Raw genomic sequence first — 72,089 nt, forward strand, 5'->3', positions numbered from 1 at the left:
GGAGCTCCGGAATATGAAGAAATAATTATAGACAAGGTTAGAGAGATCGACTCAAAGCAGAAAAGGCATAGGATTAATTTTGCACGTGTGTTATGGTGATTCCCAAAGAATGGAATACTTTGTTATAGCTCCCTAATAATATTGGGAGAATATGTTATAAAGAGAAAACGCCATGTGAATTCCCTCGATTTAAATGGATCGAAGATCCATACAATTTATTTATCTGAGTATTTTTTTTAAAAAAGGTTGCATGATGACATGATGCAATGCAAGAGATGCAACAAACAAAACAAATCACACGACGAAACTCAGAGCATCTGGAAGTCTTCTGGAGCGTCGGTCTCGGGGCGTTACAACACTCCACGACTACAAGAGGATCTCGTCCCGAGATCTAGGATGGCACCGGAGAGAAACGGAAGAGGAAGAGGTAAAACTAAGTTGCTTCTTTGACAAACGAGTGAAACCAACGAACCTTGAGAGGTTGAAAACTTCAAGAAATGACACGACGGAGGTGAATAAAATTTAAAACACTCCGTTCAGCAAGAGGAACAAGGAACATTGCGAGAACCTTGTAGGTTGAAGGACATGAAACAAGAGCTTAACGGACCAAAAAGAATATGAAAGCACACCTGTAGAAAAAAGAAGCAAGGAACAAGAATGACATAATTTTGACAGCACTCCGGTTGAAAAAGAGAAGGAAACTTGATAAGATGAAAAGAAATTGAAGTAACGCTCCGGTTAAATGGATAATCACGAAAAGAACACGATCTTCACAATTCGAGATGATGAGTGAACAGAGCAACATCACAATGCCTCCGGAACAAAAGAATAGAAGTTGGATCGTTGGAAAGGAAAGAATTGAGAAAAAAATGATATCTTCTACCACAATTGAATTTGAAAAGCATCCTTAAGAGAAGGATAGAACGGAGTTGTTGAAAAATCAACAAAGAAAGGATATGATCTTCGTGGGCTTATGGAGACATCTCAAAACTTGAGGTGAAATTCTGCCACTAACGAAAAACAATTGCTTGCTTGAGATCAACGAAGAGATGAAAACTTCTCTCGCCGAGAGGATAGGAGGAAACTTGGATCATTGATAAGCACCATAATAGCAATATTCCTTAGGGAAGGCTTTAGGTGAAATATGACACAAGATAACTCCAACAAAGAGATTAAAGGATTTAAAATACCTCATTCTTGACAACATGTGAAACATGGAACACGAACTCAAATTGTCAAGAATGACATAACACCACCTCAAATGATAAGGTAGAACGAATTGCACTTTGGAATGCAGGAAGAAGAATATTTGAGCTCTTCCAACAAGAATCTTGAGAACACTTCGAGAATGAATTAAATCCTTGATGAACCACCATGAAGAAACTCCATGAAGAACTCCGGTAATAAAAGAATGATCAACCGAAAGGGAAAGTTGAAAAAAAACTCCGGGAGAAGCCTTGCAATGATTAGATGAAGCTTTGAAATGATATAATTGAAATAACTTGGAGCTCCGGAAAGAAAAATGAACAAATGAAAACAAGAATTTTGATGAATCTCCAGAATAAGGAATTGAATTTACCCGATGAAACAAGAATAAGAATTACATTATGCTCATCCTTCACCAATTAAATTGATGACAAGCAATGGATTTGGCATACAACTTATTCTCGTAGAAAGGATTAAGATAGATATGGCGCAAACTTGGGAAGGTCTTCATCGAACCACCGGTAGGATTGAAACAACGAATACATTAATATCAGGACATAGGAAAAGGAATCTTGAACGAACCACCGTAAGAATTGAAAAAGAACGAAGTAAAGGGGTGAATCACCGGTAAGAATTAGTGAACGAATGAAGATACTTGAGGGAATTTGATACACGAGAATGAAGAGATCACGAGCTGATTAGAGAATACATGAACGATGCACCAGAAGAATAAGGAGATGAACGAAGAGACCTCAATTTAGAATAATTGGAGAATGAAGCTGAAAACTTAGAACGAAGAAATCTTTTGAAAAGATGGCCTTTGGATGATCAAGAAATGAAAACAACTCTGAAATGCTCCGGATGGGCAAGAAAAGAATTGTGCGATTGGAAACAATTGTGAGAGGATGGCATAAGCTAGAACTATGAATTTTTAAGAGAGCGGACCAAGATTTAGGAGAAATCCTTCTTCGGTCTTCAGATGTTGAGAATCATGATGAGAAACACCACCATGAATTATTGAGGCACTCCGGAACAATGGATAATAAAAATGATGAACCAACGATGAAAGAATTTGAAAGATCTTGGAGAAAGACATTTGAGTGATGATAATTCATTCTTACGTCAAACTTCGAAAAGAATTTTAGAAGCTCCGGGAAATTAGAAGAGTCAGGTAAGATCCTGGGAAAAGACCTGTGGGTTAGGGCCCACTCAAAAGAAACACCGTTGAATGATTAAAAGAAAGATTGCGCTGGTTGAATTAAATAGCTTGAATGAGGTAACAACCTCGAAATAGTTAGAATTGATGCGGAGTGGATACACGAACCTTCAGAGATATCTTCAGCACTCCGGAACACATGGAAAGCGAGAGGTGAATGATTAAGAGATACACCTGATGCCAAGCTGCAGCCTGAAGTCACTGCCACTGCCACTGCTCCTGTACCGCCTCCCAGGCCACATACTATTGAGCATGCATACAACTATGGTCAGCTGGTCACTGTTAGATGGCCTATTCTGGTTCCTCCTCCTGCTGCTGGTCCGCAATTTGACTATCATGTCGAGCACAGGCCTCAGGTCCAGAAGCCTAAGCCAAGACTGCCCAGGTTTCCAGGTACTGCCACTTCACCAGGGTCCTTCAATGCTAATGGCTTCATTGTGCACAACACTTTCTTTGATAGCGCCAAGGACCCCTATTCCAAGCCAATGATTTCATCAGATCGGTTCTGGAGCTATCAGCAACGCAGTTATTATTCATGTGTTCTTTATGATCAAGGGCGCATCTTCCCTCATATGCGTCTTGACTGTGAAGCCATTGCTGGACTGCCATGCCTTGAAGAAGCCCTTGACTGCTTCCGTGATGCTGGACTACTGAACTTGTGACTGATAAGGAGCATTGGAATGAAGAGCTTCTGTTGCAATTCTATGCCACCCTCCACATTCGCGGCTACAACAGGGATCTGAAGACTTGGGTCCTTGAGTGAATGACAGGCAATGTCCATCATGAAGCCAAAGCTTTTGACATCATTGAGCTAACCGGCCTGCCCACTCCAGGAGAATTATATGACCCTGGTTGTCAGCTTCACTGAAATTCTTTGGAGAGTATCTGCCATAAGCCAGAGCCCAACATGAGCCAAATGCTGAGCATGATGAAGCCTCTGCCACATGACGCTGATTACCCAAAGGAGTTCTTTGTCGAAGACCTAGAGTATCTGCCCCGCACTATTTATCACATCATCAGGCGAACTCTATGGCCTGTCAAAGGACATTCTTCAGCAGCAAAACTTGAAGGAGCAATGAAGACTTTGGTCTTTTATATCTTCAACGGCATCAGCTTCAATGCTCAAGACTTCTTTATCAGGCAGTTGGCTGCATCAGGCTCTGATCTCTTTGGACTGAAGTTCTACCCTCCGTGGGTCATGCACCTCATCAAGCTACACTCAGATGTCAACTATCAGCCCTCTGCTCGCAACCATCTGATCTTTCTGTTAGAGGTTGATATGTCAGTTGAAGCCATATACCCAGAGCCTTCGAAGGAGCCTGTTTGTCTTCACAATGCTGATCACTAAAGCTTCACGCAACCCATTGAAGGAGTCCAGGTAGTCACTCGTGTTTATCCTTTGGTTGGCAATACCCGCTTACCTCACCGTGCTCAAACTGAAGCCACTGAAAGCACTATTGCTCAAAGGCCTCAGAAGCGATCTCGTGTTCTCAATGACCGAGAACTTCTCGTTGCCCTGCATCAGAAACAGGATAAGCATCATTTCTGGCTGAAGCATCAGATGCAAAGCCTCTTGGTGGACGTCAATCGTATTCGCAATCTTGCCACCAAGAATGCCTTTGTTCCTCATGAAACCTGTCGGAGGTCATGGAAGAGTTTGACATTGCTGAGTGCTGAAGCAGATCTTCAAGACGATGGCTTCACTGAAAGATTCAAGTTTGACTCCACTCCTCCAAGGAATGCTGTCTTGCGTCGAACTCCGTCTCTTGAAGATTCTGATTATTCCTCCTCCGCCGCAACGGTGAATGCAAGAGTGATCGATGATCAAGATGATGCTACTTCACCACCTCCAACTTCAGCACGTATCGACACTGCACCAAGTTCGTCTGCACCGCCAAACCCCGACGCCGACCCTGCATCCTCTCTTACTCCTTCTGGGAACGAGTAGAGGCTCTATGTCTTCAAACCTTTTTGGTCCTTACTGACAAAAGGGGGAGAAGTATATGAGTTGATAGTCTTCAAGCGGGTCCATATGGGCGGTTGCTTTATATTTTGCCTAGTGTTTACAACTCTCGCTTTTGATACATTTGGTTCTTTGAGTTGTAACACTTAAACTTGATGGTCGTCTGCTACGTTTTCTGCTAATCTGTGATGCGATGATAAATTCCGCATGTGCGAGGTTAAATTCCGCACTTAGTCATTTTTGCAGACGTCCATTTTTCATTGTGCATGTCATTATCTTTGTTATATGAAATCATCCATGATGAATTGTCTTCATAAGTTGAAGAGGATCTCCACAAGTACAACCTGCCATGTGCATTTGCATTCCAAAAGCAAATTACTTATATGCACATCTTCAGGGGGAGCCTTTTGCTACTTATGAAGACAATACCTAAATCCTTTACAATTTCACATATTTTTATCCCCGTTGAAAACTTCAACCAGTTTGTCATCAATCACCAAAAAGGGGGAGATTGTAAGTGCATCTAGTGCCACCGCTAGTTGGTTTTGGAGTATTGACGACAAACCTAGTTGAGGGACTAATGTGTTTGTGAGAATTGCAGGATAACACAGGTAGTAGTCCCTCATTGAGTCGGTTTACCTACCGGAGATGACCCCTAAAAATGTATGAAGACATTGAAGACAATGGTGGTATGTGAAGATATTCACATTGAAGACTATGACAAGAGAAGGCATTGCGTGAAGACTATGGAGCGCGAAGACTTAGTTGTTTCGTTGTTTCCTTTTCTTCTTTGTTGAGTCGTAGGAACCACCGTACTGTTAAGTGGGGTCCCAGTGAACAAAGTCAGAGTGACTGAAGTGATGCTCAACCAAAATCCTATGTCTTCGAGCGAAGACAATGAGAGCAAATCATATGCAGAGTTGGATGAGTCAGCTGGACTTGTAGCCCAAGTGAAGTTGCCGCGTGTGTTTGAAATCTGACCGTTGGAACACGTGTCAGTTCCTTAGTGACCCAAGGTCATTTCGGACAAATCAGGTCGGTTGCCTAGTGGCTATAAATAGCCCACCCCCTACACCATAAATCGGTGGCTGCTCAGAGTTAGTGCACGGCTTTTGTCCTTTGAGAGCAACCCACCTCCGAAGCTTTTGAGAGAGAGAAATCCTTGCGAGGACAAAGCCCAAACACCCAGAGCCAAAGAGTGTTAGGCATCACTGAAGTCTTTCTATCCGCGTGACCTGAAGACTTGTTACACTTGAGGACTGTGAATCCTCCAGCCGATTAGGCGTCATGTTCTGAGCATCCAAGAGTCATTGTGGATCGCCGGTGAACAAAGTCTGTGAAGGTTTGAAAGTCTACCTTGAAGACTTACCAGAGTGATTGGGCGAGGACTGGGTGTCCTTAGCTCAAGGGGAATAAGGTGAAGATGCGGTCTTCTGAGTTGAATCTCAGCCTCCCTAACCAGACGTACAGTTGTCACAGCAACTGGAACTGGTCCAACAAATCCTGTATCCTCAACAAGTGACTGGTTCTATCCTCTCCCTCTCCTTACTTACAGTTCATCTTCGTGAAGTCATTGCCTATTTGCTTTACCTATTTGTCTTCACTGTGTGACTACTATCGTTGTTTGGCTTCATACCATCTTCCATCCCGATCCTTACTACCTAGTTGCTATTAGTCTTCGTGCTTTCACTTCATTGCATACTTGACTATGGGTTTCTTAGTGTAGTTTACCTTCCGCTGCATATCAATAGGTTCATTTCTATTGTTTGTCTTCGTAACTCTCATGTTTTGAAGACTTTCATAAAAATCGCCTATTCACCCCCCCTCTAGTCGATAACTAGCACTTTCACTTACTACTACCAACTACTAATAAGGTACACGTGCATTGCATGCATGAGATTCTGGTGGTTTGTGCATTATGCTTCTACATGTGGAGTCTTCTATATTCTACATGTGGCAAAATCTGGTGGAATGTAGATGATATCCAACGGCCAGTAGTGCTCGGATTTGCCATCTTTGTACCGTCGGATTGGCTTCATCCAACGACCAACTTTCAAAGTTATGGTTTGGTTTGCAGCCTAAGGTTGCCACGCCTAAGCTTAGGCGTGCCGGCATGTGTTTGGTTCATTGCTACACTTGTGGCTTGCCACACTTTTCTAGCTACATGCTCCACATGTCATAGACTCAACTTCTTGCCAAATCTTGCCACACTTGTGGTGGCCATTTTGTTAGCCACATTTTTTGTGGCAGACACACTTTGCCTAAGCTTAGTTGTGGCAAAGTTAGTCATGAATGAAGTTCAACCATGGAGTCTTCTAGATTCTACATGTGGCAGAATCTGGTGGAATGTAGATGATACCCAATGGCTAGTAGTGCTCGGATTTGCCATCTTTGTACCGTCGGATTGGCTTCATCCAACGACGAACTTTCAAAGTTATTCACACACTATATAGGGGGTATAGATATAGATGTGCCGGCCCGTTGCAATGGATCCAAAGTATATCTGTTTAGTGGAGTGCACTCTAAACACATTATCTATTTATTTTTCTCTAACCTTTCGTAGCCATGCAACCAAGCCACATAAGCTTCATGGATGCCCCCCACATCATATTATTCATACTACGTTGACAGAAAAAAAAAAGATAAATCACCCAAAACAAGATCTTCCCTTTTTTGTTCCTACAATGATGTGCCGTGCACGTACCTACTAGTTGTATAGTGGTAGTACTAGTTGTATATTACAAACTTGGTACTAGTAGGAGCAGAGTAGTACGGAATGCTCCTACTCTATCAACGAGCCCCGTCTGACACCAAATTTCTTGGCTTCCGTGCTACAGCTAGATCTTCCCCTCGTTTCTGTTTTCCAACCCGGCGGTGGGCGGGGTGCGGTTTGCCAATAGTCGGTTTGCTCAACGGCGGTCCCACATGAAAGTGAAAATGCTAGGCAACACGCCTTCCCTCAGCTATGTGTCGTGCCGGACGGGCCGTGGAGTACTCCCGATACCCGGGCGTGTGGGGGGGGGGGGGGAGTGCGACGCGAACACGCCAGGCCTTTTCCTTTTACTAGCAATGTGCCCGTGCATTGCGACGGATCCAAAGTAGTAGAATAGTAGTACTTGTTCACAAACTTGAAAGAAATCACTCTTGTTTTGATATACTCCTAATATATTACTCCCTCCGTTCCTAAATATTTGACTTTTTAGAGATTTCAAATGGACTATCACATACGGATTATATAGACATATTTTGAAGTGTAGATTCACTCATTTTGCTCTGTATGTAGTCACTTATTGAGATCTCTAGAAAGACAAATATTTAGGAATGGAGGGAGTACTTTTCACTCAAAATATATTTCTCAGGCTGTTTTGATGAGGTGAGGGAGGGATGTGGTTGCTTGCAAGTTAATAAGGGGTTTTCTGCAAATTGGAGCAGAGAAGTGGGCTATTGTTGCAAAAATGCCACAACTTACCTCACAGCCGTTAGATGCAGATCTAATGGTCAGAAACGACGAATGGCAGACACACCACCATCACCAAATGAGTCTTTTATATGAGTAGGAGTAGAGAAACATGTATAAATTGTAACATTTTGGTTCTGCTCCTTGGCACGATCGATAGATAGAAATAACGATTGGAAACACTAGGGCGGGGCTATTTCCGCCAGATAAGCAGGGTACGTAGTAGCTAGGTTGGCGCATCATCGGTTTGGTCACACGCGGTCCGACATGTTCTAGTGTTTCTAGCAAGATGCCCGCGCATTGTATGAAGTTGATGGAAAAGGTAAGCACAACTTATAAATTGACGGATGGAGTACTAGTTACAGTGATGCATGTAATTAAGCAAAGGGATCGCACATGTCGGTATTGACTGGAACAAGAATGCGACACCACAATAAGAATTAAGGCTATGATGATGATGCGATCGCAGTGGTGGTTACAGAAGGCAAGAAGAAAGATGCATCCATCAATGTACGACCTCCTCCTCCTCCTCAACTTATTGCGCCAGGCCACCGACCGGCGGCTAAGGAGCGGCGGCTTTTGTGGTGAGGTCGAGGTGCTTCTCAGCAAAGGCATCCAAGGCTTCCAGCCGGCTGAGGAAGGCCAACGTCATAGCGTCCTCACTGGCCTTGTAGATACCTATGTACACGATTTGCTCGTACACGTGGATGTGTAGGTCGACGAAATCTTGCAGGGCGAGGCGCCTGGCGGCGAGCGCGACCTGCAGGTGGACATTCTTCGTGGCGTCGGCGGGCAGTCGCAGGGCCACCAATGCTTGAAAGAGGTTCCGGCCATGGAGGCCGATTAGGGTGGCAGGCAATGAGGAGCCCGGGCGCGCGGGCTGGAGGAGTACGGCGATGTCGTCCGCGAGCTTCTTGAGGACTGTGAACTTGTTGGTGGTGGCAACGATCATCTGGTCCAACTGAGAGTCGTAGTTGGCGTCGACGGCGGCCATCCACCAGCTGGTCTCCAACACCGCCTGGAGACAATACTCGGTGCCATGCCGCAGGCCGACGTCGTGGACCATCTGGCACAGCCGCTGGCCACTCGCGTGCATCGCTGCCATGGGTCTGGAGTGAGCTCTTTTGCGCTTAGTGTAGGTGCTTAGGCAAATGCTTAGGTGCCTACGATGTGGTAGATCCATTGGAATGGAGGGGCGCCTTTATATGAGGGCAAACTGCGTTGCATTCACATCGTGCAACCTCTTTTCCCGGTCCTCCTCCCATTACTTCCCTGATGCATTAATTGAAGGAGGATGCATTGGCCGTTCAACATTTCGGGAACCGCTACTCCCTCCCTCGTCTGCATTAAAGCCATATCGGGAACTGCGCCGCTCGTTGTCAAATCGAATAGTACTGCGCCGCCCGCTGCACGCCCGGCTGAACACGCCTCCTCGCCTCCATTAAACCCGCATGCAAACCGAGAAACCTACTCCGGCCACACGTCCGTTCATGAGAAGGCCGGAATTAAAGGCAACACCGGCCGAGCTCCTCCCGTCCGCCCTTAGTTTAAACGAGGCCAGACACTGGCCAAGCTCCTACCGTCCGCCCTCTAGTTACACGAGGCCAGACAGACAGCGGGCAAGAATCGCACCCCTCCTTCGCTCCCCCATCTCCTCCTTTACCATTTTCTCCACTCTTCCGATGGCTTCCGAGGAGCCGTTCTCCGGCATATTACCCGGCTGGGTGGCCCGCCAAGCCCTCCGAATATGGGCGAGGCCGCTCGGTGCTTCACCAACCTCGCTTGGCCCGACGGAGCCAGTTGCCGCCCCAAGCAGGCGCGTGGTTCAGCAACTCGCTGCTCCAGTTCAGCTCGATGAGGAGTGGCGAGTTGCTCCACGCCGGCACGGCGGCGAGCACACCGGTACGGGCGTCGTCGCTGCCTTGTCGTACCGCGCCTCCCGTGTCTGTGGGCGCGCCTCCCGTGCCTGCGGCAACGCCATGCAGGCAGAGACAGAAGCCGGGTGCATGGACAACGACGAGTCGGTGGCCAGCTTCTCCGTGTCTGCTGCCATCATCAAGGAGAAGTAGAACACGGGAGGCTGCCGCCACTTGGGTCCCATGAAGGCCACCGCCGACGCGATGACTGCGCATTCAGGTGGTTTCTTTGCTTCTTCGTCTCTTCCGAGGACCTTCATTGACCCCGCAAAGTGTCTACCGGACATGAGGAACACAAAGGGATCCGCGGGCGGCCATTTAGATTATGTACTCCCTCTCCAGCTGGCGGGAAATTTTCGTTCTAAGAATGGATAAATTGTATGTATCTATAACTAAAATAAGTCTAGATACATCCATTTCTAGGACAAGTATTTTCGGACGGAGGGAGTATTAATTATACCAAGATAGCCGGATTGGCACCGCTTAGTTCATGTAAATGTAATGAAATCCATCATGTTTATATGAAGATCCGGCTTTTTTATACGAAATCCTTCATGCTTATATGAAATCAGTCCGTCTTTGCACAAATTTCATCTGGTTGGTTAGAGTTGTGAAAATGTATGCCGCTGGCGTTTGATGTCGTCCTCTACGGAAGGAAACGGGAGGAAATTTGCCGGCTGCCGTTGGAGATGCTCTTATGCTGGAAATAATAGAGTGACATCCAATCCATTTGAGTTAATTGCGTGTATGATTGTCCCTCTATAAAAAGTCAATTGCATGTACAATGTACACGTGACTTGCAGGGTGGCTACAGCTTCGTACAGAAAGTTAAAAAGAAACAAGTCCATCCTTAATCTTGTATTCTAAGTACTCTGTGGGTTCCACTGTCAGTACAGTAGCGAAAGAAGTATATTAAATAAGTAATATATAATATAAAAATCTAAAGTTAAAGACAGAATTCGAACTCATGTCATCGCGTTGCGAGCATCCAGCGCTAACCAGTCCAGCACATTTTTTTTGTAGACCAGGCTGCTGATATATCTCCATGTCTACTCTTATACTCCACCCGTTCCTAAATATTTGTCTTTTTCAGATTTCAAATGGACTACCACATACGGATGTGTATGTAGACATATTTTAGAGTGTAGATTCACTCATTTTGCTCCATATGTAGTCACTTGTTGAAATCTCTAAAAAGATAAATATTTAGGAACGGAGGGAGTAGAAAACAGAGTTGGTGATGATGGTGTGCGTGCCATCCTGCAATATAGGCCGTCGGATTTATATCTAACGGATAGGAAGAAAACTATGGCAATTTTGCAAAAATATTCCCACACCCCTCTCCACGTTCGCAAATACGGCCTTCCCTCGTTCATCCTTTTCTCTCACAAGATAAACTACTGATACAAATGCATCTTGATGTTCCGTGGAACGCACGGGCATCTAGTTAGTTTCTTTTAAAATAGTTAGTGCGATAATTGGGTTGAAGTGATATATTTTATGTCTGCCCCGAATGATTTCGGATTCACTAGTAGTAACAAAGAAAAGGTTGCCTTGTTAATTAACAGAAAACAGGGTGAAAACTATCACATGAGGCCGGTAAAAACGAGGCACACTTGGTTCAGCGTCATCGTCACTACAGCTGTGCGCGCGCGAGAAGTGTACATATCGAGGGGGCTACTAACCGAGGCACAGAGACACAATGTTCGAGAGAGAAACCAATTGACAGATTACAATCAGATTGAGTTGTCACCCTTCTGTTGTCATTGTTGGGGTGGGGGGAGGGGAAGGGAGAGAAAGATGTATCAAGAGTGTGCGCGCTAGGCACAGAGGCACAACTAGCGAGTGTGTGTGTGTTTGAAATAGGAGTAGATAGATTACTATCAAGATCGAGGTGCCGCCCTACTCCTTCGGTGTCGAGAGAAGCCAGTCGATAGATTAGTATCAAGATTGAGGTGTCACCCTACTCCTTCGGTGTTGGGCAGTGTGTGTGTGTGGTTGTGTGGGTGTGGGTGTGTGTGTCGGGGGCCGGGGGGCAGTGACACTTACATATCCCTACTCTTATAAAAAATAGAGTTGGTGATGATGGTGTTCCTGCCATCCTGCAATATAGGCCATCCAATTTATACCCGACGGATAGGAAGGAAACTGTGGCAATTTTGCAAAAAGATACCCACACCCCTCTCCACATTTGCAAATAAGGCATTCCCTCGTTCATCCTTTTCTCTCACAAGATAAACTACTCATACAAATGCATCTTGATGTTCGGTGCAACGCATGGGCATCTTGCTAGTAGGGAGAAGGAGTTTGTGTGACACATATCTAGCTATATTAAGGGATAGGTATATAGCATTTGTGCGAGGCATACTTAAAGCATCACGAAGATAAACAAAATTGTGTACATGCAAGTGCCGGAAAAAATGAAGCGAGAAAAAATGTGTTGGAGAGAGAGAGAGAGCAAAATCTCAAAACAAAAGGTGCTCTGTCAGAATCCCATTGTATTTATTCATATGGTTCCGGAACTCGAGTTAACCTTAGGCATATGTGTGAGAGACATTATTATACTTTGAGACATTAGTGGCTGTGGGTGGGCGGAATTAAAGGGGTGGGCGTGTTCGACAGAGAGAGCGTGTGTGTTTCTGTGTGAGATACTTGTAGGACGGGGTAGAAAGACGAATTCTAACCTTGACGGAGGGAGAGAAATACACGAAGTGCGCATGTGTGATTCCGATGACCACAGGGAAATGAGATATGTATGCGTGTGAGAGAGATTGCACAATTCATTCACGTAACACTATCTAGCGATCGTGGACGTGCATCGCTTGAACATAAATCAATATATACTTTGTATCGTGGCCAAAGGTACAATATCGATTCAACGCTATAAAGATTGGACACTCACATATCACATTTTTTTCTATTTAAATAAACCTTTTCAGTTGTGCATGCCAAAGTTACAGTGATGTTTCTTCAAACAACCAATGTAGCTATCATATACATGCACCATTGTTACTGTTGCATTCAAAATCATTAGTCTTGGATGATTTAAGGTTCTATTATGAAGTAATATATGTAATATTCATATATGAATTCAACGGGTACACAATTTATGAAATGGAGGCTATGTAATCATATGAGGTAACACTTTTAAGTAGCGGACTTCTTTTTGTGCGCCTCTACACTAACACGTCAATGCATTATGTGTAAAGTAAATAACCAATTGCACCAAATTATCTATTTACACGAGAAATACATAGGCTAAGCGTTTGATCCCTTTTTTGTGAACACGCCACTACACCCATACGATTGGCCGAGCCCGTGTGAACGTCCAAGTTATCGGCGCATCATGCCGCGTTATTCTCTTTTTTTCTGCGGTGGACACACAGGTTTTTAACTGCTGACGCGTGCCCGGTGTACTGTGAGGACCGGTTTTTCGGGATATTAATTTCCCAGAAAATGCCCTTTGTGCTCACCAGCCCCAGGATTACTGTTAGCTGATGAGGCACCAACTTGATACAAGAATTCCAAGCAAAGTACAAAATATGTAGTACAAGACCATTGTGGCCTATGAGTACAACACTTGGTTTCTAGTGGTTGATGGCGGAAGCGGTTTGTGGTTCATCTGCGTCTATGGGACTCCATTTCCCACAAGAACAGCTGACCAGGATAACTCCTATCTTCGCGAGGCTGCTATCATCATTGCGTAGGTTCCGGGGCTGTCTTCGCAATGCTTATCTCCATGCGAGAAATCTGGCCAAGACAATAGCCAGGGACAAGCCAGTGAGTACGTTTGAATGTACTCGCAAACATTATGAACACGGGTATAATATAATAAGGGATAATCATGCTCCGAAATATTCTATGATCATAACGTCTGTCACGAAATATACGAAAAACCGTGATGCACGCAAGCGGGTAAAGTATGCATATGCACTACGGGAGTAGGAATAGAATGCACCAATCGAGTGTCTGGAGCGACGCCTCGAAAGGATAATAAGATAAATCATGCCTCAGTCGGGCGTCTGAGCGACACCACATAAAGGGCTTTAAAAAGGATAAATAAATGACAAACATGCCGCAGTCGGGCGTCTGAGCGACACCACATAAAGGGCTTATAAAGAATAAATGAATAACAAGCATGCCGCAGTCGGGCGTCTGTGCGACACCACATAAAGGGCTTATAAAGAATAAATAAATCACAAGCATGCCGCAGTCGGGCGTCTGAGCGACACCACATAAAGGGCTTATAAAGAATAAATAAATAACAAGCATGCCGCAGTCGGGCGTCTGAGCGACACCACATAAAGGGCTTATAAATAATAATCGTAGTGAGTATCCAGGGGGTAGAACCGTCCCAGGGGTACTCAATATTTCAAAAAAAATGTGAATGGTTAGTCCACAATAATAATAATCATAATCCTCATATGTCATAGGTCATAATCAAAGTTCTAGTCTAGCCGTTTCTCCATCCGAAGACCGTCACTATGCTCTAGTTTAGCCGTTTCTCCATCCGAAGACCGTCACTATGCTCTAGCTTAGCCGTTTCTCCATCCGAAGACCGTCACTAGGCCCATCTCAGACTGTAGTCCTTACCTATGAACATGGCTATCCAAATAGATATAACCTCTGCAGTGGGTGTACTCTTTACCCACGAGTAACGGATTTATTTAGTCCATCGGGACTAACTCCGCCTACGGCCTTTTAATTGAAAACACGCCTGACCTGCACACACCAGCTTAACTTACCGGTGTCTGGAATCACCCACGACACCTGTCAAGCAAAACTCTAAGTGGGGAGGCTACAACCTCGACGTAGCATGGGATCAAATTTATATCGCACGCTCTAAGGGGTGCCCCCCTCTCGGTCCCAACAGGAAACACCCATGCCCCCGGACCAGGTGGCATGCCTACCGGAGGCCTCCGGTATCTTCCACCATGGCCTCTTTGTACGGTGTGTGCTAGGACGGGGTTGACAACTTACTGAACCGTACCCTAACTGCGGCAGGAACAAGTGGTAGTACGAAACAAGTATGGGGGTTTTACGGGAACAAGACTCGATCTATGGCCGACCCAGGAGGTCCAAGTATTCTCCGTATGATTAGCATAAAAAATATATTTCCATTAACAGATAAACTCACCACTCATCAAGCCTCACCATGCCATACCGGACATACTCGTCTCGACGAGGAACTAGGGACAAGCTCGTGTCTACCCAAGACCACGACTTTCCCGGCTTCCTTCCGGTATGCATGAAAAGCTTACGAGGATGATTACCATCACCAGCATATCCATTTCTAACAGTAAAGCATCTCCAATATGCACTCATGCGTGTGACTTTATCGTTACATAAAAATAACGTATGCTCCAAGTCAAGGTGGTGTTGTAACCGTATCAAAACAACTCACAAAAATATTATGCCAGAGTTCAGAATGCTTGCCTTCAAGATTATGCAAGGGGGTGCACTTTTTGAAAGTTTTCTTCTCTCTCCATTTCCTATTTTGAAAAAAATATTCAAATAAAAAATATTTCAAAGACAGTACAAAAAGTTTTCCCAAATATTTTTGAAATAAATCTTAAAATAAACTAGATGAAATTTGAGAGAGGTAGGAAAAAGAATCAACTCATTTGGAGTTTTATTTTAAAAGATATAGCCAGTCAAAGTTCTGTTTTAAAACAAAACAGAAAAAGGAAAACGTTTCGGAGGGGCTTACGCTTTCTGTTTAGCGAAGACGTATCTTGCGAAATACGCCTCCACTTAAAACACACTTCGGCGGGGGCTGGGTCACTGACAGTGGGTCCAGGGGGCCCACTGGTCAGGTTTGACTATTCTCGTCTCCCTCCTCTGCCTCTGCCCGAACGGAGGCAGGGCTCCGGCGATCGCCGTCGACGAACGGCGCCTCTCCGCGGGGTCCTGAGGGCGGGGATGGATCCGCTAGCCCAGGGCGGTCCGCCCGGTGGGCGCTAGGCAGGTGGGGACGGAGGGAGTCGCCGGCGGTGAGCTCTGTGGCGGAGGAGGCTTCGGGAGTGAATGGGGGTTTGGGCTCCGGTGGTTTCCGATCGAGGCTGAGGCGCTGGGCAGCTCCGCAAGAACAAGGGGAAATGGGTGGTGGTGTTGGATGGGCGGGGGAATGTCTGGTTGCGACGAACGGCACCGGAAGGCGGCGGCGGCCGAACCGGCCGGAGTCGGGGAAGACGGCTACCAACCGTCGATTGCTTGCTGAGGGGGTGCTATGGGGGTGGCCTGGGGTCGCATGAGTGCTCGGAGGAGCTCGGGGGCCTCCTTATATAGGCGTTCGAGGTTGGTCCCATGGCGGCCGTGGATAAGAACACCGGCGACCGCCGTGCTGTAGCTGCAGGGCGACGTGGTGGCGACGAGCGCGTGCCGACGGGCTCCAGGATAAGCTCGAGCTGCTCCAGGGGGCAGCTGGCGCGCTGGTGTGGCTCGGGCGGCGCCGTCCGTGGCAGGAGCCTACTGCCGACGCCGGCGTGCCGCCAAAGGCTCTGACGGCGGCACTGTAGGGCGCCAGGGGCGGCTCTGCGACGCGGGAGGGGGCGGGCGTGCTGGCTGCGAGTGGGGAAGGCCAGAGCGGGTGTGGGGAGGCGGTCGTGCGACGCGGCGGCTCGGGCGCCCACACGTGCAAAACATGCGCTCTGGGTGCGCCCAGAGCACGCACGGGACGTGTTTGACAAAATGCCAGGGCAGCCTAGAGTGCTAGAGGGAGGCTGGCAATTAACAGGACAGGGTTAGGGATAGCTAGGAGCTTAGTGGACATGCTGGATGGGTCAGGGGCTCAAGATCATAATGCCAACTAGAAAACATGCCAAAACTGTCCATGAACACAAGGTGTTCGACAGAATGCTAAGTGTATCTAGGAAACTCTTGGAGTGGCCAAAAACACCAGACCAGTGTCTCTTTAGATGATAAAGAGGGTGGCAAGGTTAGTTGGTCAATACCAGAAACTTGTTAGTGCAAAGATTTGAGAAAACCAATTTTGGGCAGAAACTAAAGGCTATTATCTCATGAACCAAAAATACTCCAATGGGTCCACTCTCTTGGACTTAAGGGTTTTGTAGGGAGGACTACAAGCAGGAAAAAGCTCATGTGCACTAGAGCAAAATAAATTAGGGTTGCAGTACAAATCACCAAACTGGACCAGAATAAAGATGAGGATGATTTTCTCAAAATTTTCAAAGAACACCACTGGGTTTTTGCATAAAGTTGAATCATGTGCATCTACTGACATCTCCAAACACTTGGAAGAATTTTTAAAAGAATATTTAAATAGGTTGTAGTGCAAAAATACCTACTGGACCAGATTTGAAAAGTTGATGTAGAGCTCAAAATCTCCAATATCCAAAAGATATCTTTGCATAGGAGTGATGTGGAAACATCACATGACATCCCCAAATTTTGGTGAAAACTTATAAATGCATTAATCAAATGGTTGCTGTGCAACAGAGGCTCCAAATTTATGAAAAATCATTTTAAAAGAATAAAGCTCAGGAAAAACAATTATGCAAATAAATCCACTGATAAAGAATTGTTTTATTGAGAGAGAGCATACAAGTCCAATAATACTTTTGGAAAGTTTCCACTTGAGGTAAAAACCCACAATAATAAAGAAAAAAGAGGTTCTGAAGTCAGGAACTAAATCCAGACAAATGGAAAAATTTAATTTCCTGGCAAAATTTTAATTAATAAAACAAGGTCAAAATTTTGTGGTGTCACATGTACACAGTCTCGCATGACCTTCCCGCTAGCACGGTCCAAACTTAGTTGAAACTGGATACGAACGATCCTGCGGGCGGCAAAATCTCCTGCCTCCTTCTAAAATTTTCGCCACCTTAGTCTTTAGCATGCGAAATTCCCCTTTTGTCCTTGGTGCACGGAGACCAACAGTTACAATACCGCCCTCATCTACATAATAGGCCGGGGCTGCTTTGGTAACTTCTGGTTCCCCCACTACACGGCACCCCCATTTCCTCTCCCCCTCCCGCAAAAACGACTAACTCCACAGCACTAGAGCATCTCACATCACGCCGTCCGTACTTCATCGGCCTTTTTCCCCTCCCCTCTCGAAACCCTAGACTGCTCATCCACCGGCGTACCAGAGCCCATTCACTGCCAGCGGCGTCCACCACGCCGGATCTGCTTCTGCGGCCGCATCTACCCCTCCCACCTCCCCTAGAAACAAGTAGACTGCTCATCCACCACTGTACCACAGCCCATTCAGTGTCGGCCTTGTCCACGATGCCGGATCTGCTTCGCCGGTACTCTCGTCAACCGCAGTGCATCTGCAGCGGCTCATTCGTACTCCCCACCGGAGACGCTTCGTCCACACCCCCCCCCCCTGGAGCCGACCCACCGACGCCCCCGTCGACGGCCTCTGATCCTCTTCGCTGACACCTTCCTCAACCCTACCGGAGCCGCTTTGCCGACAACATCGTCAACCCCACCGGAGTAGCTTAGCCTATACCATTTTCAACCCTACCGGGGCCGCTTTGCCAACTCACAAGTCCACGGCCTCAGATCCGCTTCCTCGCACCCTCAGCCAACCTACCGGAGCAGCTTCTGACGCCCCGTCCACGGCCGCAGATCTGCATCATCGACACCATCCTTAACCCAACCACCAGAGCAGCTTCACCTACGCCCTCGTCCACGGCCACAGATCCGCTTCGCCCACACCGTAGTCCACCCTACCGGAGCCGCTCCACAAAGACCCTACTCGACGGTTCTAAATCTCCTTACCGGACCCCGACAACCAGCGCAACGTCATCACCCTTGACGTTTCTAACCTGATTCCCACCGTCTGGTAAGATGCCAAGCACCTGCCACGGCCTAGGTACTTGTCACCTTTAAACCCGTCCAGCATCACCTGCCCGATGTACCTCAAATATACTAACATGTCGCTGTTACCTGTTATGCAGCTGGCAAAAACTACAAGGATGATGTTTCTTCTGGATCTAATAGCTTGGCCAACCAAGATCCTGGACCGAGGCATTGCTATGATCTTCTAAGCGCGTCTCTCTCTCTCTCCTGTATTGTTCCGTGCCTGCCAGCGTGCTTTGCTAGGATTTTCGACCAGTAATCCCTTTGTGCAGACAATGGTTTCTACTACTGGCTGCTAAATTAGATATGTAGATGTCATACATGATACTACCTCGTACCTGCGTTCCTAAATATAAGTCTTTCTAGAGATTCCAATATAGGCTACATACGGAGCAAAATGAGTGAATCTACACTCGAAAATGCATCTATATACATCTGTATGTGGTCCATACTGGAATCTCTAAATAGATATATATTTAGGAACAGAGGCAGTACATTACACAAAATCGTAGGTGGCATGTAGGAATTCCAGTACACTACATTAGGCTCCCTTAGAGTGCCCGCTAGTCCAGCACACAGAGTCATGGCTAGTTTATGCTACGCACACAATCATTAATTGGTGGTTTAAATATGCGCAAGGGATATGCAATGTATTATCATGTAGAGATGTCTGAAATTAGCCGTGCCAACTTGCAGATTGGGTTACACAATGAAAAAGTACAAGATGTATGTGGCAATTTCATGGAACATCGCAAAAAAGGAGAGCCAGCGGTGAGCCTATACAGTGTGCTATGGTACGTCACTCCTCCTTTGCAATCACCGTGACATGTTATTTGTATGTCAGTTCTATTGGTCAAGTTTCTTAGGGACAGTTATTACGAGTTATCCTAAGAAAATAAGCACCTGTGAATATAAGCTCCATGTAATAAGCCAACCAGTTCTTTTCATTGCGTTTTCAGCTTATCTTTGGTATGATAAGTGAAAAGTCTAGATTGCATTATATTTTTTCATTTTGATGCCCATATGAAAATAAATTTGACTTGCAAAGATCACAAATTGAACCCAGTGCAGTAATTAATATGATAGGAAAACAGACCATCACTATTTGCTCAAAATGCAAATACAAAGATACCATCTACTTGGCACAATCTACTTTGGTCAATGTTTTCCAAAGAGATCCCATTGCCTAATTTAAACAAAAAACTCATGACCCACATTTAAATGAAGAACAATTATTTATTGAAATTCGATGGTCCAAGTGGCTGGTTATTATCATATAGTAGCACCACCTGAAAGCATCAGAGCAGCAGCAGCAGCTCATAGCAACTCATCATACAGCAGCAGCAGTAGTGTGCAATTCATCATATACCAGCAGCAGCTCATAGCAATTCATCATATAGCAGCAGCAGGAGCAGCTCATATCAATTCATCATATAGCAGCAGCAGGAGCAGCTCATAGCAGTTCAACATATAGCAGCAGCAGGAGCAGCTCATAGCAATTCATCATAGAGCATCAGCAGGAGCAGCTCATAGCAATTCATCATACAGCAGCAGCAGGAGCAGCTTATAGCAACTCATCATATAGCAGCAGCAGCTCATAGCAATTCATCATATAGCAGCAGCAGCTCATAGCAATTCATCATATAGTAGCAGCAGCTCATAGCAATTCATCATATAGCAGCAGGAGCAGCTCATAGCAATGCATCATATAGCAGCAGCAGAAGCAGCTCATAGCAATTCATCGTATAGTGGATTAGAATGAAAATTTGGCAAAAAATTAGAGGAGATCCTCACCTTGTTGGATGAGCTCATCCTTCAACAGGACCTCAAGGCCACGGCCTAGGAGGTGGGGAGGGGGAATAAGGTGCCTTCTACCGCAGTGTGGCATCAGCCGTAGTTGTGCAGCGCCTGCCGGAGTAGTGCGTTGGACGAACCACAGTGGAGCAGCTGCTAGAGACCATGAGAATGAGGTGCGGCACCAAAGGGAGGAGCAGCTAGGGAGATTTGCCCCTACCCGCCGGCCATGTAGCCTAGCTGGACAGAGCATCGTCGAGGACCAGGCCAGATGGGACCAGTGGCGATGGCTTGCTGGAATGGCTTGCTGGAGGAACCCTAGTGCTTCAGGCAGGGGCTCGAGGTAGAGGGAAAGGGGAGAGGAGATGCAAACAGGCGGGGCAATGAACGCTTGCATGTTTGTTTTTACTTGAGGGTGAGGTGTGACGCGGGCGTCGCCAGTTTCATTTTGAGTGTAATATAGGCAGACAACAGAGTCATTTCACTATTCCCCTTCCCTTCAATTTTTAGTGAGGTTCTACCCGAAACACCCCCCTCCAAAGCGAAATTAGTTAAGCCCAAGCCCATAACCCAAAAATGACTTCTTTACATCTTTTATGGCTTATTTTGACAATAAGCCCTGAAAAGGCGGAATAGAACTGGCCCTTAACCTGCAATTCAATTGTGCGTGCAATGATGAATCACTCCTGCCTGCTATAGTGTACATTTAGGCATCATCATACATGGCATAACCTAATACATGTGCATTCCATTGTAGAATCTGGAATATGCAATGTTTATGTTAGTTCATACGTTGCACATGATGTTTAAATGCCCCTTAAATCTGGTCAGTCAAGTGATGGTCTTTAAGCCTCCTTCTTTGCTTCTTTTCTTGATATGTAAGATTTGCTCACACATCTGTTCAATTGCTTGTTTGCATCAGCCAGCCATACTAGGACTGTTTGCTTTGATTACTTGCTGTTCTTGACCTAACACTCTAACAGAGCTTGTCAACGATTTAAACACTAAGGGTTGCTATAGTGGGGCCTTTTCTAACTCATAGGTGACATAAAGGTTTGGCTGTACACTAAAGTAGGCTCTCCAAGAGTACCTGGAGATCCAGTTCGAAGGTATGCCTAGTTTTTACATAGTGCAGACATAGTACATGCTCATTTCATTGTGTGCAAGTGCAAGAGATGCGGCATGTTTCATTATGTGGTGTTGTTTTTCTATAATCTCATGCTTTTGTGTTCACAGACTGGAAAGTATGCATATTTATCTTCCAAGGAGATGAGTAACTAGTTTGTGTCACCTTACAGTGGGGGTGCAATGAAGATAAGATTGAGGATTTCCAAGTACAAGATGTTAGGAAGGAGCCTTGCAAGAGAAGTAGGAGCTGCGCTGAGCCTCTTCAACCTGTTAAGGTAAGTCACTATATCCAACTCAATAGTTCAATTCCTTGTTTGTTTCAGGCATAGTTAATTTGCTCTTTTCAATTGCTTTATTTGTCCTCAGTTAATGAGATGCCCAAAGAATGATGCCTGATGTTGGGTACTTGTATAACTATTAGTTGACATAATTAAAGGCCTTACCATTTAATTACTCTGCCAAAGTGTGCCTGAAGCTTTGAAGTCTATTAACCAACTATTATTGAATGAGGCTCACAATCTAGTTTATACTAGGCTAATGATTGCATAGTTTTGCTTGCTGTAGTATGTTTGTAGGAAATCCTCTGATGTTCATATGCTCCCTAAGACTTTAATTGAGCTACAGAATGGCCAACTGCTTGCTTACTTCTACGCAACGTGCTGTCTAAGTTTGTAACTTGTCTGTGTTTTGGATTGGGCCCCAACATCATGCTCCTCTAGTGAGCTAAGAGAGATTTATGTATGCAGGCTGCACAGACTACCTTTTTTATAATTTTTAAAATATCACCTTCTTATGCTTCATGACGTGTAACATTATTGTTAGTCATGTTTTGCCATGTACAAAATAGTCTGTCTTGCTCGCTTCACTGTTTAACTATATTTTTGCCCTAGTCATGTGTACTAAGAGAAACATTTCAGGATGAAGTGACATCAACACAAAGATCTGCGAGCAGGGCGGCATGACCGTTACCGAATGATTATGGATTGGAATTGGAATGTGTTTATGTTCTCGAGCATAAAATAGAGGTGGCAAGACAACGTGTACATGATTCTGAACGTACAATCAACAAGTTGAGACTGGACATGCAGGTATTAGATGCAGGAGTCAAAAAATGAAACAAGACACTGAGGTAACAACAAAGGAATTGGAGATTTTGCAGACTGAAATTTGTGCTATCTAAATCCGGCCAATCCTATTTTCTGAAGAGATTAGAGTTCAAATGGTAAGTTATGTTGATGCGCGTCCATGATGTATGAGCTGTATTTGCCTAGTGTATGTAATTTGTGGTTTGTGTATGCTTTATTTTTTATCACTGGTGCCGAACCATAATGCCCCGTGGGTATAATCGGCTGTAATTTCTTTATTGTATAGTGTAGGATTATTCTACGTTTCTATGCCTTAGTCTCTTTATTGTATAGTGTATGTTTTTAGAGGTGATAGTATAGAGTAGGATAATTCTTTGAATATGCTATATCGTTCAAACGGGGGCCAACTCGCCCAAACGTTGTAGTGACCATGGCCCTCCACAGGCCGTACGTTCCATGGGCCATCTATGGGATGGACGATCCCTGGCCTTCTGTGGCCGTCGGATTCGTGGGCCTTCTATGGGCTGTCGGATCCGTGGGCCTTCTATCGGCGGTCGGATCCATGGGCCTTCCATGGGCCAGCGGATCCATTGGCCTTCTATGGGCCGTCGGGTCAATGGGCCTTCTGTGGGCCGTCGGGTCAATGGGCCTTCTACGGGCCGTCTCATCTATGGGCCTTGTACGGGCCGTATAAGGGGTCGTAAACGGGCTAGAGTGGAAATCGTACATTTTATGGGCTGGCCATAACGGGCCGTTAATCGGCCGTATTTGATGATGCTATGAAAATGGCCCAACAGATTAACGGGCCACAAACGGGCCGACTGTATCCACGGGCCGAATTTGGCCCACAAGCAGAAAATGACAGTAACGGGCCGTAAGTAAACGAATGCTGGAAATGAGCCCAAGAATAAATGGGCCCTGAGAAGGCCGAAAGATAACATGGGCTGGAAACGGCCCAACGGTATAATGGGCCATTAATGGGTATAAAGTGATACAATGTTCATCACGGGCCAGTTTTACCACGTGTCGTTAATGGGCCGAGGGTTACTAAGGGCCTCATATGCGCCGAAAGACGTCATGGGCCATAAATGGGCCGGAAGTTAAAATAGCCTGGAATTATATTGGACGGCCCAGATGACGCTACTAGGCCTAATTCAGATAGGCCATAAACGGGCCCTGTGTTAGCGGGCTGTAAATGGGCTATATGCGAACAGGCCGTTAACAGGCTTGCCGTGGGCCGGCCCGCCACCTTTTGACCAAGTCAAACGGGCCGGCCTTTTCACAGGAATGGGCCTCTGTTGGGCCGTGCCACATGTCGACGTATCATAGGTGCTTTGGGTCCAATGAGTGGATGACATCTGTCCCAACGGCGAGCCGACACATGTTCCCTCCAGCCAATGATGATTTTACACGTGGAAAATCCCCATTGGTCGGGGCTGTTAGCGGGTTATCGGATCCAAAACCGGACCCGATAGCTTAACGGCGTTCCGTTACGGTGGATGCCACGTGTTGGTCACCCTTGACGAAAGCACTTCTGTGACGCGCGATTTATCGTCATGGAAGTGGACACTTACGTGATGATAATTTTGGTAATGTCATGGAACACTTCTACGACAGCATAGGTATGACTATCTTGATTCTGTCATAAATCTTTCATGGATATACATGCATGACAGAAAACGTGACCTACTGTGACAAACACGTATCATCACGGAAGTGTGTTTTTTTGTTGTGCATATAATACCTGCATGTCCAGTCTCAACTTGTTGATTGTACGTTGCGGATCATGTACACGTTGTCTTGCCACCTCTAGTTGATGCTCGAGAACATCGGCACATTCCAATTCCAATCCATAATCATTCGGTAATGGCCATGCCGCACTCGCAGATCTTTGTGTTGATGTCACTTCATCCTGAAATGTTTCTATAAGTACACATGACAAGGGCAAAAATATAGTTACAACAGTGAAGCGAGCAAGACAGACTATTTTGTACATGGCAAAACAGGACTAACAATAATGTTACACATCATGAAGCATAAGCAGGTGATATTTTAAAAATTATAAAAAGGTATTCTGTGCAGCCTGCATACAGAAATCTCTCTTAGCTCACCAGAGGAGCATGATGTTGGGGCCCAATCCAAAACACGGACAAGTTACAAATTTAGACAGCACGTTGCGTACAAGTAAGCAAGAAGTTGGCCATTCTGTAGCTCAATTAAAGTCTTAGGGAGCATAATGAACAATAGAGGGTTTCATACAAACATACTACAGCAAGCAAAACTATGCAATCATTAGCCTAGTATAAACTAGATTGTGAGCCTCATGCAATAATAGTTGGTTAATAGAATTCAAAGCTTCAGGCACACTTTGGCAGAGTAATTAAATGGTAAGGCCTTTAATTATGTCAAATAATAGTTATACAAGTACCCAACATCAGGCATCATTCTTTGGGCATCTCATTAACTGAGGACAAATGAAGCAATTGAAAAGAGCAAATTAACTATGCCTGAAACAAACAAGGAATTGAACTATTGAGTTGGATATAGTGACTTACCTTAACAGGTTGAAGAGGCTCAGCGCAGCTCCTACTTCACTTGCAAGGCTCCTTCCTAACATCTTGTACTTGGAAATCCTCAATCTTATCTTCATTGCACCCCCTCTGCAAGGTGACACAAACTAGTTACTCGTCTCCTTGGAAGATAAATATGCATACATTCCAGTCTGTGAACACAAAAGGATGAGATTATAACAAAACAACACCACATAATGAAACATGCCACATCTCTTGCACTTGCACACAATGAAATGAGCATTTACTATGTCTGCACTATGTAAAAACTAGGCATACCTTCGAACTGGAGCTCCAGGTACTCTTGGAGAGCCTACTTTAGTGTACAGCCAAACCTTTATGTCATCTATGAGTTAGAAAAAGGCCCCACTACAGCAGCCCTTAGTGTTTAAATCGTTGACAAGCTCTGTTAGAGTGTTAGGTCAAGAACAACAAGTAATCAAAGCAAACAGTCCTTGTATGGCTTTTAGTGATTCATCATTGCACGCACAATAGAATTGCAGGTTAAGGGCCAGTTCTATTCCGCCTTTTCAGGGCTTATTGTCAAAATAATACATAAAAGATGTAAAGAAGTCATTTTTGAGTTATGGGCTTGGGCTTAACGAATTTCGCTTTGGAGGGGGGTATTTCTGGTAGAACCTCACTAAAAATTGAAGGGAAGGCGAATAGTGAAATGACTCTGTTGTCTGCCTATATTACACTCAAAATGCAACTGCTGACGCCCGCGTCACACCTCACTCTCAAGTAAAAACAAACACGCAAGCGTTCATTTCCCTGCCCGCTTGCATCTTATTCCCCCTCCCCACCTCCCAGGCCGTGACCTTGAGGTGCTGTTGAAGGATGAGTTCATCCAACAAGGTGAGGATCTCCTCTGGTTTTTTGCCAAATTTTCATTCTGATCCACTATATGATGAATTGCTATGAGCTGCTTCTGCTGCTGCTATATGATGCATTGCTATGAGCTGCTGCTATATGATGAATTGCTATGAGCTGCTGCTCCTATATGATGAATTTCTATGAGCTGCTGCAGCTATATGATGAATTGCTATGAGCTGCTACTGCTGCTATATGATGAGTTGCTATAAGCTGCTCGTGCTGCTGTTGTATGATGAATTGCTATGAGCTGCTCCTGCTGATGCTATATGATGAATTGCTATGAGCTGCTCCTGCTGCTGCTATATGATGAATTGCTATGAGCTGCTCCTGCTACTGCTATATGATGAATTGCTAGGAGCTGCTCCTGCTGCTGCTATATGATGAATTGCTATGAGCTGCTCCTGCTGCTGCTATATGATGAATTGCTATGAGCTGCTGCTAGTATATGATGAATTGCACACTGCTGCTGCTGCTGTATGATGAGTTGCTATGAGTTGCTGCTGCTATATGATGCTTTCAGGTGGTGCTGCTATATGATAATAACCAGCCACTTGGACCATCGAATTTCAATAAATAATTCTTCTTCATTTAAATGTGGGTCATGCGTTCTTCGTTTAAATTAGGCAATTGGATTTCTATGGAAAACATTGACCAAAGTAGATTGTGCCAAGTAGATGGTATCTTTGTATTTGCATTTTGAGCAAATAGTGATGGTCTATTTTCCTATCATATTAATTACTGCACTGGGATCAATTTGTGATGTTTGCAAGTCAAATTAATTTTCATATGGGCAGCAAAATGAAAAAATATACTGCAATCTAGACTTTTCACTGATCAATGAAAAGAACTGGTTGGCTTATTACATGGAGCTATATTCACAGGTGCTTATTTTCTTAGGATAACTCGTAATGACTGTCCCAAAGAAACTTGGCCGATAGAACTGACATACAAATAACTTGTCATGATGATTGCAATGGAGGAGTGACGTACCATAGCACACTATATAGGCTCACCGCTGGCTCTCCTTTTTTGCGATGCACCATGAAATTGCCACATGTTGGGGAACGTGGTAATTTCAAAAAAATTCCTACGCACACACAAGATCATGGTGATGCATAGCAACGAGAGGGGAGAGTGTTGTCCACGTACCCTCGTAGACCGAAAGCGGAAGCGTTAACACAACGCGGTTGATGTAGTCGTACGTCTTCACGATCCGACCGATCAAGTACCGAACGTACGGCACCTCCGAGTTCAGCACACGTTCAGCTCGATGACGTCCCTCGAACTCCTATCCAGCCGAGTGTTGAGGGAGAGTTTCGTCAGCACAACGGCGTGGTGACGATGATGATGTTCTACCGACGCAGGGCTTCGCCTAAGCACCGCTACGATATTATCGAGGTGTAATATGGTGGAGGGGGGCACCGCACACGGCTAAGAGATCAATAGATCAATTGTTGTGTCTATGGGGTGCCCCCTGCCCCCGTATATAAAGGAGCAAGGGGGAGGCCGGCCGGCCCTTGTTTGGCGCGCCAGGAGGAGGAGTCCCCTCTTTCCTACTCCTACTAGGAGGGGGAAAGGAAGGGGGAGAGGGAGAAGGAAAGGGGGGCGCCGCCCCCCCTCTCCTAGTCCAATTCGGACCAGAGGGGGAGGGGGCGCGCGGCCCCTCCTGGCTGCCCCTCTCTCTCTCCACTAAGGCCCATAAGGCCCATTACTTCTCCCGGGGGGTTCCGGTAACCCTCCGGCACTCCGGCTTTCTCCGAAATCACCCGGAACATTTCCGGTGTCCGAATATAGTCGTCCAATATATCAATCTTTATGTCTCGACCATTTTGAGACTCCTCGTCATGTCCGTGATCACATCCGGGACTCCGAACAACCTTCGGTACATCAAAACATATAAACTCATAATATAACTGTCATCGTAACGTTAAGCGTGCGAACCCTACGGGTTCGAGAACTATGTAGACATGACCGAGACACGTCTCCGGTGAATAACCAATAGCGGAACCTGGATGCTCATATTGGCTCCCACATATTCTACGAAGATCTTTATCGGTCAGACCGCATAACAACATACATTGTTCATTTTGTCATCGGTATGTTACTTGCCCGAGATTCGATCGTCGGTATCTTAATACCTAGTTCACTCTCGTTACCGGCAAGTCTCTTTATTCGTTCCGTAATACATCATCTCGCAACAAACTCATTAGTTGCAATGCTTGCAAGGCTTAAGTGATGTGCATTACCGAGAGGGCCCAGAGATACCTCTTCGACAATCGGAGTGACAAATCCTAATATCGAAATACGCCAACCCAACAAGTACCTTCGGAGACACCTGTAGAGCACCTTTATAATCACCCAGTTACGTTGTGACGTTTGGTAGCACACAAAGTGTTCCTCCGGTAAACGGGAGCTGCATAATCTCATAGTCATAGGAACATGTATAAGTCATGAAGAAAGCAATAGCAACATACTAAACGATCGAGTGCTAAGCTAACGGAATGGGTCAAGTCAATCACATCATTCTCCTAATGATGTGATCCCGTTAATCAAATGGCAACTCATGTCTATGGCTAGGAAACATAACCATCTTTCATCAACGAGCTAGTCAAGTAGAGGCATACTAGTGACACTCTGTTTGTCTATGTATTCACACATGTATCAAGTTTCCGGTTAATACAATTCTAGCATGAATAATAAACATTTATCATGATATAAGGAAATAAATAACAACTTTATTATTGCCTCTAGGGCATATTTCCTTCAGTCTCCCACTTGCACTAGAGTCAATAATCTAGTTCACATCGCCATGTGATTTAATATCAATAGTTCACATCACCATGTGATTAACACCCATAGTTCACATCGTCATGTGACCAACACCCAAAGGGTTTACTAGAGTCAATAATCTAGTTCACATCGCTATGTGATTAACACCCAAAGAATACTAAGGTGTGATCATGTTTTGATTGTGAGATAATTTTAGTCAACGGGTCTGTCACATTCAGATCCGTAAGTATTTTGCAAATTTCTATGTCTACAATGCTCTGCACGGAGCTACTCTAGCTAATTGCTCCCACTTACAATATGTATCCAGATTGAGACTTAGAGTCATCTGGATCAGTGTCAAAATTTGCATCGACGTAACTCTTTACGACGAACTCTTTTTGTCACCTCCATAATCAAGAAACATATCCTTATTCCACTAAGGATAATTTTGACCGCTGTCCAGTGATCTACTCCTAGATCACTATTGTACTCCCTTGCCAAAATCAGTGTAGGGTATACAATAGATCTGGTACACAGCATGGCGTACTTTATACAACCTATGGCCAAGGCATAGGGAATGACTTTCATTCTCTTTCTATCTTCTGCCGTGGTCGGGCTTTGAGTCTTACTCAATTTCACACCTTGTAACACAGGCAAGAAACTCTTTCTTTGACTGTTCCATTTTGAACCACTTCAAAATCTTGTTAAGGTATGTACACATTGAAAAAACTTATCAAGCGTCTTGATCTATCTCTATAGATCTTGATGCTCAATATGTAAGCAGCTTCACCGAGGTATTTCTTTGAAAAACTCCTTTCAAACACTCCTTTATGCTTTGCAGAATATTCTACATTATTTCCGATCAAGAATATGTCATTCACATATACTTATCAGAAATGTTGTAGTGCTCCCACTCACTTTCTTGTAAATACAAGCTTCACCGCAAGTCTGTATAAAACTATATCCTTTTATCAAAGCGTATATTCCAACTCCGAGATACTTGCACCAGTCCATAGATGGATCGCTGGAGCTTGCATATTTTGTTAGCACCTTTAGGATTGACAAAAACTTTCTGGTTGCATCATATACAACTCTTCTTTAATAAATCCATTAAGGAATGCAGTTTTGTTTATCCATTTGCCATATTTCATAAAATGCGGCAATTGCTAACAGGATTCGGACAGACTTAAGCATAGATACGAGTGAGAAACTCTCATCGTAGTCAACACCTTAAACTTGTCGAAATCCTTTTGCGACAATTCTAGCTTTGTAGATAGTAACACTACTATCCGCGTCCGTCCTTCCTCTTGAAGATCCATTTATTCTCAATGGCACGCCAATCATTGGGCAAGTTAATCAAAGTCCATACTTTGTTCTCATACATGGATCTCATCTCAGATTTCATGGCCTGAAGCCATTTTGCGGAATCTGGGCTCACCATCACTTCTTCATAGTTCGTAGGTTCGTCATGGTCTAGTAACATAACCTCCAGAATAGGATTACCGTACCACTCTGGTGCGGATCTTACTCTGGTTAACCTACGAGGTTCAGTAATAACTTGATCTGAAGTTCCATGATCATCATCATTAACTTCCTCACTAATTGGTATAGGCGTCACAGAAACTAGTTTCTGCGATGAACTACTTTCCAATAAGGGAGCAGGTACAATTACCTCATCAAGTTCTACTTTCCTCCCACTCACTTCTTTCGAGAGAAACTCCTTCTCTAGAAAGGATCCATACTTAGCAAAGAATGTCTTGCCTTCGGATCTGTGATAGAAGGTGTACCCAACTGTCTCCTTTGGGTATCCTATGAAGACACATTTCTCCGATTTGGGTTTGAGCTTATCAGGATGAAACTTTTTCACATAAGCATCGCAACCCCAAATTTTAAGAAATGACAACTTTGGTTTCTTGCCAAACCACAGTTCATAAGATGTCGTCTCAACGGATTTAGATGTTACCCTATTTAACGTGAATGCAGCTGTCTCTAATGCATAACCCCAAAACGATAGTGGTAGATCGGTAAGAGACATCATATATCGCACCATATCTAATAAAGTACGGTTACGATGTTCGGACACACCATTACACTGTGGTGTTCCAGGTGGCGTGAGTATTGAAACTATTTCACATTGTTTTAACTGAAGGCCAAACTCGTAACTCAAATACTCTTATCCACGATCAGATCGTAGAAACTTTATTTTCTTGTTACGATGATTTTCCACTTCACTCTGAAATTATATGAACTTTTCAAATGTTTCAGACTTCTGTTTCATTAAGTAGATATACCCATATCTGCTCAAATCATCTGTGAAGGTCAGAAATTAATGATACCTGCTACGAGCCTCAATATTCATCGGACCACATACATCTGTATGTATGATTTCCAACAAATCTGTTGCTCTCTCCATAGTTCCGGAGAACGGCGTTTTAGTCATCTTGCCCATGAGGCACGGTTCGCAAGCATCAAGTGATTCATAATCAAGTGATTCCAAAATCCCATCAGTATGGAGTTTCTTCATGCGCTTTACACCAATATGACCTAAACGGCAGTGCCACAAATAAGTTGCACTATCATTATTAACTTTGCATCTTTTGGCTTCATTATTATGAATATGTGTATCACTACGATCGAGATCGAACAAACCATTTTATTGGGTGTATGACCATAGAAGGTTTTATTCATGTAAACAGAACAACAATTATTCTCTAATTTAAATGAATAACCGTATTGCAACAAACATGATCAAATCATATTCATGCTCAACGCAAACACCAATAACACTTATTCAGGTTCAACACTAATCCCGAAAGTATAGGGAGTGTGCGATGATGGTCATATCAATCTTGGAACCACTTCCAATACACATCGTCACTTCATCCTTAACTAGTTTATGTTCATGCAACTCCCGTTTCGAGTTACTACTCTTTAGCAACTGAACCAGTATCAAATACTGAGGGGTTGCTATAAACACTAGTAAGTACACATCAATAACATGTATATCCAATATACCTTTGTTCACTTTGCCATCCTTCTTATCCACCAAATACTTGGGGCAGTTCCGCTTCCAGTGACCAGTCCCTTTGTAGTAGAAGCACTTAGTCTCAGGCTTAGGTACAGACTTGGGCTTCTTCACTTGAGTAGCAACTTGCTTGCCGTTCTTTTTGAAGTTCCCCTTCTATCCCTTTTCCCTTTTCTTGAAACTAGTGGTCTTGTTAACCATCAACACTTGATGCTCTTTCTTGATTTCTACCTTCGTCGATTTCAGCATCGCGAAGAGATCGGGAATTACTTTCGTCATCCCTTACATACTATAGTTCATCACGAAGTTCTACTAACTTGGTGATGGTGACTAGAGAATTCTGTCAATCACTATTTTATCTGGAAGATTAACTCCCAGTTGATTCAAGCGATTGTAGTACCCAGACAATCTGAGCACATGCTCACTGCTTGAGCTATTCTCCTCCATCTTTTAGCTATAGAACTTGTTGGAGACTTCATATCTCTCAACTCGGGTATTTGCTTGAAATATTAACTTCAACTCCTGGAACATCTCATATGGTCCATGACGTTCCAAACGTCTTTGAAGTCCCGATTCTAAGCCGTTAAGCATGGTGCACTAAACTATCAAGTAGTCATCATATTGAGCTAGCCAAACGTTCATAACGTCTGCATCTGCTCCTGCAATAGGTCTGTCACCTAGCGGTGCATCAAGGACATAATTCTTCTGTGCAGCAATGAGGATAATCCTCAGATCACGGATCCAATCCGCATCTTTGCTACTAACATCTTTCAACATAATATTTCTCTAGGAACACATCAAAAATAAACACAGGGAAGCAACAACGCGAGCTATTGATCTACAACATAATTTGCAAAATACTATCAGGACTAAGTTCATGATAAATTTAAGTTCAATTAATCATATTACTTAATAACTCCCACTTAGATAGACATCCCTCTAATCTTCTAAGTGATCACGTGATCCATATCAACTAAACCATGTCCGATCATCACGTGAGATGGATTAGTTTCAACGGTGAACATCACTATGTTGATCATATCTACTATATGATTCACGCTCGACCTTTCGGTCTCCGTGTTCCGAGGCCATATCTGTTATATGCTAGGCTCGTCAAGCTTAACCTGAGTATTCCGCGTGTGCAACTGTTTTGCACCCGTTGTATTTGAACGTAGAGCCTATCACACCCGATCATCACGTGGTGTCTCAGCACGATGAACTTTCGCAACGGTGCATACTCAGGGAGAACACTTATACTTTGATAATTTAGTGAGGAATCATCTTATAATGCTACCGTCAATCAAAGCAAGATAAGATGCATAAAAGATAAACATCACATGCAATCAATATAAGTGATATGATATGTCCATCATCATCTTGTGCTTGTGATCTCCATCTCCGAAGCACCGTCATGATCACCATCGTCACCGGCGCGACACCTTGACCTCCATCGTAGCATCATTGTCGTCTCGCCAATCTTATGCTTCTACGACTATCGCTGCCGCTTAGTGATAAAGTAAAGCATTACAGGGCGATTGCATTGCATACAATAAAGCGACAACCATATGGCTCCTGCCAGTTGCCGATAACTCGGTTACAAAACATGATCATCTCATACAATAAATTTAGCATCATGCTTTGACCATATCACATCACAACATGCCCTGCAAAAACAAGTTAGACGTCCTCTACTTTGTTGTTGCAAGTTTTACGTGGCTGCTACGGGCTTAGCAAGAACCGTTCTTACCTACGCATCAAAACCACAACGATAGTTTGTCAAGTTGGTGCTGTTTTAACCTTCGCAAGGACCGGGCGTAGCCACACTCGATTCAACTAAAGTGAGAGAGACAGACACCCGCCAGTCACCTTTATGCAACGAGTGCTCGCAACGGTGAAACCGGTCTCGCGTAAGCGTACGCGTAATGTTGGTCCGGGCCGCTTCATCTCACAATACAGCTTAACCAAAGTATGACATGGTGGTAAGCAGTATGACTTATATCGCCCACAACTCATTTGTGTTCTACTCGTGCATAACATCAACGCATAAAACCAGGTTCGGATGCCACTGTTGGGGAACGTAGTAATTTCAAAAAAAATCCTACGCACACGCAAGATCATGGTGATGCATAGCAACGAGAGGGGAGAGTGTTGTCCACGTACCCTCGTAGACCGAAAGCGGAAGCGTTAACACAACGCGGTTGATGTAGTCGTACGTCTTCACGATCCGACCGATCAAGTACCGAACATACGGCACCTCCGAGTTCAGCACACGTTCAGCTCGATGACGTCCCTCGAACTCCGATCCAGCCGAGTGTTGAGGGAGAGTTTCGTCAGCACGACGGCGTGGTGACGATGATGATGTTCTACCGACGCAGGGCTTCGCCTAAGCACCGCTACGATATTATCAAGGTGTAATATGGTGGAGGGGGGCACCGCACACGGCTAAGAGATCAATAGATCAATTGTTGTGTCTATGGGGTGCCCCCTGCCCCCGTATATAAAGGAGCAAGGGGGAGGCCGGCCGGCCCTTGTTTGGCGCGCCAGGAGGAGGAGTCCTCCTCCTAGTAGGAGTAGGACTCCCCTCTTCCCAACTCCTACTAGGAGGGGGAAAGGAAGGGGGAGAGGGAGAAGGAAAGGGGGGCGCCGCCCCCTCCCCCTCTCCTAGTCCAATCCGGACCAGAGGGGGAGGGGGCGCGCGGCCCCTCCTGGCTGCCCCTCTCTCTCTCCACTAAGGCCCATAAGGCCCATTACTTCTCCCGGGGGGTTCCGGTAACCCTCCGGCACTCCGGCTTTCTCCGAAATCACCCGGAACATTTCCGGTGTCCGAATATAGTCATCCAATATATCAATCTTTATGTCTCGACCATTTCGAGACTCCTCGTCATGTGCGTGATCACATCCGGGACTCCGAACAACCTTCGGTACATCAAAACATATAAACTCATAATATAACTGTCATCGTAACATTAAGCGTGCGGACCCTACGGGTTCGAGAACTATGTAGACATGACCGAGACACGTCTCCGGCCAATAACCAATAGCGGAACCTGGATGCTCATATTGGCTCCCACATATTCTACGAAGATCTTTATCGGTCAGACCGCATAACAACATACGTTGTTCCCTTTGTCATCGGTATGTTACTTGCCCGAGATTCAATCGTCGGTATCTTAATACCTAGTTCAATCTCGTTACCCGCAAGTCTCTTTACTCGTTCCGTAATACATCATCTCGCAACAAACTCATTAGTTGCAATACTTGCAAGGCTTAAGTGATGTGCATTACCGAGAGGGCCCAGAGATACCTCTCCGACAATCGGAGTGACAAATCCTAATCTTGAAATACGCCAACCCAACAAGTACCTTCGAAGACACCTGTAGAGCACCTTTATAATCACCCAGTTACGTTGTGACGTTTGGTAGCACACAAAGTGTTCCTCCGGTAAACGGGAGCTGCATAATCTCATAGTCATAGGAACATGTACAAGTCATGAAGAAAGCAATAGAAACATACTAAACAATCGATTGCGAAGCTAACGGAATGGGTCAAGTCAATCACATCATTCTCCTAATGATGTGATCCCGTTAATCAAATGACAACTCATGTCTATGGCTAGGAAACATAACCATCTTTCATCAACGAGCTAGTCAAGTAGAGGCATACTAGTGACACTCTGTTTGTCTATGTATTCACACATGTATCAAGTTTCCGGTTAATAGAATTCTAGCATGAATAATAAACATTTATCATGATATAAGGAAATAAATAATAACTTTATTATTGCCTCTAGGGCATATTTCCTTCACCACATACATCTTGTACTTTTTCATTGTGTAACCCTATCTCCAAGTTGACACGGCTAATTTCCGACATCTCTACATGATAATACATTGCATATCCCTTGCGCATATCTAAACCACCAATTAATGATTGTGTGCGTAGCATAAACTAGCCATGACTCTATGTTCTGGACTAGTAGGCACTCTAAGGGAGCCTAATGTAGTGTACTTGAATTCCTACATGCCACCTACGATTTTGTGTAATGTATTGCCTCTGTTCCTAAATATATGTCTATGTAGAGATTCCAGTATGGACCACATACACATGTATATAGATGCATTTTTCGAGTGTAGATTCACTCATTTTGCTCTGTATGTAGCCTATAGTGGAATCTCTAGAAAGACTTATATTTAGGAACGGAGGTACGAGGTAGTATCATGTATGACATCTACATATCTAATTTAGCAGCCAGTAGTAGAAATCATTGTCTGCACAAAGGGATTACTGGTCGAAAATCCTAGCAAAGCACGCTGGCAGGCACAGAACAATACAGGAGAGAGAGACGCGCTTACAAGATCATAGTAATGCCTCGGTCCAGGATCTTGGTTGGCCAAGCTGTTAGATCCAGAAGAAACATCGTCCTTGTAGTTTTTGCCAGCTGCATAACAGGTAACAGCGACCTGTTAGTATATCTGAAGTACATCGGGCAGATGATGTTGGACGGGTTTAAAGGTGACAAGTACCTAGGCCGTGGTGGGTGCTTGGCATCTTGCCAGACGGTGGGAATCAGGTTAGAAACGTCAAGGGTGATGATGTTGTGCTGGCTGTCGGGGTCCGGTAAGGAGATCTAGAACCGTCGAGTAGGGTGTTTGTGGAGCGGCTACAGTGTGGGCGAAGCGGATCTGTGGCCGTGGACGAGGGCGTAGGTGAAGCTGCTCCGGTGGTTGGGTTAAGGATGGTGTCGACGATGCGGATCTGCGCCCGTGGACGGGGCGTCAGAAGCTGCTCCGGTAGGTTGGATGAGGGTGCAAGGAAGCGGATCTGACGCCGTGGACTTGTGAGTTGGCAAAGCGGCCCCGGGAGGGTTGAAAATGGTATAGGCGAAGCTACTCTGGTGGGGTTGACAATGGTGTCAGCGAAGCGGCTCCGGTAGGGTTGAGGAAGGTGTCGGCGAAGAGGATCAGAGGCCGTCGACGGGGGCGTAGGTGGGGCGGCTCCGGGGGGTGTGGACGAAGCGTCTCCAGTGGGGAGTATGAATGAGCTGCTGCAGATGCGCTGCGGTTGACGAGAGTACTGGCGAAGCAGATCCGGCGCCGTGGACAAGGCCGGCACTGAATGGGCTATGGTACAGTGGTGGATGAGCGGTCTACTTGTTTCTTGGGGAGGTGGGAGGGGTAGATGCGACCGCAGAAGCAGATCCGGCGAGGTGGACGCCGCTGGCAGTGTATGGGCTCTGGTACGCCGGTGGATGAGCAGTCTAGGGTTTCGAGAGGGGAGGGGAGAAAGGCCGATGAAGTACGGACGGTGTGATGTGAGATGCTCTGGTGCTGTGGAGTTAGTCGTTTTTGCGGGAGGGGGAGAGGAAATGGGGGTGCCGTGTAGTGGGGGGAACCGGAAGTTACCAAAGCCCCGACCTATTATGTAGATGAGGGCGGTATTGTAACTATTGGTCTCCATGCACCAAGGACAAAAGGGGAATTTTGCATGCTAAAGACTAAGGTGGCGGAAATTTTAGAAGGAGGCAGGAGATTTTTCCGCCCGCGGGATCGTTCGTATCCAGTTTCAACTAATTTTGGACCGGGCTAGCGGGAAGGTCATGCGAGACTGTGTACACGGGGCACGCGTCAGCAGTTAATAACTGGTGTGAAGTCCACCCCAGAAGAAAAGAAAATAACTCGGGATGATGCGCTGATAACTTGGACGTTCACACGGGCGCGGCCAATCGTGCGGGTGTAGTGGCGCGTTCACAAAAAAAAGGGATCAAACGCTCAGCCTATGTACTTCTCGTGTAAATAGATAATTTAGTGCAATTGGTTATTTACTTTAAACATAATGCATTGACGTGTTAGTGTAGAGGCGCACAAAAAGAAATGGATATTATAGTCCGCTACTTAAAAGTGTTACCTCATATGCTTACATAGCCTTCATTTCATAAATTGCGTACCCGTTGAATTCATATATGAATATTACATATATTACTTCATAATAGAACCTTAAATTATCCAAGACTAATGATTTTGAATGCAAGAGTAACAATGGTGCATGTACATGATAGCTACATTGGTTGTTTGAAGAAACATCACTATAACTTTGGCATGCACAACTGAAAAGGTTTATTTAAATAGAAAAAATGTGATATGTGAGTGTCCAATCTTTATAGCATTGAATCGATATTGTACCTTTGGCCACGATACGAAGTAGATATTGATTTATGTTCAAGCGATGCACGTCCACGATTGCTAGATAGTGATACGTGAATGAATTGTGCAATCTCTCTCACACGCATCGGAATCACACACGTGCACTTCATGTATTTCTCTCCCTCCGTCAAGGTTAGAATTCGTCTTTCTACCCCGTCCTACAAGTCTCTCACACAGAGACACACACGCTCTCTCTGTCGAACACGCCCACCCCTTTAATTCCGCCCACCCACAGCCACTAATGTCTCAAAGTATAATAATGTCTCTCACACATATGCCTAAGGTTAACTCGAGTTCTGGAACCATATGAATACATACAATGGGATTCCAGCAGAGCACCTTTTGTTTTGAGATTTCGCTCTCTCTCTCTCTCTCTCACACACACACACACACACACACATTGTTTCTCGCTTCATTTTTCCGGCACTTCCATGCACACAATTTTGTTTATCTTCGTGATGCTTTAAGTATGCCTCGCACAAATGCTATCTACCTACCCCTTAATATAGCTTGATATGTGTCACACAAACTCCTTCTCCCTACTAGCAAGATTCCCATGCGTTGCACCGAACATCAAGATGCATTTGTATGAGTAGTTTATATTGTCGGAGAAAAGGATGAACGAGGGAATGCCTTATTTGCAAATGCGGAGAGGGGTATGGGTATGTTTTTGCAAAATTGCCACAGTTTCCTTCCTATCCGCCGGATATAAATCGGATGGCCTATATTGCAGGATGGCAGGAAGACCATCATCACCAACTCTGTTTTTTATAAAGGGATATGTAAGTGTCATTCCCCCCCCCCCTACACACACACCCACACCCACACAACCACACACACACACTTCCCAACACTGAAGGAGTAAGGTGACACCTCGATCTTGATACTAATCTATCAACTGGCTTCTCTCTCAAACACACACACACGCACACACACTACCCGACACCGAAGGAGTAGGACGGCACCTCGATCTTGATAGTAATCTATCTACTCCTCTTTCAAACACACACACACATACACACACACTCGCTAGTTGTGCCTCTATGCCTACCGCGCACACTTTCGATACGTCTTTCTCACCCTCCCCCTCCCCCCGCCCCAACAATGATAGCAGAAGGGTGACAACTCGATCTGATTGTAATATGTCAATTGGTTTCTCTCTCGAACATTGTGTCTCTATGCCTCGCTCAGTAGCCCCCTCGATATGTAGACTTCCCGCACGCGCACAGCTGTAGTGACGATGACGCTGAACCCAGTGTGCCTCGTTTTTACCGGCCTCATGTGATAGTTTTCACCCTGTTTTCTGTTAATTAACAAGGCAACCTTTTCTTTGTTACTACTAGTGAAGCTGAAAACATTCGGGGCAGACATAAAATATATCACTTCAACCCAATTATCGCAATAACTATTTTAAAAGAAACTAGCTAGATGCCCGTGAGTTGCACGGTACATCAAGATGCATTTGTATGAGTAGTTTATCTTGTGAGAGAAAAGGATGAACGAGGGAAGGCCGTATTTGCGAACGTGGAGAGGGGTGTGGGTATATTTTTGCAAAATTGCCATAGTTTTCTTCCTATCCGTTAGATATAAATCCGACGGCCTATATTGCAGGATGGCACGCACACCATCATCACCAACTCTGTGTTCTACTCCCTCCGTTCCTAAATATTTGTCTTTTTAGAGATTTCAGCAAGTGACTACATATGGAGCAAAATGAGTGAATCCACACTCTAAAATATGTCTACATACACATCCGTATGTGGTAGTCCATTTGAAATCTGAAAAGACAAATATTTAGGAACGGTTGGAGTATAAGAGTAGACATGGAGATATATCAATAGCATGGTCTACAACAAAAATGTGCTGGACTGGTTAGCGCCGGATGCTCGCAACGCGATGACATGAGTTCGAATTCTGTCTTTAACATTAGATTTTTATATTATATATTACTTATTTAATATATACTTCTTTCGCTACTGTACTGACAGTGGAACCCACAGAGTACTTAGAATACAAGATTAAGGATGGACTTGTTTCTTTTTAACTTCCTGTACGAAGCTGTAGCCACCCTGCAAGTCACGTGTACATTGTACATGCAATTAACTTTTTATAGAGCGACAATCATACACGCAATTAACTCAAATGGATTGGATGCCACTCTATTATTTCCAGCATAAGAGCATCTCCAACGGCAGCCAGCAAATTTCCTCCCGCTTCCTTCCGCGGAGGACGACATCAAACGCCAGCGGCATACATTTTCACAACTCTAACCAACCAGATGAAATTCGTGCAAACACGGGCTGATTTCATATAAGCATGAAGGATTTCGTATAAAAAAGCCGGGTCTTCATATAAACATGATGGATTTCATTACATTTACATGAACTAAGCAGTGCCAATCCGGCTCTCTTGGTATAATTAATACTCCCTCCGTCCGGAAATACTTGTCCTAGAAATGGATGTATCTAGACTTATTTTAGTTATAGATACATACAATTTATCCATTCTTAGAACAAAAATTTCCCGCCAGCTGGAGAGGGAGTACATAATCTAAATGGCCGCCCGCGGATCCCTTTGTCTTCCTCATGTCCGCCAGACACTTTACAGGGTCGACAAAGGTCCTCGAAAGAGACGAAGAAGCAAAGAAACCACCTGAATACGCAGTCGTCGCCTCGGCGGTGGCCTTCATGGGTCCCAAGTGGCGGCGGCCTCCCGTGTTCTACTTCTCCTCGATGATGGTGGCGGACACGGAGAAGCTGGCCACCGACTCGTCGCTCTCCATGCACCCGGCTTCTGTCTCTGCCTGCATGGTGCTGCCGCAGGCACGGGAGGCGCGCCCACAGACACGGGAGGCGTGGCACCGCAGACACTTGTGGCGCGGTACGACGCGGCAGCGATGACGCCCGTACCGGTGTGCTCGACACCGTGCCGGCGTGGAGCAACTCGCCACTCCCTCATCGAGCTGAACTGGAGCGGCGAGTTGTTGAACCACGCGCCTGCTTGGGGCGGCAACTGGCTCCGTCGGGCCAAGCGAGGTTGGTGAAGCACCGAGCGGCCTCGCCCGTATCCGGAGGGCTCGGCGGGCCACCCAGCCGGGTAATATGCCGGAGAACGGCTCCTCGAAAGCCATTGGAAGAGTGGAGAAAATGGTGAAGGAGGAGATGGGGGAGCGGCGGAGGGGTGCGATTCTTGCCCGCTGTCTGTCTGACCTCATGTAAATAGAGGGCGGACGGTAGGAGCATGGCCGGCGTCTGGCCTCATTTAAACTGAGGGTAGACGGGAGGAGCTCGGGCGGTGTTGCGTTTAGTTCCGGCCCGCTCATGAACAGACGTGTGGTCGGAGTAGGTTTCTCGGTTTGCATGCGGGTTTAACGGAGGGGTCTGATGGAGGCGGGGAGGCGTGTTCAGCCGGGCGTGCAGCGGGCGGTGCAGTACTATTCGATTTGATAGTGGGCGGTGCAGTTCCCGATATGGCTTTAATGCAGACGAGGGAGGGAGTAGCGGTTCCCAAAATGTTGAACGGCCAATGCATCCTCCTTCAATTAATGCATGAGGGAAGTAATGGGAGGAGGACCAGGAAAAGAGGTTGCACGATGTGAATGCAACGCAGTTTGCCCTAATATAAAGGCACCCCTCCATTCCAATGCATCTACCACATCATACGCACCTAAGCATTTGCCTAAGCACCTACACTAAGTGCAAAAGAGCTCACTCCAGACCCATGGCGGTGATGCGTGCGAGCGGTCAGCGACTGTGACAGATGGTCCACGACGTCGGCCTGCGGCATGGCGCCGAGGATCGTCTCCAGAAGGTGTTGGAGACCGGCTGGTGGATGGCCGCCGTCGACGCCAACTACGACTCTCAGTTGGACCCGATGATCGTTGCCACCACCAACAAGTTCACCGTCCTCAAGAAGCTCGCGGACGACATCGCCGTACTCCTCCAGCCCGCGCGCCCGGGCTCCTCATTGCCTGCCACCCTAATCGGTTTCCATGGCCGGAACCTCTTTCAAGCACTGCTGGCCCTGCGACTGCCCGCCGACGCCACGAAGAATGTCCACCTGGAGGTCGCGCTCGCCACGAGGCGCCTCGCCCTGCAAGAATTCGTCGACCTACACATCCATGTGTACGAGCAAATCGTGTACATAGGTATCTAAAAGGCCAGTGAGGACGCTACGACGTTGGCCTTCCTCAACCGGCTGGAAGCCTTGGATGCCTTTGCTGAGAAGCACCTCGACCTCGCCACAAAAGTCGCCAGTCCTTAGCCGCCGGTCGGTGGCCCGGTGCACTAAGTTGAGGAGGAGGAGGTCGTACATTGATAGATGCATCTTTCTTCTCGCCTTCTGTAACCACCACTGCGATCGCATCATCATCGTGGCCTTAATTATTACTGTGCTATTGCATTCTCGTTCCAGTCAATACCGACATGTGCGATCCCTTTGCTTAATTATATGCATCACTGTAACTAGTACTCCATCCGTCAATTTATAAGTTGTGCTTACCTTTTCCATCAACTTCGTGCAACGCGCAGGCATCTTGCTAGAAACACTAGAACATGTCGGACCGCGTGTGACCAAACCGATGATGCGCCAACCTAGCTACTACGTACCCTACTTATCTGGCGGAAATAGCCCTGCCCTAGCGTTTCAAATCGTTATTTCTATCTATCGATCATGCCAAGGAGCAGAACCAAAATGTTACAATTTATACATGTTTCTCTACTCCTACTCCTATAAAAGACTCAGTTGGTGATGGTGGTGTGTCTGCCATCCGTCGTTTCTGACCATTAGATCTGCATCTAACGGCTGTGAGGTAAGTTGTGGCATTTTTGCAACAATAGCCCACTTCTCTGCTCCAATTTGCAGAAAACCCCTTATTATCTTGAAAGCAACCACAGCCCTCCCTCACCTCATCAAAACAACCTGAGAAATATATTTTGAGTGAAAAGTACTCCCTCCATTCCTAAATATTTGTCTTTCTAGAGATTTCAATAAGTGGCTACATACGGAGCAAAATGAGTGAATCTACACTTCAAAATATGTCTATATAATCCGTATGTGATAGTCCATTTGAAATCTCGAAAAAGACAAATATTTAGGAACGGAGGGAGTAATATATTACGAGTATATAAAGACAAGAGTGATTTCTTTCAAGTTTGTGAACAAGTACTACTATTCTACTACTTTGGATCCGTCGCAACGCATGGGCACATTGCTAGTAAAAGGAAAAGGCCTGCCGCGTTCGCGGCGCACTCCCCCCCCCCCCCCCACACGCCCGGGAATCAGGAGTACTCCACGGCCCGTCCGACACGACACATAGCTTAGGGAAGGCGTGTTGCCTAGCATTTTCACTTTCATGTGGGACCGCCATTGAGCAAACCGACTATTGGCAAACCGCACCCCGCCCGCCGCCGGGTTGGAAAATAGAAACGAGGGGAAGATCTAGCTGTAGCACGGAAGCCAAGAAATTTGGTGTCAGATGGGGCTCATTGATAGAGTAGGAGCATTCCGTACTACTCTACTCCTACTAGTAACAAGTTTGTACTATACAACTAGTACTACCACTATACAACTAGTAGGTACATGCACGGCACAACATCGTTGGAACAAAAAACGGGAAGATCTTGTTTTGGGTGATTTATCTTTTTTCAGTCAATGTAGTATGAATAATATGATGTGGGGGGCACCCATGAAGCTTATGTGGCTTGGTTGCATGGCTACGAAAGGTTAGAGAAAAATAAATAGATAATGTGTTTAGATTGCACTCCACTAAACAGATATACTTTGGATCCATTGCAACGGGCCGGCACATCTATATCTGTACCATCTATATAGTGTGTGAATAACTTTGAAAGTTGGTCGTTGGATGAAGCCAATCCGACGGTACAAAGATGGCAAATCCGAGCACTACTGGCCGTTGGATATCATCTACATTCCACCAGATTCTGCCATATGTAGAATCTAGAAGACTCCATGGCTGAACTTCATTCATGACTAACTTTGCCACAACTAAGCTTAGGCAAAGTGTGTCTGCCACAAAAAATGTGGCTAACAAAATGGCCACCACAAGTGTGGCAAGATTTGGCAAGAAGTTGAGTCTATGACATGTGGACCATGTAGCTAGAAAAGTGTGGCAAGCCACAAGTGTAGCAATGAACCAAACACATGCCTGGTGTGTTTGGTAGGGTGTATGAAGGGTGCATGATCCCAAGAGTTCCCTTCTCGACCCACTTTTGGGTGTTTGGTAGAGTGTATGGAGGGTGCATGAGTCCACACTAGATTAGCACAAATACACTAGAAGCATGCATGAAGAGAGCGTACATGAAGAGGGGTGTTGAGGTGAGCATGCATGAAGAGGGAACAACTATGCTGAGACGAGAACGCAACCAAACACACTTGTGGCACGCCTAAGCTTAGGCATGGCAACTTCAGGCTGCAAACCAAACATCTATACCCCTATATAGTGTGTGAACATAATTGGTTTCATGCCAACAATTGGCATTGCCAATATTTGGCAAGCCAACATTTGGCAAAATCAAAATTTGCCAAATGTTGGCAACTTTTTGTGAGGTTGAGAAGAAAAGTTGGTAGCCAACCAATCACTAGCCAACATTTGGCATTTGCCAAATATTGGCATGCCAACTTTTGGCATCAAACCAATCATGCTCTAACTTTGAAGGTTGGTCGTTGGATGAAGCCAATCCGACGGTACAAACATGGGAAATCCGAGCACTACTGGCCGTTGGATATCATCTACATTCCACCAGATTTTGCCACATGTAGAATCTAGAAGACTCCACATGTAAAAGCATAATGCACAAACCACCAGAATCTCATGCGTGCAATGCACGTGTACCTTACTAGTAGTTGGTAGTAGTAAGAAGCAAATTCCGGGTTTGGAACGAGCTCGTACTGCGGGAGCACCACAAGGCATGCCGCAGGAGTTACATTTCCCTCTCGGGGCCCACGGGACCGAACTTCAGTGGCTTAGTGCCTGGCCTATGAGTCAATGACATGCGGACCGTAAATGCGGCTGGCCCACATGTCATTCTCATGGTGGTGGTGTGGTTCACGACTCACTCGTTCGAGATGAACCGGCCGGTGGTGGCGTGGCCGTGGCAAGGATGCCACAACTGGGCATCGGGGCGTTATGAGGCGTTGATGGCCACACCGGCGGGTACTACATGTAGTACAGAAGTACTCCAGCTGAGGATTGATGCCCGGGACGAAATGTGTCACAGCCGCTGGATGAAAATTCGATGGTGCGGGAGTACGGATCGGAGCACAGCAGCGGAGCAGGCAAACCGCGTCCAAACGGGTATGCCTATGGTAGAAAGTTGATGGTCGCCGCAGTTCAGCTGGCCCGCATGTCATGCACACAAAGGTAGAGGAGCGGTGGGGCTGAGAGGGATAAGGCGCACGTCGGGGGGATGAGGATCCCCTGACGTGAACAATCCTACCATTTTATCACTGACATGTGGGACCCACAAGGTTGGGTCCCACTAGTCAGCGAAGGAAAGGCAGGGTAAGGCAGTGATAGCCACGTCAGAGGATCCATGTCCACGTCGGGGGACGTCGTGCTTACAGGTAGGGTTGGAGCGGCGTCGTGGGAATCGCGTGTGGGTGTGGCAGTGGTAGAAACAAGAAATGTGATGGTCGCCGTGGTTCAACTTCCATGCACAAGCTGCAATGTCTGCTGACACATGTATATAAAAACTAGAGTGTTTATATTTCAAGCACGTGAACAAGTATTATTCTACTACTTTGGATCCATTGCAACGCACGGGCCAGCACATTGGTAGTAGTAGTGTCTATCTCTATCTCTAGAGGCCTTCCCTCGTTCATCCTTTTCTCTCACAAGATAAACTACTCATACAAATGCATCTTGATGTTCCATGGAACGCACGAGGATGTTTCCTTGGGGGTCTCTCCAGCGCGGCGTGGCCGTAGTTGCAAGTTGACGCCCCTTGAGATGCCGACGTTGAGGGGCACTCGGATTTCCTCCGATGAGCAGGTAAGATGAGTTTGATCACATAGTAAATGCATTCTAAAGACTACTTCTGTGTCCATTTCCTAATTCTCCCCCTGCCCACTATTTCACAGGTTAGGCTTGGTGCGAGTGGAGATTGGCTTGCATATGTACGGGAGGGTACCAACATCAATTTGCACAACATTTACAACGGTGACACCGTTCCCGTAGAACCTTTGTCCAACATTGGGATCAACCATGCAACGGGTCGCCGCATGAATTGGTATGATAGAACCATGGTGAGATTGAATAAGATAGTACGAACCTTGCACATGGCGTTCAAAGGTGGACCATGCTGTCTACGACCGATTTGTTGCCGTACGAGTAAGAAGACGATGTGTTCCTTTCTAACCGCATCTTCGTGGGGACAAACCAGGGGACTTGTTTCGTATGGGACACATCCTACGATATACTCCCTCTCTCCCAGTTTATTTGTTTTGAATCTTTTCGTTTTATAAGTTTCAAATTCAAATTTAGAGGGGCAGTGGGGACGAGAGGGGTGAGCCGCAGGTCGGGGGACGTGTGGTGTCATGGGTTCGTGCGGCGTCGTGGGAATCGCGTGTGGCTGTGGTAGAAACTTAATGCTCACCGCATTTAAGGTGGCCCACATGTCATGCACACAAAGGTAGAGGGGCGGTGCGGCCGCGAGGGGTGAGGCGCACGTCGGGGGACGTGGTGTCGTGGCTTGGAGCGGCGTTGTGGGAATCGAGTGGCAGTGGATGAAACGTGATGGCCGCCGTAGTTGAACTTCCATGGACAAGCTGTCATGTCTACGGACACATGCATTGCATACCGATCAGTGGAAGGAGTAGTAGAGAAAGCTATGCGTATAAATAGTTCCTTATAGTCAAGCGGACCACGCTACTACTTGTTCCAAAGACATGCACACCATCGAAATAGTCCATCTATATCAATATACATAGAGAGGGAATATTTTTTTTACAAGAGAGGAAATAGTTCATCCATCCATAATGCCCTGCTGCTGGTGCAGCATCTTCTTCTTCTTGTTGTTCTCATTTTCTGTGGGAGACGGCTTCGCAACAAGCTCTCTGGACCTTGCAGCTATCTCGAAACTCACACGGGCATCGTGGGCAGCATATTTTATCCGCTCGTACGTCAAGGGATAATTCTCCCATCCAGACGACCTTAATGCCAGCGTCTCGTCACCCTTCTGAAGATTTGTTCCTAGCACAAAATTTGCTACGTCGAATAGGGATGGTGTCGGTTTATCACAATCTTCTACAGGAATTTTTATTTTGGTTTGTAGGTCAGCGATGCTTTTCAAATCAAGGTTGTACGGCTCCAACTTCTGTTTGTCCCCCGTGATGGCTGCCCCATAGAAGTATATGTCCTCCCAAGACAAGAAATCGTGAAGCTCACCTGGTATGGAGGGCGCGTGTATGATGTGGTACACCAAAACATCATCTTCGAGGCACAGCTGAAGGACAGCGGCGCGTTGGATCTTCCCAGTGGCACGCTCCGTGTACTCTGCGTCGAGACCGATGACATGCATCTCCACCTTTTGGAGGGAGTTGGATACATTGTTGATCCACTTCCGAACAACCCTTGGGTGGTCGGTGACTGTGGCAACTATGCTCAACGAACCTTCGACGAGGACATGTTGGACGCTAAAAACTTGCATCTCGGTCTCTTTCGCCATTAGGAACCGCTGGACCGGAGGGCTATGGTTTGGAGTATTAGGATTAGATGGCTAGTCTAACTGAAGAAGATGATTATTTATAGGGGCTTCGGAATTACTCCAGGAGGATGTGAAGAGGTTAAAACAATGTGAATGCAGTGTGGTTTGGATGCAAATGAAGATCAAGGAGTAGTGAAAAAGCCTAGGAAAATCGGTTCCCGATGGAGAAGTAAATGGGAGAAGTTATGCGCATGCATGAGGAGAGCTGCGGTGGTTTGACTGCTGCATGCAATGGATTGGACGGGCTCTTCGGTTGCATTTTCTCTCTCCCACGCGCACAGAATGGCCCACTTGCATGCTGCAATTTATTGGCTGGAGTCTGGCTACAGCTGCTCATGTGTACGCTAATTAATGCTGTGAATGCGGGGCATGGAGGGAAATGGGTGCATGCAAACGGGTATATACGCAGACTAATTAGAGAAATACTGAAAAAAGATATGCGCAGACAAAAGAGGACCGGAGGGAGTACTACTCATGTTCCTACTACGGTTAAGGAATATGCGGTTATCCTCAAAAAAGAGAAGTCCTTCTTCGCGCTTCCGCATGCACGAGAATTTGGTTCTGCTCACAATATGGATGATAGCTGGACGATGAAGTGAACCCAGAGGCATGCTAGCACGGGAGTACTACTCATGTTCCAACTACTCCTACTAGTAGTAGTAGTAGTAGTAGTAGTACAACTGTGGTACACTTGATGGTCAAAATACTATTATTCATCCAGTCCTCACAGTGAAGTGACAAGACCCTGCGCCCAAGGTGACACCAGTCCAGGCGGCGTGTCCGGGTTACCAAAGTCAGCCTCACCTTGTGCACTGTGCAGTCACTGTCACCGCCGCTGTATAGCATGCCTCGCCTCGTCTCCCTCTCCCCTAGCACCACTCGATCTCCATCTCCGTCTCGCCGGAGATCCTGAGGTCACTCTTCATCATCTCACTGTGCCCCCGCATACCCTCGCCTCGCTCGCCTCCCCCAGCACCACTATTCCCTCGCAAGCCGCTCCAGCACTGACAGCCTTCTCCCCCATAAATCAAGCCCCCCAAAACCCCACCTTCCAAACTCCACCATGGCCGAACGCGAACCGCGTAGGATCCATATGAGCCGCGATTGGAGCAATCTCCCCAGTGATGTCCTTGACCTCTCTTGTTCGTGTATGGATATGTTGAGCGCCCTGCGGCTGGCTGCATGCTCGAGGGGCATGCACACGGCCATCATCGAAGCGACGCCAAACCTTTTCAAGACACCCTGCTTGCTGCTATCTGGTCTCTTTGCAGGTATGTAGTGGGTCGCTGTACATCATTTCCCTCAACTTCGATCCGATCACCATCGCCCGAAACTTCTTGGCAGGTATGTACTGGGTCGGCATGAACTCCCACTGGATGGCTACCTTCAGAGAAGACGGTAAAAAGTTGGTGCTCGTGAACTTCCAGACCTCCCATGAGATTATCCTTCCTCCGTTGGATTATATAGAGTTTTACTATCGCGGTCCTAGTCATCTAGATTAGCATGTCAGTTGGACGGACCTTGTTTTGCAGAAGATTGCAATCTGCCTAGTGCCCACACGACATGCGAATTACGCAAACTTCAAGCTAATTGCCTTGTTCGACCGCGGACTCGCCTATCTTTACGCCGGTGCCTTCTTTAGCTGGAGACAACTCAGCTCGCAGTGGATCATCGTCAAAGCTGATACACACTTCTGTGATGCTATTGAACACAATGGCATCATCTACGCGATCGACAAAGCAGATGGCACCACATATTGCTGGGACGGCGCGTGTAAGTTGTTTCCGTCTCATGTTAATGATGACGCCATGACACTGTTTGAAATTTTTGTGATGATTGGCATATCCCTGTTTGAGCACAATTTGAGTAGAACTATGGCAATGTACTAGAGACGCCGTAAATCAGCTATATTTGGAATGAGTTAATTCATGCGATTGTGATCATGTCATTACAGCCAATTTGTACCCCTGAATAATCAAACGGTTAGGAATATATGGATATTCTCCTTATTTTATAGTAATCTATATACTACTACTAAATATGAGTGTGTATCAATGGCCATGTTAGTTTCTCATTTTCATGATGTAGAAACATGCACCACACTGTTGGTTTCATCTAACCATACATTAGGGAAGTAAATGTGCATATGGAGAACTCTATATTTGGAAGTAGTGAAATCCTGTAATGCTTACCATGTGTACATACCTATATTCGCCCTTCAGCAATCAATGGCTAGAATAATATCCTCACAAAAAATTTGCACACAGAACACAAGTATATAACAATGCATGGTTTGTTAGTTACCTTGAAGAATTTGTTTGTGAGGACAGAACATGATTACATAACATGCATGACATGGTAGTTTCCTGTGAAGAATCGATTGCGAGATAACATGAGTATAACCATGCATGGCACTTCTATATTATCGAACTCATATACATTTCCCTGTATTTTCCTCCTAGTTCCAACAGGGACATATCAATGCTATTTCTTGCATTATCCTACTCATACTCTGAACAATGCTGATCTTACATTAACAATGCTTGTCCTTTTTGATATGATGCAGTGTCCCTACAGTTACTGCCCTTTGTAATCACAGCACCTTTGCCAAAACCAGGGAAGCACAACTAGTTCCTCGCTCGATCAGACGACGGCAAAAGACTGATGATCATTCGGACACATGAGCCTGAAAAGTTATATTGCAAAAACCCCACTGTATACAAGCACCGTGAAATACGTGAGTATCCGGACAGTGGCTGTTACGTCTATGAGCAGGATACTAGCTTGTTGGGGACTTCAGGATTTTTTAGTTGGAGGCGGTAAACAGCCTTGGTTCACACTCTCTGTTTCTTGGACCCAATTTTCCGATTAACCAGGAGATCACCGTTGGCAAGGACCTTGATGGCAGAGAGGCTCTGTTTGCTGTGGATAACTGTGTCTACACGGCGAGCCCTAGGAGTTCGGGAGCAAACTCCCCTGATTGTCAACGATACAGCCTGCAGCCAAAAGAAGGTGAGAATGACAAAGGCATCAAGATTAACTTTGATCCTTGGATGTCTCAATTATGACAGGCAGTGATGTGGTTCAAGCCTTCAGGTTGATAGGTAATTGGGTTGTTGCGTCGAAAGGGTGGAGTACTAGTGTCTCCGGATCATTGGTCGCTGAAGCGGGGTTGCAAATTATGATGGTGTTGGATCATCTCTTCGAATGACTTTGTTGTCTTTGCTGCTTGTTCTGGATGGGTAGTTCTTTCTTTTGTTATGCATATTCCGTGTCATTTGGTCATCTTCGTCCATGTCACTCTTACTATGTAATAGTTGCCTCTATTTAGAATGTCATTCTCGTCTGGATCACGAGAGTCTGAGCACTGCAGATGGGTGCGTTTTGGTGGTGTAGCAAGACTTCTTATGAACTATCATCTCTTGCTGTTTATGTCAGTAGTAGTCACTAGTCAGTGTGAATGTTGTATATATCGTTGTTTCAAACTGTTTATTGTCTCGAACTACTGGTGGGCTAAATGAGGGCATCACCATTATCTAGTGTTCAGAGTGTATCTCCTATTTTCAAGTTATATAATTTGAGCTCAGTGTCTTTTCGATGATGTACACTTGTTTGGGCCAGTGAGGTGTCGTTGAATATAGGCCGAGTAGTAACGCAATGCCAAACAGGTCAATTATGACTCTCAGGCCGGGCTCTTAGAGGATCGTCAAAAAAAGGCCGGGCTCTCCAAAAAAGAAAGAATAAGGACTCTTAGGCCGACATGTGGGCGCCACCGGTGTTTTCGTGCGCTTGCGCGCCGAGACCATATTGGCGCGTGTTCGAAATTCAAGCTACCTTTTCATCCCCAATCTCCCGCCCCTCCCTCACCTCTGGAATCTCGATTCCTACTCCAGTTCCCCCAAACCCCCCTCCTGTACTCCCTGTACTCAAGCTCACTATCATGTCGCCGGTCAACGTGGATCTCCGAGCCGGAGATCCTGAGGTCCGTCCTGCCTTCGGTCGATGCGTGCTATCGCTCAACAGTGGCATGGCGGCGCTTGACGACCAGTTTGCCGGAAAAGTGCTGATGGTAACCATCAACGGCGACCGGCCTCCCGTCTCGCCGGACGACCTTGTCACAGCTCTTGGCATTGCGCACGACATCCACATAAGTGACTTGCTCGTCGAAGTCTGTCCGCCACCGGCTGATTTCTTCGCCAGGTTCCGGACAACTTTCAACTGCAGTCGTGTGTTCGAATCTTCCCGGCGTTTGTTCTGCGATGGCGCGCTGGTGAGCTTTGATCGGTGGCACCCAGGATGGGGCTCGGTGCCCTTTGAGCTTGATTTTTAACAAAGCTTACCTTCCACGGCATGCCTCGACATGCTTGGAACAGCGAGTCCATGAATGAGCTTATCAACGACCTTGGAGGTGAGCTCGTAAGTATGTTTGTTCCTCCAGATAGCTGGGCTCTGACGGTTATGGCATGGATGAAGAAGCCGTCCACCATACCGAAGGTGATTGGTGTTGAGATACTGGTGCAGGAACCGGGGTTGTACTATTCGTCGCCACCAAGGCCGCCGCGGACCACGTTAGGGATGTACCTGTATCGAGTGTTCGTGCATGTCGAAGAAGTGGTCAATCCATCAATCGAAGTCCTGCCGCCGCCCCTGGCCGTCGACGACGTCCATTACAGGAGTCAACGTCAGACTTTCCCCGTGTTGCTCGGAACGATGGATGGCACAGGGCCTACTCCATCGCGCGGCGCAGGCCACTGCTTCTTTGGGAGAAGAGGCAGGGCTGGCTGCCTGGATGTGGTCTAATTTGAGGTAACAACTGAATCTTGTCAGATACTAGTTAAATCCGAGCTATGGGTGTGAAGCCCTGACGTGCCAATACATTTGATTGTGACCTATTCTAATTTTGTACCTGAACTTTTTTTAGAAAGGGTTGTACGTCAACTTAATGTGCCAGCAGAACTTATTGTGTGATCTGTCTGTTTTCTTTGCACAGCATTCAAGATATTTCCCTGTCATTGATAAAGACGATGAACCGTTATGTACGAGTTCGTTGGTTTCAACATAGCCCTACCCGTAGCGATCCACTGCTTCCATCCTGATTGTGCCGCCTGCGTGAAATTTTTGTATGCAAGTTCAGTGTGCTATGATGTTCTATATGATTGTGTCAACTATATAAGTTTTTACTGAGCATCAGCAATGCATATGGCTGAAAGATGTATTTACGAGCATCGACTGATGGGTCTCTATCTCTCTCACACACACACACACACACGCACAAGTGGCACCCGTTGAATTATTTCTTTGCTCGTGACATCTTTTAATTAGGTTCCACTGTAATCTAACTTTTTTCTTAAGTTATTAATTGAGCTCAGTGACTTCAAAAGGTTGTACAGAAGCCTTGTTTGGGCCTTTCCGGCGTCGCTGAATGTGGGCTAAGTAGCCATGTTAGGTTGTACTGTACTACACATGCCTTTTTTTCAACATTAGCAATGCAACTGGGCCGACAGTTGTACACAATATCCGGGTCAACTTGTTATTCTCCGCCCCGCTGGGCTGCAAACTTTCCTAGGAGGTATGCATTAGGCTTAACAAGAAAATGGACTTTAAGAAATAATAAATGGGATCTAATTATAATAACTGGGAAGTAACTATAAAAAATGCACCAAACGCGTAATTAGTTTAAAAAATATATTATTTTTGGAATTTGAAATTTTTAATTTCATTACTTGTTGCGCGTACAATATTTCGTTGGATTTTAACGTAATACAACTTTATTTCGAAATTATATTTAATCTGACTAGAAATTTCGGATAAAAATATTTCGGATCCCATAAAAATGTGGGAATTTTTTTAATTCTGTTTTGAGCGGTTGGTTGAAATTATTAATCGTTGTCCTAGCTAGAAAATGGGCTGTACTTTTAATAAACTGTAAATGGGCTGTAGTAAATTCCATTAGAATTAAAAAATGGGTTGTACATTCCTACAAATCGCAAATGGGCTATATGTTCTCTGCCACACACTTGTGGGCCTTCTAAGTTGACGCGTCCCCTAAAAAAACTAAGTTGACGCGTATGCAAGGCTTTGTCAACAACACACATGGTTCTGACAGCTGTGGCCGTTGGATGTCCATCCAACGGATGTCGTGCTTCTTCTTCAATCTCGGATATTTTTCCTTCAGCCGCCTAAAAAATGATTCCTCCCACTGACATCTAGGGCGCACCGTTTCGGAGGCTGACCTGTGGGCCTACTAAGTTGACGCGTACCAAGGGCTTTGTCAACTTAGTCAATATAAACGATTCTAGCTGCAGTGACCGTACGATGTCCATCCAATGGCCATAGTGCTTCTTCAACCTCTGGTCTTTTTGCTTCAGCCGCCCAAAGCAGCGCCGGTCGTGCCGCGTGCTCCTGCCTCCCGTGGCCGTCTGTGATGCCGCGGAGGCCTCACCGCCCACTACTACTCCCACCGCTGGCCAGGCCATCCCTCTACTCACCCACACCCCCTATTATTCTGCGGCAACGGCAGCCTCACACCGCAGCCGAACCAGTGAACCCTCGTAGTCCTCTCTGCGCAGGCTTCCACTGCCGCGTCTTCCCCGGCTTCGCGTCGTCCCCTTCCTAGGCCTCGCCGTTGTCCACCACCCTGGTGCTGTCAGCGCGGCGTGGTCAACGTGGTCAAGGAACAGTTTCCATCGGACGTGGATTGTACGTGGAGAGGCTAACAGCTGGGTCCACGACGGCAGCAAGGAAGTGCCTCCTTATTACGCAGAAAATAATGATTCCTCCACCTGACAGCAGGGACCCACCGGACGGGCCACCGTATTTCGCAAAAAAACGTTTCTCCCCTGACTGCTGGGACCTTCCGGATGGGCCACCGTATTGCGCAAAAAAAACGTCCCCCCCCCCCCCCCCCGCTGTCAGCTCGGACCCATCGGAAGTGCCTCCTTATTACGCACAAAAAAATGAATACTCCCCCTGCTAGTTGGGACCCACCTTGGTGGGAGGCTGACTTGTGGGCCTACTAAGTTGACGGGGATGGAGTGCTTTGTCAACTTAGTCAATATGAATGATTCTAGCTCCAGTGATCGTACGATGTCCATCCAACAGCCGTAGTGCTTCTTCAACCTCTGGTCTTCTTGCTCCAGCCGCCCAAAGTAGCGCCGGTCGTGTCGCATGCTCCTGCCTCCCGTGGCCGGCTGTGCTGCCACAGAGGCCTCACCGCTCCCTACTCTTCCCACCGCTGGCCAGGCCATCCCTCTACTCACCCACACCCCCTGTTATTCTGCGGCGACGGTAGCCTCACACCGCAGCGAACCAGTGAACCCTCGTACTCCTCTACGCGTGGGCATCCACTGCAGCGTCTTCCCCGGCTCCGCGTCGTCCCCTTCCTAGGCCTCGCCGTCGTCCACCGCCCTGGTGCTCTCCGCGCGGCTTGGTCAACGTGGTCAAGGAACGGCTTCCATCGGACGTGAACTGTACGTGGAGAGGCTGACAGTTGGGTCCACGGCTGCAGCAAGGAAGTGCCTCCTTATTACGCGCAAAATAATTATTCCTCCACCTTACAACGGGGACCCACCGAACGGGCCACCGTATTTCAGGAAAAAAACGTTTCCCCCTTACTGCTGGGACCCACCAGCTACATCTTCGCATGCAAGGAAGTGCGTCCTGGCAAAAAAACGATTCACCCCCTGGACTGCTGGGACCCACCAGCTACATCTTCGCACGCAAGGAAGTGCCTGACAGTCGGGTCCCACCTGGTCAAAGCGTATGTAGCGTTGTCATTCTGGTCGCGAAACTGTACGTACATACTGGTCGATGTAGAGGCGCGCACGTGTCGTAGTAGAGGCGCGCACATAGCATGTACACGTACGTACAGCGGCCAGGGTGCAAGAAAGTAAATACGGCCACGTACGCACATACGGGCGGGGTCTCATACGCCTACTCGCGCGTACGTACGGCCAGGGCTTGTGTACATGGTTGGGTCACAACGGAGAAACTGCATCATCGTCGTGTTCATGGGGAGGCAACGGAATGCTCGTGTTCATCGGGAGGCAACGGAACGCGTGGGAGCCAACCGGCTTGGACGGAATAGCCGATGGAAACGAGGCCTGACGTACTGCAGAACGGAGGAAACGGCCTTTTGTTTGACTGGCCACGTTCGAAACGGGATCCTGTTCGTCGGGAGGGGTCTGGCATACCGCAAAACGGAGTAAATGGACCTCCTACGGTCGAAACGGGGGTCCTGTTGATCGGGAGGGGTGTGGCGTACCGCAAAACGGAGTTTTGTTGGAGCGCTACGATCGAAACGGGGGTCCTGTTCATCGGGAGGGGAGTGGCGTACCACAAAACGGGACTCCACGGGATACTGCTCATCTCCACCGTCGACCCCCTCCAGCCTCCACGGGCTACTGTTCATCCACCATCGACCACCTCCAGCCTCCACCTGCGACTGTTCATCCACGGGCTCCTGTTCATCCAGCCTCCACCGCGCGCTACTCCACCGGCTACTATTCAACCACCCCTCCACGGGCTACTGTTCATCCAGCCCTCCACCGTCTACTGTTCATCCAGCCCTCCATGGGGTGGTCCTGTTCATCCAGCCCTCCACGGGGTCCTCTTCATCCAGCCCCAACCGGCTCGATGGATCGGGGTCCTGTTCATCTAGAGGGAACACCACGGGGTCCTGTTCATCCACCCCCACCGGGAACTGTTCATCCAAACCCCCCCCCCAGCAACGCTCACTGTTCATCGAGAGGCAGCATCGATCGGCTTCAGTTAGCAGCAGTAGCGAGGGAATCGCTCGATCGGGTTCACTTAACAGCCATCGATCGATCGCTCGGGTTCAGTAACGCGTAGCCTACAGTGCAATCGCTCGGGTTCAGTAAGAGCCCAACGCCTCGCTCGGGTTCAGTTAGAGCCCAACACCTCGCACCCACGCGCGTGCGTGTACGAGAGAAACGCGCATCGCTCGGCCCCGACCACCCACCGTAACCGGGAACACCCCGATATTTTCCTCGTCCTCGCTTCTACCACGGTTTTTTCCGTCATGGACGGCCCAAAGAATGTCATGCAACTGCGTCTCCGGCCCGCCCAGGACGAAAAGCCCATTTTCTGTCATGATTTTTTGTCATAGAAGTAGGACCCCACCACATCTATGATGATACCGTGTTTTGTCACAATTATTGTCATAGAAGTGTCATAAGTATGATAGAAAAAAATTCGTTCGGCCGAAAATGTCACGGATGTGTCTTTATTTTGTAGTGTGTCTAGCCTGTATTTCTTCTATTTTGACTAAATTGCACTTGCTGAGTTTATACGTTGTACATGTGCATATGACATGCCTTTCTGTCTCTAGAATACACTGCATCTATCAATCATACCATGTTCTTACATCAAAGTACTGCTGTTGTGTATCCCGCATCAGTCACTCATGATTGGACGCTTTTAACATGGCAGTTTGATAGTGGTTGCATCTTGCATTGATTTTTACGTTGTACCACTTCTAATTTTTCGAAATGCCACTTATGACAAGACACTTTTAACTAGGCAGAGTGATATTGGTTGCATCTTTCATATGGTGTCTAGCTTGCATTAATTCTTTTTTTTAAATCCTTCTGCTTAGTTTACACATCGTAGCTGTGAATATGTCACGCCGTCCTATTTTTCTTACATATTCCATCCGCATACGGTTGTCTTACATCAAAGTATTGCTTGTCTGTATCATGCATCAATGAGTTTTGAAGAGCGATTTTATTCTTTTGTGTTGTGCGTATGCCTTTACATGGCAAAGTCAAAAAGGAGCAAGGAAAAGAATATATAGGGAATGGTGTTACTCGTCGGGTGAAACGGAAAAGGATCTGCCCTCGAGATTCTCCTGGTACTTATAGTGCGGTAGAAGGTCCAAGTCCACTGGCTAAATCTACAAACACAGTATCACCTGCTCCACCAGCTGCAGCATCCGCTTCAACTGTACCAGCATCTCAGCGAGTTACTCGTTCGTTTGCTCCGGAACTGGCCAGTTCCCAAGCTGCATTCACACCTAACACTACTTTTGAAGCACTGCTGACACAACAGGACTTGGCAAGATCAAACGAACCTCATGAGCATCAACACCAAGACGGTACCTGATCGAGTCAAGTTGCAGTTGCATGCTCCTTTATATGTACTCTCACAGTTTGATGTGCACTAACACATTCCATATTCGTTGTTGAACTAGCACCATAGCGCAAGCGGAAACAGACATCAGGTATAATGCTTGACATATTAACAAAATCTAAAGGAGGAAGAATGGAGATCCATTTTGAGGCAGGTTTAAAAAGGCCACGTGATGCTATAGAGTCAGCCAAGTTAGTATCAGAGGCAGCCATTGCCGTTAGCTGTCATGCACATATCCTCCCAACATGGATCCAGTACAGGAATGAGAAAGACAATACCCAGTTTAACACCTTCCTTGACCATTTATCCGTAAGTAATGTTATTCATCGCAATTTCTAATATTGTCTTGCTCTGTGCCATACTTTCTAGCTTCCTCCTAATAAGACTCACATTCTTTTCTCAACAGATGAGGTTCAAGTTGGATCCGAAAGATGATGCAACTAAAAAAGCATGCACTCATGTTTTTCAGTCTGCTCTGCGACAGTATCGGTACCACCTTAGAAAATCTCACTTTGAAGGCAAGGCTAACAATGAAATCGCCCAAACATCTGCAGTGGAATATATTACAGATGAAGACTGGACGGCCCTTGTTAAACACTAGTCTGATCCAAAGTATCAGGTAGGGTATATGTATTTGATCAGACCACATATTGAACTTGTATTTATGTATGTGCCTTACAAGTGTAACTTCTTCTAGGCTAACTGTTTGAAGAACAAGACCAACCGTTCTAAAGTGAAATTCCAACAGACAACAGGATCTTGTAGCTATATTGCGCACTGCGAGGCTCTTGCAAATAGCTGCTACTTCCTTCTTTTTTCTGTGCCATATTATCGTATCTACATTGACTTATTCCAAATACAGAGGAACACCCGTGCGGACCAAAAAGAACCTGAACCGAATGCAGTGCAAATCTTCAAGGATTGCCACACCAGCAAGATGAAGGGCATGAGCACACCAGTTCAGGCCGCTGTTGTAAGTACTTACTCCTCCTGCCTTTGAACTAATTGGTACTGTGATGTGTTCATTTAACTGCTTGGTTTGCAGCCAATGTTCACTTTTATACACAGTTTTCTTAACGTATCATTTCACCTTACATGGTTTAAAAGAGATGAAGAATATTCTTTCGGTCTTTATCTGTAATCTAGTTGTAATGTTCACGTACGCACACAATGATAGAATAGCCTGTTTATTTTATATCTGTTTGCCCATGATATGAATGATGGCATACTATGTTCATCCTACTTTAAACCATGACTCTCTATCCATATATGTCAAAGAATGTGAGGAAATAGACAATACGGTAGGCATGCTACATGGACATATGTTTCGAAAGTGATTTTATTATGGGATAATTAGATTTATGCCCCTAGTTGTGCCCCACTCGTCTGTTTTACCCCTAATTCCCAAAAGTCACCGGTTCTGTCCAAGTCACTTTGCTCTTCTTATGCTTTTGCCCATTGACCGTTTGACCGTCAGTTTGAAAAAATCATAACTAATTCATACTAAATCAGAAAAATGCAAATAAGATACCAAAATGTTCGGAAAAACATCACCTATATGTGAGTGTCATTTTCATTCATGAAAAAAGTGTTGCAAGGTGCCCATCCGAGTTTTAGCTCTTATGCTACCACCATGAATAATAAAATCTAAAAAAGTTCAAAAAATTCAAAAGAAAATTTGGTGGCAAAGAATGACAAATGTTTTAAGTGCCTGCCAAGTTTCATCAGGGAATAACATTCGTGGGTGTCGTGGCAAAAAAACAACCAGCACTCCAAAATAGATTATTTTTTTGCCACGACTTCCACGAATGTCATTCCCTGATGAAACTTGGCAAGCACTTAGAACATTTGTTGTTCTTTGCCGTCCTATTTTTTGAATTTTTTGAATTTTTTAGATTTTACTATTCATGGTGGTATCAAAAGAGCTAAAAATCGGATGGGCACCTTCCAACACATTTTTCATGAATGAAAATGACACTTGCATATAGGTGATGTTTTTTCGAACATTTTGGTATCTTATTTGCATTTTTTGGATTTAGTATGAATTAGTTATGAAGTTTTCAAACTGACGGTCAAACAGTCAAAGGGCAAAAGCATAAGAGGAGCAAAGTGACTTGGACAAAACCGGTGACTTTTGGGAATTAGGGGTAAAACAGACGAGTGGGACACAACTAGGGGCATAAATCTAATTATCCCTTTTATTATATAGTTGGCACTACAATACATGCTAATGTATTACAGTAGTTCACCAAAATAAGTTATGTATAAACGTGAAACCTACTTTGTTTGTTTTTGTCTCATTAGTAACTTATCTGGTACACTAATCTACAAGTTCAAACTTTCAGCAAGCTAAGGAACAAATGTTTGAACAGCCACAACTACCTGAAGGTGACGAGGCTACCACAGGCACAATGTCACCTCTTGCTGCAGTGCATCAGTATCTCTCCACTAACAGTGCAAAAAGCACCTTCCTGCTTAATTCTGGGTTGGTTGTCAAGGTAACCTCGTCCAAATCACCTACTGAACAAAATCCTCTGGCTAGACAGAGTGATATATCTGTGCTCCAGACACAAGTCCAATCCCTAATGGACGTTGTGTCGGAAACAAAAATAGTGGTTGACAAATGTCGTGAAGATATGAATGGTTTTGAAACCAGACTATCAGACATTTTCTTCGTTGTTCAAGACCAATGGCGGAAAAAGGGGAAGATTGTGCTGCTCCATCAGATTCTACAGCCTGAAACATAAGCACTCAGGTCAATTGATCTGTGCTTCTATAAATTTGATGCTGCTTTTATCTGCAAGGACTGTAAACTTTATGCCAACATGCCTTTTGTTGTATGGTTGGAATTTATTTTGTTGTGACACAGCATTTATGATGCTGCCAAAGGCTGCAGTAATTACGATGCTATTTATGTATAGTGTAGGTTTATCTTAGTAATGTATTCGGCCGAAAACTTCGTAGGAGCCCAACATGCCAACATTCGTCGGGCCCATTCCAATTGGGCTAAAAACAATTCTGGGCCGAAATTTTCATGTAGCCCACTAAAAATATCTGGGCCTAAATCAGCATAAGCTTTCATATTTTTCTGGTAGGCCTATGCCCATAGTGGGCCTTTAACAGGCCTAAATATAATTTGGGCCCTCAGTAATAATAGGCCGTTTACATGTGTAAATATCTCGAGCCCATAAAAACATGGGCCTTTAATAGGCCGAAAGTAATATTGGGCCCTGATTGTGCCAAATAACCCACTGGTCGGCCCATTTACAATGTGGATCGTCCACAGGCCGAAATTCAGACGGGCCATAAATGCGCCGACCTACTACACGGGCCTTTAACAGGACAGAAGTTCGGTCGGGCTTGATTAGTGTCATTTTTATATGGGCCGTTAGTGGGCCCGATGTGGCATTGGGCCACATATGGCCCATGGATTTCGTCCACGTTAACAGGCCGAAAGTCACAACAGGCTGAAAGTGGCCCAAATCTGTAGTGGGCCTCTAACAGGCCGAATGTTAGACATGGCCGAATATGACCCATATCCTTCATGGTCGTTTATGGGCCGAAAGTTTCAATGGCCTATAAATGGGCCCAAATGAAGCAGGACCTTTAACAGGCCGGAAACACACCGGGCCGTAAATCAGCCCAAATTCTTAGCGGACTGTTAACGGGCCAGAAGTGACAATGGGCCGCGATGATGACAAGTTTAGGACGGGCCGTTGACGAGCCGATTTGAAACTAGCCGTATGGGCCTTAACTGAGAATGTTGGGCCTTTAGCTGGGCCGGCCCATTATGGTCAGCAAAATCTTATGGGCCTTTAGCTGGGCCGGCCCATTATGGCCCACTAAATCTTGTGGGCCTTTAGGTGGGCCGGCCCATTATGGCCCGCTAAATCTTGTGGGCCTTTAGTTGGGCCGGCCCATTTAATCTTTATGGGCCACTTTTGGGCCTGTCCACGTGTCAACGTATCATAGGCGCATCTCGCCCATTGGATGAGTGACACCTGTCCCTAAGGTGAGCAAACACGTGTTTCCACCGGCCAATGAGTATTTTACATGTGGAAAATCCCCATTGGTCCGGGCTGTTAACAGGTTATCGGATCCAAAATCGGACCCGATACCTTCACGGCGTTCCGTTACGGTGGATGACACGTGTCGGTCACCCTTGAGGAAAGCACCTCTATGACGCATGATTTATCGTCATGGAAGTGGGCAATTCTGTGATGATAATTTTGGTAATGTCATGGAACACTTCTATGACAGCACAGGTATGACTATCTTGATTCTGTCATAAATTTATCATGGCTATACATGCATGACAGAAAACATGACCTACTGTGACAAACACGTATCATCACGGAAGTGTATTTTTTTGTAGTGTGTGTACCCTCAAGAATGCTTTGCTTATCATAAGAGACCGTTTTGTCCTGTCCTTTGCCTCAAAAGGATTGGGCTACCTTGCTGCACTTTTGTTACTACTATCGTTACTTGCTCGTTACAAATTATCTTGCTATCAAACTACTTGGCTACTTACAATTTCAGCACTTGCAGACACTACCTTTCTGAAAACTACTTGTCATTTCCTTCTGCTCCTCGTTGGGTTCGACACTCTTACTTGTCAAAAAGAGCTACAATTGATCCCCTATACTTGTGGGTCATCACACCTTTACTGTCTCATTGAACCCTTGCATAACGGAGGTTGATGAGGGGTCAGCGGACTCTATATAAGCCACTCCTCCGCTCCTGCACAAGGGTTCGCACCCCCTGCAACTCAACACTCCATACAACAAAGCTCCCGCAGCACCGAGACGTAGGGTCGTTACCTCTTCCGAGAGGGGCCTGAACTCATAAATCCGAGTGTACAACCTTGCCGTAGCTAGGCTCTGCGCTCTCCTACATACCCCTCACCTCTACTCTTAGATCCGTACCCATGACAGTTGGTGCCCACCTCGGGGCTGGCATCTAAGCGACTTCCGGCGAGGTTGCATTCTTAGAACTCCTTCATCATGGTTTCCGGCGGCAGACTGTTCCTCGGTCATGAGATCCATCTTGGCACTCTTAGTTTCATCGCCGAAGATTCCGTGTGGCTCCAAGAAGCCCCTCTGGACATCGAGGCGTGTCGGTGGGAACGACACCTATGGGATCACTAGGATCCCTTCTACGGTCGGCGGGCGCGGGGTCGTGAGAAGAGCAGGCTTAGGAGCTAGCACACGGGTTGTTTACCCAGGTTCGGGCCGCGAGGATGCGTAAAACCCTAGTCCTGCTTTGTGGATGTATTGAGTGTTCTTGAGCTTTCGAACTAGCTATGGTGGTTGTGTAGTTCCAAAAAGCCGAATCCCACTCCTGGTCGCCTCGGGCCTCCTTATATATGGAAAAGGGGTTGCCACAGTGGCACACAGGAGGTGGAAAGGCCTACAGTGCGCGAGCTTCTCGCACGGCATTATGGGACAAAGTGCATTAAATGCGCTACTTAGGTGTCCATTAGGTTTATCGGGGATGGGAACGAGGCCCGTCCCGTCCGTCGCCACTTCGCCTCGCTTCGACACGCGCCCAGGCCAGTGATGCATGCAGCGCCATGTAGGCAGGTAGGCAGCTGAGGTGGCGCGGTGGTAGGGTCTTCACGAAGATCTGCATGCCACCACGCAGGTGCTTGCTAATTTGGCCTCGAAGCTACATGTTGCCACGCAGGTGCCTGCCCAGCTAGTTGGGCTGGCAGCTGCATGCGAACGGTGGCGGAGTCTTGGTTGGTGCAGGCCTGGCAGTGGCCCCGCTGACGTCCTCGGCAAGGGCCTTGCCGGGGGGCCCGGCAAGGGTCTTGCGGTGGTGCCGCAGTTGTCCCCGGCAAGACGCTTGCCGGGGGTCTTGTGGGTTTCCTTGGCGAGGATCTCGCCGAGGGTCGTCGTCTTCTGATCCTGATCTAATCTTGTGTGTTTATGATCTTGACAAAGATTTGCACGCCACCACGGAGGCGCCTCCCGAGCCCTGGTCCCAATGTAGTTGGTTGGGTTGGAACCTGTGGGCTCAATGGTGGCTCGCTCTATTGGTGTTTGGGCAAGTTGCCCCGGCAAGGCTCTTGCCGGGGCCGCGGAGGCCGCCCCGGCAAGTGTCTTGCCGGGGGAGTCCACCTTGCCCCCTTTGCTCTTTGTGTTTTCTGGTCTTGGCGTTGCCTCTGATCGTCTTGTGCCTTTGGCTTCTCTCCGGGTTCCCTCCCCTGCCCTGCTTAGTTTGGCCGTGGGCGCGACCCCGACTGTCCGTGCACAAGTAAAGGGGTAAAAAGGAGCGCCCCTACTTTTGTACACCGACAGGAGCCCCCGGGCCAGGGGCACACATAAACGCGACACGTTGTTGGGCCAGGCCCAAAACAGTGTGCGGGCAGTCGGGGCGGGATTTTACCGTAGTACTTTTTCGTTTGCTGCGCTTCCCCACGACCCGCGTTGAACGTGTGACGTGGAGGGTCGTGTGTGACGTGGGGGTCATGCGTGGGGCGGTTCCCGCACGCATGCGTAACGTCATAGTAAAGAGGCGGCTCGCGCCTTCCCCATAAAAAGAGGGAGGCGTGGAGGCGCGACTCATTTATTGTGCGGACTTGGGTCGCAGTCTTCAAGGCGCCCACGCCCCACGATCACGGGGCGGGGAACGGTCGCCTCACCCGTCCCCTCGATTCTTCTTGCTCGCCACAAGTCCTCCATGCAGGTGGCAGGGGTGGGGGCGGGAAACCGGGCCGTCGCTGATTGGGGCAGCGGGTCGGTCCTGATTCCCAGCGCCTCCGATGGCTAGATTGGCTAAATGGGGCGGCCGAGCCTCGACCCCGTCCCTTTATAAGGAGGGGGAGGTGGTGTCATCACACATTCTCTCTGCATCCATCCTCTTCCTCCTTCGCTCCTTTCTTCCACCCGCCATGGCGAGAGGGGGTGCTGGGCCTTCGACGGTGGCGACAAGGGTCGCCGCTCGACAGCGCGTTCCCCCTTCTCGGGAGCCTGCGGCGGCGGAGCTGGCTACGAGAGGAAGGGGGAGGGGGCGAGGCCGAGGTCGCCGCGGCGGTCGGGGGAGAGGGAGCCGAGGCGGTGCGGTGGCCGTTCCCCCGCCAGCGATGCCTCCCGCGATGGAGGGCCACGTCGGGGACCAGCCCAGCGAGTTCTTCATCAGGCCGCGCCGGCCACCGCGTCGTCATCTCCGCCTCCCCACCCCTTTTGCTCTGGAGATGGAGCTCGATCCGCCCCAGACCCTCAGGCTGCACATGAGGGGCTGCGGGAACGGCGGCACGTGGGTCGACGTCGACTTCCTCGCTCCTCACGTCATGTACCTCTGTCGTGGATGGAAGACGTTCACTCGCATCCATAGCCTGACAGCGGGGCTCGTCCTCTACTTCAAGTTAATGGAGGGCGGCCTATTCGCCGTCAAGGTCTTTGGAGATCTTGGAACTCGCCTGAAGTGCTGCATGGAGAGCTCCTTCGACGATGAAGATTCCTCCTCGAGCAGAAGTGACGAGGAGGACAGCGACAATGACGACGAGGGAGTCGAGCGGCAGGATGCCAACTCCGACTTTGACTGACCGCGCCGCTCCTCCCTCGGCCCGCGCGCTGCCGAGGGCCATCCTCGCCAAGCTCTCCATCGGGGCGCTCCCCGTCGTCTCCTTGGGTGGCTGGCGTAGGAGGGCCGGAGAAGGCGAAGAAGGCGGGTGGTGGCCGTCAAGTAAAAGTACGCGGGCACCCACGCCTTCGTCGTGTATTACCGGCCCGCTGCCTTGTCTTCCAGGTCCTTTCCCGGCACCAAGATGTTCTCTTGGTGCCTTCTGCTCCTCGTACCTTGCCTAGGCGCTCTTTTTGCCCCCCTGGTGCCTTGTTCCACCTTCTGAGGAGAGGGACAAGAAAAGGATTACGGGCACCTTATCTCTTTTTAGTTTGTAAGCCCACGGGCACTTGTTAATTTTAAGACTTGTAATCCCCTTTCTCATGTTTTTAATTCCGTATGAACTGTACCGGTATGGGATTTTTTAATGAAAAAGGGTGTTTGCCGGGTTCTTTGTGCGTGAGCGAGGCCCATGCCAAGGATGGATCCTTGTTACTTTTAAGATAAACATTGTCGCCCGGCAACAGGCCTTGCCGTCTCCCCACTTCAGTCGACCATTCTCGCGCTCTTGGCGGAGGCAGGGGCGAAGTAGAGTTAGGCCCCTCGTTCATTTCCTTGACACCGCGACTACGACCAAATTCCGACCCAGGAGGTAGCTCTTGGGTACTGGAAAGGGGGAGCACGGTGGTTTTAAGAATATAAACGAGGTTGCATATGTCCCGGTTCCATACGGAAATGCATAACAGGGGGGATAAAAGACTTATCTGAATCCGCAGCCTCCAGCAACCTTGGCTTGCCGTGGTTGGATCCTTGTATCTTCAGCCCCCGGCAGTCTTGGCCTGCCGGGGCCGGAGCGCCGGTTCTTCTCTTTTTCCCAAGCGGCTCAGCTGAAGTGTCCACGTGCCCTGCGAACCAAAGAGAACAGAAAGACGCACACTCGACCTCTAGGCTAGGGGTTAGTCGCCGCTAAGCACTATCAACCCTAACCGAGGGAGAGACTTAACCTAGCATGCATGCTATAACTTAGGGCGCCAGCGCTTCGTTTATTTATGCTCAGGGTCTGCGCCTGTCTTTGTACAGAGGGTTACATGCCTTGCCGGCAAGGCTTGTACAAAAGATGGTTTGCCGGGAGGCCCGGCAACCGCGCCTTATGGGTAAAACTTGCGAAGATGTTCGATGTTCCAGGAATTGCTCACTGGGACAGCATCTTCGGTCTCCAGGCGGACTGCGCCGGGCCTGGTGACTCATATTACCCGATAAGGGCCTTCCCACTTTGGCGTCAACTTGTTGGAATTCTTGGCCGACTGAACGCGCCGAAGAACAAGGTCGCCTTCCTCAAAGCTTCCGGCATGAACCTTGCGGCTGTGGTAGCGGCGCAAGGCTTGCTGGTAGTGTGCTGCTCTCACAGCCGCCCGAAGGCGATCTTCCTCAAGGAGCGTTGCGTCATCTTGGCGCAATTGCTCTTGCTCAAGCTCGTCATAAGCGAGCACTCGAGGTGACCCGTATATGAGTTCCGTGGGGAGAACTGCTTCTGCCCCATATACTAGGGCAAAGGGTGTCTGGCCGGTGGCTCGATTTGGCGTCGTCCTGATCGACCAAAGAACCGCCGACAACTCATCAATCCAGCGCCTTCCACTCTTGTGCGGCCTGTCAAAAGTCTTCGTTCTCAGGCCTCACAACACTTCAGCATTTGCCCTCTCCGCCTGGCCGTTGCTCCGTGGGTGTGCCACGGAAGTAAAACAGACCTTGCTGCCGAGGTCTTGGATGTATTGCATGAAGGTGTGGCTTGTGAACCGTGTGCCGTTGTCGGTGATGACTCTATTTGGTACACCAAAATGGCAGACTAGCCCCTTGAAGAACTTGACGGCTGACTGTGTTGTAACCTTCCTCACTGCCTCCACCTCCGGCCACTTTGTGAACTTGTCGATTGCAACGTACAAGTACTCAAAGCCCCCGACAGCGTGAGGGAAAGGGCCCAGTATGTCGAGCCCCCAGACCGAAAACGGCCAGGAGAGAGGGATTGTTTGAAGGGCTTGAGCTGGTTGATGAAGCTTCTCCGAATGGAACTGGCACGCTTCACACCTGGTTACTAGTGTCGTCGCCTCCTAGAGGGCGGTGGGCCAGAAAAAAACCTTGCCGGAATGTCTTGCCGGCAAGGGCCCTCGACCCTATGTGGGAGCCACATATGCCTCCATGTATCTGTAACACCCCGGATCCGATGCGCCAGGTGTCTTCCAGTTATTCGCCGTCGTTGCCATGTCATTTGCTTGCGTGTTGCATTTTGCCATGTCATCATCTGCATTTCATCTGCATGTTTTTCAAAACTTGCATCCGTTCGGGTTTCCCCGGTTCTCTCCGTTGTCCGTTCTGAGCCCAGACACTCTCGCGCGCGCCCGTCGCCCCTCTCAGACCTTGTTTCGTGAGCGGGAGAAAAACGTTCTCGGAATGGGCCGAGATTTGCCGAGTGGCCTTGGTATATCACCGGTAGACCGCCCGTCAAATTTCGTTCCATTTGGAGGTCGTTTGATGCCCCAACGGTTAACCGCGTAGCCCGAAACCCCCTTATTTTGTGCAGCCCAACACCCCTCCAAATCAGCCAACTAGCCCATCCTAGCCCCCTCCATGCTCTCGGTCGTTCGATCACGATCGTGTGGGCGAAAACCACACCCCATTTGGACTCTCCTAGCTCCCTCTACCTATATATACGTGCCCTCCCCGAAATTTCTCGCAGTCCAAACCCAAGCCCCCTTCTCTTCGCGCCGCCGGACATGTCCAGCCGCCCACCTCGACGAATCCGGCGCTGCCACGTGGCGCACCCACCGCCCCCGCACCGCCGGCCCGCCAGGCCCGGGACGGGCCCCCCGAGCCCGCGCGTCCGCTCCGCCGCCCGCTCGTCCGCGCCCCGCCGCCGATTCGCCGCCGGCCGCCGCCCCCGCGCCCGCTCCGGCGCCGCCGCGTCCCCGCGCCATCCTCCGCCGGTGCCGCCTCCTCCCGACCGACCTCCGCCGCCCGGCCGCGCCTCGCCTCCGACCGGACAGCGCCCCGCGCCGCCCCTCCACTTCGGCCCTGCCTCCCGTGCGCCGCCGCCTCCCGCCGCGGTTCCTTGCCGGCCGGCGCCGCCCCGAGCCGCCCGAGCTCGCCGCCCCTCGCCTCCCGTGCCTCCCCAGCCCAGATCCGGCCAGATCCGGGGAAGGAGACCCCGGATCCAACCTCCTCCGTCGCCTCAAGCTCGCCACCGGCGACCCCTCGCCGGAGGAGCTCGCCGGAGTTCCTCGTCGCCGAATCCGAGGAGTGGGATGAGATCCACCAACCCCGCCAACCAAACGCCTCCACCGCGCCCGGATCTCCTCGTCCCGCACGCCTCCTTCCCGGGTTGACTTTTCGCGAGGGTATATTTCCACCAAGTCCCCAGATCTGCCATATTGTGTGCCCTTGTTCATCATGCCATAACTTCATGTGTGCTGCTCTGTTTCATGCATATAATATATCAAAATGTTCATAATGAGATGCTCTTCATTTTGTTCCATTGTGCCATGATTGTTTTAGTTCATCTTGATGCCCAAATCATCGTTACAAGAGTGCTATACGATGTTATCTGCTGTCTGTTAACAGAACTTGATGATTTGTCTTTTTCATTGCATTTTGTGTGTTCATCCTATGAGCTTGATGCCTACATGTGTTTTGATCTACATCATGCCATCTTAAATAGGTGCTTGTATTATATTTTTTTGATATATATGGTGACTAGCACAAGCATGCAAAGTAGCCTCCGTGATGTTGCTGATTTCTGTGACAGTAATTTCTGCCGTCTGTAGCAGTAACTTTGTGATGCCCTATAAACCTGCTGCTACTAGCCATTCTATGCATAATCTGGAGATGTTCACTAAGGGTGTGTTGTTATAAATGTTATGCTCTATCCATCCATGCCCTTGATTGCATTTATAGCCTGCCATAACTTGTTGTTATCTTGCTTCAAACTTGCTAAATAATGTTGCTGTCAGCCTGTTAACATTAAGTTCAGTTTTGCCATGTGTTTTGCTAGTGATCCATGTACCCTATGAACTTGCTCTTGCCATGCTTAGCTTCATAATTATGCCATATTACTGTTGGATGCCTTAACATGCCATTAAATGTTTTGCGATGAGTGATTTGAGCTCGCAAAGATGCCTTCATAATTCTGTTTATGCCATGCTCAGTTTTTCTGCCAAGTCTGAATCTGTTTATGAAACTTGCTATGTTTACATGGGTGCCATCATATCTTCTGTGCCTTTTTGGCTCGTTATCAGTAAGGGACTTTTGTTCTATGCAATTAGTAGATTCATTCCATGCCTTTGTTTGCCATGATATGTTCCTGTAGCATGTTGTTTGCTAGCTCTAAATTTAGCAACCTGATGTTATTTCTGCCATGTCCACTGATTTTCTGCTAAAGTCTGTGAACTGTTATTATTTGCAATCTTGCAATGTCCTTTTGAGCATGTTCTTGTGATTTTTGGAGATAACTCAGTGTTCATGTTTTGTCATGTTTTACCTGTAAATCATGCCCATGCCTTTTGTTATCATGTTGGGATGCTGTAGCATATTTTCATGATGCTTGCAAGATGCCTAGTTGCTGTTTTGGGCAGATTGTTGTTATATCTTGTTTGGAGTGTATGTGTTGCACCGATGCTCCGTTTTGAGCATGCTCTATATGAAACTTGCTTAGTTTTGCATGTAGTTTCATGTTACCTTGTTGCATCCTTGTTTTGAGTGTGTTTGCTTGATATTTGAATGCATTTTGCATCAATGCCATGTTTAACTTGTTTTGCTCATATCTTCTAGACCGTAGCTCCGAATTAAATGAACTTTATATATAACTTGACTAGAATTTTGTGTAGATCATCTTGGTGCATCTGAACTTTCTGTTTAACAACTTGAGCATAAGGTTATTCAGTTCTGGACCAATTTCGAAATTTGCATATGAGGACTTACCGGATTTGTTATATGTTGTTTCCGACCTCATTTAAACTTGCTTTGATGTGTTACTCTTGTATGCATCATCTCTTGCCATGAGTAGCTGCATGTAGCCTTGTCATGCATCATACTTGGTTGAGTATCATGCCTTGTTCAGTGTGGTGTGTTTACCATGTTGTGTGCTTCTTCTCGATAGTTCCCGTTTCGTTGCGATCGTGAGGATTCGTTCGTCTATGCTTGGTTCGTCTTCGTGGCTTCATCTTCTTCATGGACTCGTTCTTCTTCCTAGCAGGATTTCAGGCAAGATGACCGTTACCCTGGATCTCACTACTATCATTGCTATGCTAGTTGCTTCGTTCTATCGCTATGCTGCGCTACCTATCACTTGCTCTTCAAGCCTCCCAAATTGCCATGTCAGCCTCTAACCTTTTTCACCCTTCCTAGAAATCTTTGTTTGGCTATGTTACCGCTTTTGCTCAGCCCCTCTTATAGCATTGCTAGTTGCAGGTGAAGATGAAGAAGTTTGTTCCATGTTGGAACATGGACATCATGAACTTTGTTGGGATATCACAATATTCTCTTATTTAATTAATGCATCTATATACTTGGCAAAGGGTGGAAGGCTCGGCCTTGTGCCTGGCGTTTTGTTCCACTCTTGCCGCCCTAGTTTCTATCATACTGGTGTTATGTTCCTTGATTTTGCGCCCCTTACGCGGTTGGGTGATGTATGGGACCCACTTGACAGTTCGCTTTGAATAAAACTCCTCCAGCAAGGCCCAACCTTGGTTTTACCATTTGCCTATCACCTATTTCTTTTCCCTAGGGAGTCGCTCTCCCGACGGTCATCTTTATTTAACCCCCCCCCCCCCGGCCCAGTGCTTCTCTAAGTGTTGGTCCGAACCGAGCTGCCTGCGGGGCCACCTCGGGGAAACATGAGGGCTGGTTTTACTCGTAGCTAGTCTCATCCGGTGTTGCCCTGAGAACGAGATATGTGCAGCTCCTATCGGGATTGTCGGCACATCGGGCGGCTTTGCTGGTCTTGTTTTACCATTGTCGAAATGTCTTGTAAACCGGGATTCCGAGACTGATCGGGTCTTCCCGGGAGAAGGAATATCCTTCGTTGACCGTGAGGGCTTATAATGGGCTAAGTTGGGACACCCCTGCAGGGTATTATCTTTCGAAAGTCGTGCCCACGGTTATGTGGCAGATGGGAATTTCTTAATGTCCGATTGTAGATAACTTGACACTTGACTTAAATTAAAACGCATCAACCGCGTGTGTAACCGTGATGGTCTCTTTTCGGCAGAGTCCGGGAAGTGAACATGGTTTCTGGGTTATGTTTGACGTAAGTAGGAGTTCAGGATCACTTCTTGATCATTGCTAGTTTCACGACCGTTCCGTTGCCTCTCTTCTCGCTCTTATTTGTGTATGTTAGCCACCATACATGCTTAGTCGCTGCTGCAACCTCACCACCTATCCTTTCCTTACCCATTAAGCTTTGCTAGTCTTGATACCCATGGTTATGGGATTGCTGAGTCCTCGTGGCTCACAGATTACTACAACACCAGTTGCAGGTACAGGTTATGCGATGATCATGACGCGAGAGCGATGTTGCTTGTTTTGGAGTTTTCTTCTTCTGCTTCTTCTTCAATCAGGGGATAGGTT

This window comes from Aegilops tauschii, chromosome 2 (assembly GCF_002575655.3).
Source record: "Aegilops tauschii subsp. strangulata cultivar AL8/78 chromosome 2, Aet v6.0, whole genome shotgun sequence".
Lineage (NCBI taxonomy): Eukaryota > Viridiplantae > Streptophyta > Magnoliopsida > Poales > Poaceae > Aegilops > Aegilops tauschii.